The sequence below is a fragment of the Ranitomeya variabilis genome, chromosome 3 (assembly GCF_051348905.1).
Source record: "Ranitomeya variabilis isolate aRanVar5 chromosome 3, aRanVar5.hap1, whole genome shotgun sequence".
Lineage (NCBI taxonomy): Eukaryota > Metazoa > Chordata > Amphibia > Anura > Dendrobatidae > Ranitomeya > Ranitomeya variabilis.
In genome coordinates, this window is record NC_135234.1 from 251,921,648 (window position 1) to 251,993,736 (window position 72,089).

The 72,089-nt window shown below is 44.7% G+C and overlaps 1 protein-coding gene across 7 annotated transcripts; it reads left to right on the forward strand.

Moving 5' to 3' along the window:
- The first annotated feature begins 5,182 nt into the window (after positions 1-5,182).
- LOC143815786 (uncharacterized) lies at positions 5,183-53,905 on the forward strand. 7 transcript variants are annotated; one of them, XR_013223800.1, is made up of 15 exons: positions 5,183-5,224; positions 6,202-6,243; positions 6,420-6,458; positions 9,438-9,488; positions 10,120-10,197; positions 10,370-10,420; positions 11,209-11,256; positions 31,359-31,445; positions 32,249-32,311; positions 32,632-32,673; positions 32,950-33,008; positions 41,306-41,657; positions 50,021-50,159; positions 51,226-51,505; positions 53,561-53,905. XR_013223800.1 is itself a non-coding variant. In XM_077295383.1 (12 exons), the coding sequence occupies exons 2-11, from the start codon at positions 6,203-6,205 to the stop codon at positions 32,996-32,998; spliced, it is 549 nt and encodes a 182-aa protein (XP_077151498.1). In that variant the 5' UTR covers positions 5,183-5,224; position 6,202; the 3' UTR covers positions 32,999-33,008; positions 33,329-33,503. The 7 variants fall into 7 exon arrangements, 1 of the variants encoding a protein (XP_077151498.1); XR_013223801.1 differs by having other exon boundaries at positions 41,306-41,456; XR_013223798.1 differs by lacking the exons at positions 50,021-50,159; positions 51,226-51,505; positions 53,561-53,905 and adding an exon at positions 44,687-44,784.
- The last annotated feature ends 18,184 nt before the right edge of the window (positions 53,906-72,089 follow it).

Below are 72,089 nucleotides of genomic sequence, written 5' to 3' on the forward strand. Positions count from 1 at the left end.
CGTTATCTGGGTTGTGTGTGACCGCTTTTCTAAGATGGTTCATTTGGTACCCTTGCCTAAGTTGCCTTCCTCCTCTGAGTTGGTCCCTTTATTTTTTCAGAACGTGGTTCGTTTGCATGGGATTCCGGAGAATATCGTTTCTGACAGGGGATCCCAGTTTGTGTCTAGATTTTGGCGAACGTTTTGTGCTAAGATGGGCATTAATTTGTCTTTCTCGTCTGCATTCCATCCTCAGACGAAAGGCCAGACGGAGCGAACTAATCAGACCTTGGAAACTTATTTAAGGTGTTTTGTTTCTGCTGATCAAGATGACTGGGTTGCCTTTTTGCCACTGGCTGAATTTGCCCTTAATAATCGGGCTAGTTCTGCTACTTTGGTTTCTCCTTTCTTTTGTAATTCGGGGTTTCATCCTCGTTTTTCCTCTGGTCAGGTGGAGCCTTCGGATTGTCCTCGAGTGGACGTGGTGGTGGACAGGCTACATCAGATTTGGAATCAGGTGGTGGACAATTTGAAGTTATCTCAGGAGAAGGCTCAGCAGTTTGCTAATCGCCGTCGCCGCGTGGGTCCCCGACTTCGTGTTGGGGACTTGGTGTGGTTGTCTTCTCGTTTTGTCCCTATGAAGGTCTCTTCTCCCAAGTTCAAGCCTCGGTTCATCGGTCCTTATAAGATCTTGGAGATTCTTAACCCTGTATCTTTTCGTTTGGATCTCCCAGCATCGTTTGCTATTCATAATGTGTTCCATCGGTCGTTATTGCGGAGGTATGAGGTGCCCGTTGTTCCTTCGGTTGAGCCTCCTGCTCCGGTGCTGGTGGAGGGAGAATTGGAGTATGTTGTTGAGAAGATCTTGGATTCTCGTGTTTCCAACGTAAACTCCAGTATTTGGTTAAGTGGAAGGGTTATGGTCAGGAGGATAATTCCTGGGTGGTCGCCTCTGATGTTCATGCTACTGATTTGGTCCGCGCCTTCCATAGAGCTCATCCTGATCGCCCTGGGGGTTCTCGTGAGGGTTCGGTGACCCCTCCTCAAGGGGGGGGTACTGTTGTGGATTCTGTTTTTGGGCTCCCTCTGGTGGTTACAACTGGTACTGGGTGACTTTGGTGGGTTGCGGTCTCTGGTTTCCACCTGTCCATCAGAGGCTGGGTGTTTCCTATTTAACCTGGCTTTCCTGTCATTCCCTTGCCGGCTATCAATGTATCAGTGTGTCTCTGTTACCTGCTCCTAAAGCCTTCAAGACAAGCTAAGTCTGGATTTCCCTGTTTCATGTTTGCTTACATGTTTTTAGTCCAGCTTGCAGATATGTAATTCTCTGCTGCTGGTTGCTCTAGTGGGCTGCAATTACCACTCATGTACCATGAGTTGGCACATGAGTTCAAGTAATTTCAGGATGGTATTTTGAAGGGTTTTTAAGCTGACCGCGCAGTTCACCTTTTGTATCCTCTGCTATCTAGCTTAAGCGGGCCTCATTTTGCTGAATCTGTTTTCATAACTACGTTTGTGCCTTCCTCTCATTTCACCGTCATTATATGTGGGGGGCTGCTATTTCTGTGGGAATATTTCTCTGGAGGCAAGATAGGTCTGTGATTCTTCTGATAGGGGAAGCTAGATCTCCGGCTGGCGCGAGACGTCTAGAGTCCCCCCAGGAACGTTCCCCGGCTACTGTTAGTTGAGTGTTGAGGTTCAGGGTCGCGGTCAGCTCAGGTTCCATCACCCTAGAGCTCGTCCTGGTTTTGCCCGTGTTATGTTGACAAATTCCCTGCCATTGGGAACATGACAATTATGGGCACACTATATTACTCCATACAGTATAATATGCCCCATATAGTGATCCATATAATGTAATGGGCCCATATATTGCTCCATACAGTATACTGGGCCCCTTATATTGCTCCATACAGTATAGTGGGCCCCCTATATTGCACCATATACTATAATGAGCCACCTATATTGCTCCATACAATATAATTGGCCCCATTCAGTATAATAAGCCCCATATATTTCCCCATACAGTATAAAAAGTCCCCTATATTATTCCATACTGTATAATGGCCCCCTATATTGTTCTATACAGTACAATAAGCCCCATATATTGCTCCATACAAAATAATGGGCCCTCCATACAATATAATGGGCCATATAAATTGCTCCATACAGTATATTAGGCCCCATATATTGCCCCATTCAGCCAAATGGGCCCCATATATTGCCCCATACAGGATAACAAGCCCCCTATATTTCTCCATTCAGTATAATGTGCCCCATATATTGCTCCTTACAGAATAATGGTCCCCCTATATTGCTCCATACAATATGCAGCAAATGGTCCCCATATATTGCCCTATACAGTATGTGAAGCAGTTCGTCATTTTCTTTTTCTCTATATACAGTATAATGGGCCTCTTATATTGCTCCATACAGTATAATGGGCCTCCTATATTTCGCCATACACTATAATGGGCCCTTTATATTGCTCCATACAATATAATGGGCCCCACATATCGCCCCAATCAGTATAATGGACCCCATATATTTCCCCACACAGTATAATGAGCCACTCTATATTGCTCCATTCAGTATAATGAGCCCCATATATTGCTCCATACAGAATAAAAATCCCCCTATATTGCTCCATACAATATAAGGGGCTGTATATATTGCTCCATACAGCATAATGGGCCTCATATATTGCCTCATACAGTATAATGTGCCCCTATATTGCTCCATAAAGTATTATGGTCCCCATATATTGCTCCATATAATATAATAGTCCCTATATAGTGTTCCATGCAGTATAATGGGCCCCACATAGTATTCCATACAGTATAATGGGTCCCAAATAATGCTCCAAACAGTATTATGGGCCCCACATAGTGCTCCATATAGTATAATAGGCCCCTATATTGCTCCATACAGTATAATGGGCCCTATATATTTCTCCATACAATATAATGGGCTCCATATATTGGCTTATACAGTATAATGGGTCCCTTATATTGCTCCACACGGTATAATGGACCTCCTATATTGCTCCGTCCACTATAATGGGCCCCCTATATTGCTCCATACAGTATAATGAGCCTCCTACATTACTCCATACAACATAATGGGCCCCATATATTGCCCCATTCACTATAATCTGCTCCATATATTGCTCCATACAGAATAATGTGTCCCCTATATTGGTCCATGTGGAACGCCCGCCAGGGCCGTGGGGTACTCGGTACCGGGTCTGGTACTTAAAGGGGATGTCATGGTGGCTGTGACCCGTCCGTAGCCCTGGGTGCCCAATTAAAAGGGAAAGGTCTTTAAAGGGTATTTTGGAATAAAGTTTGTTCATGACGCCACCTGTGGTTCTCGGTCAGAGGGACCGACGCTGCTTAAAGGGGTTCTCTGGGGTGATGTTGTTGCAGCAAGATGGTGAAGCTTCCCACAGGTGAAGTGGGGTCCCTAGGGCTCCCAAGGTATATGGCAAGGATGGTGTATGCCGGCAAATGAGTGGAGGACACAGAGTTACAGTCTTTATCTGGTTTACTGGCAGTATCAGTCCACAGTCCAGGGTACCAGGAACAGGTGGTGGTATGGTCCGGCCTGGAGGCAATAGTGGATCCCTCCCCCAGGTGAGGTCCGTAAGCCTTCCTACTCACGCTAGTATGCGAGTTCCCTGCTGCCTGTAGCTTGCAGGCAAATTCCTCTCCCTTCTGTCCTGAGACAGGTACCTGTATGATGGGCAGCTTGAGCCGTTTTATAGGGTCTCTATCACGACCCAGGCTCTTCAGGTGCTGCTTCAACTCCAGGCGTGGTGTGGGCAAATAACATACAGTCCTATGACCTCCGGTTCTGCCGTGTGTCCTGGAGTACGACACAGCCTTGGGCTTCTGGTGCCCAGTTCTTGCGCTTCGGCTCTGAGGGTGCCCAGTCACAGTTCCCCTCTGAGCCCCTTTTCTCCTATGCTCCTTTCCTCTATGTAGATTCAACCCCTCGGGTTCACTTTCTGTCCTGGAGCTGCAGCTCAGTCCTGGCTGCACTGCTCCGCTGTCAGACTTCATCTTACTTCCACTATCTCTCCAGACTAATCTCTTTGGTCTCCGTGGACCAACTACCTAACTTCTCCTTCAGACCAGAACACTTAAAGCAAGGGAAGCTCCCCTGAATCCGGGTTCAGAGCTCCCCCTTCTGGCCTGGATTCGGAATGTGTTGAATGTGGGTGCATTACCTGGTAAAGAGAATCCTCCTTGCCTCCAAGCATGATATCTCCCTCCCCGAAAGGAAGGCAACATCAATGTAACAACCGGTTACCTGGGGTGTTACACATGCTGTATAATGAACCACACATAATGCTTCACATAGTATAATGGGACAAATATATTGCTCCATACAGTATAATGGGCCCCACATAGTGCTCCATACAGTATGATGGGCCCCATATATTGTTGCATACAGTATGATGGGCCCCATACAATGCTCCGCACACAAAAAAAAATCTAAATCCCACCTCTCCCTGTTGCCTACTCCGCTTTCCTCGGTGTTTTCAACTCTCTGCACTGCTCAGCACAGAGGACGCGCTATAAGTACGTCATTGCACCCTCCATGCTGAAATGTCACCTCAGACGCAGATGGTAAATGATTTTGGGAGAGGGAGTGTCAGCTGACGACTCCCTCTCCCATCATTGTTTTCAACTGTATCAGGCCCACACCCCAATTGATGGACCCCATTGCGGCCGTGTGGTCTGGAGCCATTAGCGATACGCCACTGTTTGCATGAACCCTAAAGAGGAGCTCGAGAGTGGAAAATGTACTATGGGGGCACAAACAACCATCTAGATACTAGGTTAGGGCACCAAATGTAATCTTTACTCTGGAGGGACCTATCTATCTATTTATTTATTTATCCAACCCCTTTTGATTGTATCCATTCATAGTTGAGTACAATACAATGTAATGTATGAATTAGGTATAATTTGGAATATGGAAATAAGTGCCATAAATCCTTACCCATCACCAATTTAAGTATAACTGAACTATGTATTGGCATCTTTTTAAATCCGTAATTATGTTCTGTTAGTTTCTCCTTTATCTATAACTGACTCTTACCCCCTTCAATTCTTCAGAAATATCAAAACAGGAAATGTATTTCCTGAACTAGAAATACAATGTTTGCTGTAATTCTTTTCTTTTATCATTTTAGGGTTTTGTTGTTGGTGAGCGAGTTGATAGTGAGATAAATAAGGTAAATTCATTCTTTATCTTAAATCTACAATTTCTCTGATAGACTGGGGTCACTTGATGGTGGAGATGGTGGAGAGTCGCCTTCCATGTCACCCATAAACTCCTGCAACTTCTCTTCTCATAGGGAAGCATTGAAGCTCCGTGTGAGTAAGGAGAATGGCAGGTGACTCTGTGTTACCATCGAGAATTACCGTAACCTAAGGCCAAGTTGAAATGTGGCAGATTTATAGTAACACAGCGAATTCAGCCACAGAATTGCAGCGACATCTACAGCACAGAATTACTGCTATATCTGAATACAACATAGAGCTCCGAGCCCAGCTTAGATAAAATCATTGTGTGGTGACTTCTGGTTTTTTTGTTATCCTACATTGACACAACCGTGTATCACTGTACAAGTACGGACCGCGATGCACGGAACATCTGCGGGTCTCCTGACCCGAGCCCCACAGCCTCATATACATACGAGTATATTCCCACAGATGTGCAATGCCAGCCTCATCCAAATTGGATTAGATATTCAGCTGTAGGGGAAAATTTATCTTACACTCTCCCAATTTTCTGCCATATAAAGCTTGTGCATTTTTATGTAACACAAAGTTCCTAATACAGTTTTTCAACTTTTGGCTTTTTTACATGAGCCATGGCATTTTTTTAAAACATCTAGCTGAGATGCAGAGATATGCGAGATCCATCAGAATAGTTATAATTTGCAACAGAAAGCGACATAAAAGGGGCAAACTCCACTGAAAAGTGAGTGCTGGGGGTTATATTTGGAGAGCTTGCCATGCTGTTGTGTGGAGACATTACTGGATTAAGTGTCCCAATTTTGTCTATGGCAACATTGATAAGTATATTATAAATTGGGGTCTCTATTCTATAACTACTGTACTGTCTATATCTGATCATTGATGATTTTCTGTTATCAGCTGTGGAGCAGATAAATCAATTCTCATTTTCTTCCCTACTCTTTAATAGGATGAAGGTAGCAGACGAGGAGGAGGAATATTCAGATGAAAAGTATGTACCTGATATAACTGGGATTATTGATTCTCCCATATTCTCCCTAATATACAGAGATGTCTGCATTGGTTATATTAAGGCTCAGTAGTATCATTTATCTTCCTATCATTTTGGTAAATGTGTCTGTATAATATAATAGCATTCATTGTTTTACTTGGCTTTTTCCTTAATAGATGGCTATGGAGAGTGAAGAAGACGAAAAATGTATTCCGGTATTTATCTTATGACATCTTCCTACCACATTCATATAGGAGTAGTATGTGTACCAATAAGTGGAGGACTCCACAATGATGGTATCATGGCACTACCGCTTTCACTCATGGATTGCTTCCATATGAAGGATACGATTGCTTCCATTAACCCCTTAACAACCGCCGATGCGCCTTTTAACGGCAGCAGTTAAGGGTACTTAAACCACGGTGCCGCTTTTTAACAGCGCTGAGGTTTAAGTGTATAGCGCCCCCCAGCATCAGAATTTCTCCGGGGTCTCGGCTACTTGGGGTAGCGGAGACCCCAGAGAACATGATTTGGGTTGGTTTATACCGACCCCAGTGTTGCGATCACCGTTATTAACGGTATAACGGCAACCGCAAAAAAAAGGCTGATTTTCCTTTTAATTTCTCTCTCCTCTGATGTGATCGCACATCAGAGGAGAGAGAAATAGGGTCCGCCAGTCCCCCGATCAGCCCCCCGTAGTTCTGGCATCCCTGCTTGCCCCCGTGAAGTCGCCCGGGCCACCGGCATCTTCTTTTGGGAGAAAATGGCAGGCGCATGCGCAGTGCGCCAGCTGAGATCTGCCGGACGGTACCCAGCAACAAAAGGCAATTTCTCCTATTGGTTAATTTTGATCACTGTGATAGCCCTTCTCACAGTGATCAAAATATAAAAAATTGTAAATAAAACCTCCCTTTATCACCCCCTTTAGTTTGGGAAAAATAATGAATTAAAAAAATATATTTATTTCCATTTTTCCAGTAGGGTTAGAGTTTGGCTAAAGTTAGGGTTAGGGTTGACCTAAAGTGAGTTGGGCTAAAGTTAGGGTTAGGGCTAGGGTTAAAGGGAATCTGTCACCCCTTTTTTATATGAGGTAAAAATATTGTTCAATTTAGCATCAGCTCTGCATTATAGCAGTACTTTTCATACCCCCTGACTCCCCACCTTTGATGACTAAATACCTTTGTAATCTCTCCAGCGTTGTATGTAAATTTCCTCGGTCCGATGGGTGGGGCTTATTCGCCTTCTCTCCCCACCTCCTGTCTTGCTCTACGCATTTATTTTTCTTCATTCCTGCATTCACATTCATTTCACGAGCGTGCGAATTGAAATGGCTTCTCGCGCATGCACAGTATGTTTTTCCCAACAGTGGGCAACGCATAAAAATCATTATTGCGCATGTGCTGGCATTTTACATTACGTCCTGTGCCCCTGAAGTCTTGCCATGCAAGGGGGCAATAGTGATTTCATGCTTTGACCACAGTTGGGCAAAGCATACTGCGCAGGCACGAGAGGCCAATTCAATGCACACATGCAGAAACTGTACGGGATCTGTGCTATTCACAGAGCTCGTCACACCCAGCAAGCCAAGGAGCAGGGGGAGAGAAGGCAAATAAGCCCCGCCCATAGGACTAGACCAAGGAAATTTACGTACAACGCCGGAGAGATTACAAAGGTATTTAGTCATCAAAGGTGGGTAGTCAGGGGGTATGAAAGGTACTGCTATAATGCAGAGCTGACGCTAAATTGAACAATATTTTTACCTCATATAAAAAAAGGGGTGACAGATTCCCTGAAAGGCTAGGATTAGGGTTAGGGCTAGGGTTAGTGTTACAGTTAGGGTTGGGATTAGGGTTAGGGGTGTGTCAGGGTTAGGTTTGTGGTTAGAGTTGGGATTAGGGTTAGGGGTGTGTTGGGGTTAGGTTTGTGGTTAGGGTTATTTTTAGGGTTGGGATTAGGGTTAAGGGTGTGTTGGGGTTAGAGATGGAGTTAGAATTGGGGGGTTTCCACTGTTTAGGTACATCAGGGGTCTCCAAACAGTACAAGGTGCCACCATTGATTCCAGCAGTTTTGCGTTCAAATAGCCAAATGGTGCTCCCTCCTTTCTGAGCCCTGCCATGCACCTAAACTGTAGCTTTTCCCCATTTATGGGGTATTGGCGTACTCAGGAAAAATTGAACAACAAATTTTGTGGTACATTTTCTCCTGATACCCTTGTGAAAATAAAAAAAATTGGTTCCAAAGTAAATTTTTTGTGAAAAAAGTAAAATATTCATTTTTTCCTTCCACTTTGCTTTAGTTCTCGTGAAGCACCTGAAGGGTTAATAAACTTCTTGAATGTGGTTTTGCGCACCTTTAGGGGTGCAGTTTTTAGAATGGTGTCATTTTTAGGTATTTTCTGTTATATTGACCCCCCAAAGTCACTTCGAATGTGAGGTGGTCCCTAAAAAAAATTGTTTTGTAAATGTTGTTGGAAAAATTAGAAATTGATGGTCAACTTTTAACCCTTATAACTTCTTTACAAAAAAAATTTGTTTCCAAAATTGTTCTGATGTAAAGTAGACATGTGGGAAATGTTATTTATTAAGTATTTTGTGTGACACCACTCTCTGATTTAAGGGCATGCAAATTCAAATTTTGAAAATTGCTAAATTTTCAAAATTTTTGCCATATTTCTGTTTTTTCATAAATAAATGCAAATCATATTGAATAAATTTTACCACTAACATGAAGTACAATATGTTGTGAAAAAACGTTCTCAGAATCAATGGGATAAGTTGAAGCGTTCCAGAGTTATAACTGCATAAATTGACAGTGGTCAGATTTGTAAAAATTGGCCTGGTCATTGAGCACAAAATTAGCTCTGTCACTAAGGGGTAAATAATAGAGACCTTAGACCTCGCTGAATTCTTCATACTGTGGCTCATCCCTTTACTTCATCATAGGATAATAATGAGGTCATGAGCGAATGATGGTAATGCTGCAAATTTACCTTGATTCCTGGTCAACCAAATATTGTCTTGGAGCCCTAGATTAAAGCATAATCATACTGTGCAGTACAATCTACGAGAACGCAGATCTATATACGGTAGATTTTGGAGGTATTTCCATGCTGTTATCTGACAGACAGGTTACATAGATTTCTATAGACTTCATATTAGCAAAGGTCTTAATCAGTGCTGTATGTTCTATTACAGGCCTCATAAATTTGGAGAAGTGTCCCGCTTCCCTTTTCTGGAGAGAATTGAGTAAGTAGGTGTAATAAGCAGGGTATTATAATAGCTGGAAATTCATGAGGATTTCACACACCCACAATGTCACTGTGCCACCATCAATAGACACAGGGACACTCATGTTTAAAAACTCTTCTAAGTATGATTGTGACCCATCACAGCCAATCAGAATCCAGATTTCACAATCTCATTTTACTTTAAAATGGGATGATCTAATTGGTTGCTGTAAGTGACACTGAGACTTTTTCTTAGGCCACATTCATACGTTCAGTTATTTGGTTAGTATTTTACCTCAGTATTTGTAAGTCAAAACCAAGAGTGGAACAATTAGAGGAAAAGTATTATAGAAACATATGTACCACTTCTTCACTTTTCACCCACTCCTAGTATTGGCTTACAAATATTGATGTAAAATACTGACCAAGAACTGAGCATAAGAATGTAGCCTTAAAGCAGTTTCATGGATCATGCCTGGGAGTTTTATGAAACCATTTATGTCCTCCATATACAGTCCACTCTAAATGCATCCTTCATTCTGCTAATCATTGGCAACTGGAGGACAACAATGATGATGGCTAAAAATTTGATTATAACGTTGGTAGTTTATGAGAATTGCTAAATAGAGTCTATATTATATGTACAATAGTGAGGAAGACGAGGAAGAAGGCGATGACTTATATTTGATAGACATCAGAACAGACGACATCAATAAGTACATCAGATTGTAAGTAGAGAGATAGTGAGATTATAATGTACTCGCCTCCACTCCCAGAACATACAAGTCTCCTGGAAAAAGTTACTCAAACGAACATCTATAGCAGTTGTATATAGTCAAATAACTTTGTCCATAAGCTTCCTAAGCATCAATTCTTCTTACCTATATGTTTTTATTTCAGGCGCTCTGGATGTGATGTAATGATTGCATGGGCCAGTGAAGAGTCACTGCCGTAAGTAATTGGGGTAATCATGGTACATGACTTTCAGTGTTTGAAGTCCTCAGTTACTTTTCACTATGAGAGATAAATACAATCAGAGGTGTAACTAGAATATCTTGGGTCCTAATACAAAATATATAAAAGGACTTCTCAACCAGGGCTGTGGAGTCGAAGGTGGAGTCGCAGAGTTGGTGTCCATTTTGGTGGAGTCGGTATAAAATGGACTGACTCCTCAAATATATAATAAATTGGGTACATTTTTTCATAGGAATTTGGGTTATGAAATGTCCTATAAATGTCTGTTCCTGATCTAAGGGTCTCAGTTTTTAGTTGAGATGAATCTGTGCTGGACTTTATGCACATGTTCAGTAGTGAGTCAGGGCTGTGGAGTCGAAGTCGGGAGTCAGGGAAATTGAAGAATCAGAGTCGGAGTCGGAAGTTTGGCTTACTGACTGCACAGCCCTGCCCTCAACTACCATAAACCATTTGTAACAGTGATGAACATATATGTGGCAGATGAGGATGCCCCAATGCTACTGCTACCTCTGCTCTCCCTGTACCTACATGTAAATGTTCTTCTCACCCCAACCTCCGTGCACTTGTCAAAATCCTACTTAAATAAGTAATAAAAAGTACAGCATCGGCTACCATAAAACTATTTTTTTGCTAACTACTCTATGTAGTTAGGCCCCTGAATCGTACCATTTGTCATTGCATCCATTAATGAGACGCACTATATAGAAGATGTTTTTTGAAGGTTTCTTAAGTATCACTGTAACCAAAGCTACAATTTTTTATAGGCCAATGAGACTCAGAAAAACAGCCTGGGCGAGCGTAGAATCGATCAAGTAAGTTATTAGAACCTTCATTGCTGCATTTGCAATAATGGAACCAATAGACCAAGACTGGAGAAATCCTAGAAAAATGAAAAAAATATTTCTTTAATCTGTGAGCTAAGCTAATTTTAAAAGAATTTCGAACAGTTTTTTTGTTCAGAAAAGAGGCAGAGAATCACCAAGTTTCAAGAGTTAATCCATTGCTTATTTAATGCCCTTCGGTGTCGTTTCACATTGGGGCCCTGTACACAATTATTGCCCCACACCCTGCACTTGTCTGTCTTGGAAAGGTACTAAAGGGGTCATTCACTATATGTCAGATGGTCATAAAGGAGGTGATGAAGAGAAGGACATAAAAGAGACAATAAATGGAAAAAGGCTAATGAATTTGATGTCTCCTAAGTGCCCGTTGTCCCTTTAGTGTCACTATGTTCAGTGCCCACTGGATGCCAATTTCCAATGTATTGCTTCTATAGCATCCAAATGGCACATGAGAACAATACAAAATGAGCAATGAATGCCAAGTACACACTAAGGAAGCACTGAACTTTGTACCATTTTGCCATTTATTGCATTTTCAAATATGCTATTTCTTTCTAATCAGTGCTCAGGTGCCCTCATTTAGAGGGTGTATCCAAGCCTTCTTTTTTATATTTTTACTGTTTGCCTTAAAACTAACAGACAGGTAGCTTCTACCTATCTGTCTGTTGTGCCCAGCCCCCATCTCCACAGGCAAAGAGCAGCCACAGAGCGTGGTATGGGTCAACAGTTCCTTTTTCTGCCCTGTCAATGGATCATAACTGCTGACGTCATACAGATTGACAGCTGAAACCCTAATTGCGGAATGTTGGCTGTCAATCAGCATGACGTCAACAGTCACACCCGTGAACACTGCAGCCCAGAAGATGAAGATCTGCTATATTGACATGAATCTGTTGAATCACTGACAGGAGTGGTCAGTGACCACTCTGTGTCAGCATTGGGTAGAACAGGCAGGTAGTTAGTAACTATCTCCCTGTTAGTTTTTAAGCACATAGTAAAGAAAAAAAATAGAAAATCCTTGATTAACCATTTAATCACGAGGCTCACATTGACTGACTTATTTGTATTTGTGCAGCCTCTCTGCCCCCCCATTGACAAAATAAATGGCTGGCAAATCCCTAGAAATTATTAATGCCCTGTGCAGACGCCCTGGAAAAGTGCCCACATTTTGCCTCTACAATGTAATAATGCCTCAATGTGCACCTTTAACTGTCAGAATGCGAGTGTTCCTGCACCAATAATGCTTATGTCCCTACTTAACAGTTAATAATATCCCCTGAGTTCCCTCATATACACATTATTATAGGCTCACAGCTACCCTATACACAATATAATGGGCCTTTACACAGTATAATGCCCCCACACCTCTCCTATGCACGGTATAATGGTCCCATAACTTCATTATACACAATATGATGGACCCACAGCTACCCGAAACACAGTATGATGAGCCCATAGCTCCCCTATACACAGTATAATGGTACCACGGCTCCCCTATACACTGTATGATGGGCCCACAGCTCCCATATACATATGTATGATGTCCTCACTACTCCCCCAAAACACAGCATAATGACCCCCCTGTAGCCTCAAAAGTTTTTAATGTCCCTCATATTAGCTCCTACACTGTATAATGCCCCCCACACTGTAAGATGGCTTACTCAGTAGTCCCTACACTTTATTAGGACCCCCACAGTAGTCCCCAACATTACAATGACCCTCACATTAGATTCCACACTGTATAATGTCACCTACAGTAGCCCCACACTGTATGATGGCCCACCCAGTAGTCCCAATGCTTTTGAGGGCCCCACAGTAATCTCCAAACTTTATAATGGCTCTAACATTAGGTCCAACAGTGTATAATGGCCACTACAGTAGCCTCACACTGTATGGTGGAACCCACAATAATCCCTACAAATTAAGGGCTATTAATAGTAGTAGTCCCTACACATTATGATGGCCCTCATAGTAGTCCCCAAACTGTATAATGGCCCTTACATTAGCTCCTACACTGTTTAATGGCACCCACACAGTATGATAGCCCCCTCAGTAGTCCGAAAACTTATAATGGCCATCACATTAGCTTCCACTATGTATAATGGCCCCCACACTTTATGTTATGCCCCTCAGTAGTCCCCACACTTTGAGTGCTGCACACGGTATTTCCTACAGTATATGATGACCCCCATATTAGCTCCCACACTGTATGGTATCCCCCACATTAGCTCCCATATTGTATGATGGCCCCCATATAGGCCCAATCTAATATATAAAGCTGAATGTGTGTATGTGTGTATGTATGTATGTATGTGTGTATGTCCGGGATTGGCATCTGAACCGTCGCAGCTACAGCCACAAAATTTTGCACAGTCACACGTCTGGACCCTGAGAGCGTCATAGGCTATGTTGTGAGGTGACATTTTAACCCCGCGCTTTCCAATTCACCAAACAATTTTGCCCCTATCTACATAATGGGGAAAAAGTGAAAGGAAAAGTGTTGGAGGCGTCGCAGCTACAGGCACAAAATTTTGCACAGTCACACGTCTGGACCCCGAGAGCGTCAAAGCTATGTTGTGAGGTGAAATTTTAACCCCGCGCTTTCCAATTCACCAAACAATTTTGCCCCTATCTACATAATGGGGAAAAAATGAAAGGAAAAGTGTTGGAGGCAAATTAACAGCTGCCAGATGTGAACAAGGGGGACTTAAAGAATGAGAGCGATGGCGCCAAAGAGTATATACTGTACAGTTGCTAACGTGGGGCCCCGACATGGGATAATCACCACACCACCACGGGGATATGAACACACACACAAAATGCGCCACACACTACCACGTGCTCGAACACATATACCACCCTCAGCGCACATTTCACCACACATACACCAACCTCGCCACATAAAAGTCGAAACACAAAAGTCGCCGCTCAAAACTCGCCACGCGCAAAACTCTCCACATGCAAAACTCGCCACGTGCAAAACTCACCTCATGGAAAACTCGCCACACGCAAAACTTGCACACGCGGAAAAATTGCCACATGCACAAAAGTTGCAACACATGCAAAAGTTGCCTCACACAAAACTTGCACATACTCAAAAGGCACCACACATAAAACTCGCCACGCGCAAAACTCGCCATGCGCAAAACTTGCTGCACACAACTTGCTACACTAACCTGTCACATGCAACTCGACACACAAAAAGTTGCTACACGCATGTCGCCACACAAAACTCAACACACACAACTTGACACACGAAACTCACCCTAAAACACACACAAGTCTGGTATTATCCTTCAAAAATAAAAATCTGATTAATAAGCAGACAAACTACAAGAGCAACAAATGTACCATATAGGAATCCGGCAGCTGTCAGTCACATGACCAGTCTATTATGTGTATGTGTGAGCTAATATATACTGCCAGGGGGTGGGCTTACTGTTGGCTGGGGATTTATCAGGCTGCCAATTTAGCTTACAAATACTGAGGTAAAAATACTGACCAAATAACGTGTGAACGAGGTCTAATACAGGAGGAGATGACATACAGATACATACTATATACAGGAGGAGATGACACACAGGTATATACTATTTACAGGGGAGATGACACACAGGTATATACTATATACAGGAGGAGATGACACACAGATATATACTATATACAGGAGAGATGACACACAGGTATATACTATATAGAGGAGGAGATGACATACAGGTACATACTACATACAGGAGGAGATGACATACAGGTATATACTATATACAGGAGGAGATGACACACAGGTATATTCTATATACAGGAGCAGATTACCTACAGGTATATAGTATATACAGGAGGAGATGACATACAGATATATACTATATATAGGTGAGATGACACACAGGTATATACTATATACAGGAGGAGATTACATACAGGTATATACTATATATAGGAGGAGATGACATACAGGTATATACTATATACAGGGGAGATGACACACAGCAGGTATATACTAAATACAGGGGAGATGACATACAGGTATATACTATATACAGGAGATGACATACAGGTGTATACTATATATAAGGGAGATGACAAACATGTATATACTGAGGTGAAAATGAGAGGTGTGAGGTGAAAATGAAAAGGTGTGAGTGCAAAATGAGAGGAGTGAGGGAAAATAGTGGAGTGATCGGAAAATGACAGATGTGAGGTCGAAATGACAAGTGTTAGGGGGGGAATGAGAGGAGTGAGGGGGAAAATAAGAGGAGTGAGGGGGAAAATGAGAGGTGTGAGGGAGAAAATTAGAGATGTGAGGGGGAAAATGAAAGATGTGATGGGGAAAATGAGAGGCGTGAGAAGTGAGGTGCTATAACTAACCACAGATATTTACTATGCCCAGGCAACGCCGGGCTCTACAGCTAGTACTATATAATAGCCTCAACATTAGCCACCATGATGGCCCCCACATTAGCCCCACACTGTAAGATGGCCCCCACATTAGATCCAATACTGTATGATGGATCCCAAATTAGCCCTAATATTGCATGATGGCCCCCCACATTAGCTCCCATGCTGTATAATGCCCCTACACTTTGAGGACCCCCACGGTAACCCCTATAAGTATGAGGGGCCTCCTTCCCACTTTATGCAGGTTCACTCCACACTGTATGATGCTCCCACAGTCACACCAAAAGTTTTAAGTAAAATAAAAAAATCATATATTCACCAAATCCAAGATCCTAATGAGTCAACCCAGCAGATCAATGCGTTGTATCTCCAGTGTACGCACAGGATGTAAAATCCCCTGGGCCGTTGCATCATCTTGCCGTTCTGTAGACCACAGGCCTACCAACGATGCCGAAGTCCCCTGGTAACCAGGGTAAACATAGGGTTACTAAGCGCAGGGCCGCGCTTAGTAACCCGATGTTTACCCTGGTTACCAGCGTAAATGTAAAAAAAAAAACAAAACACATTCATTCCGGTGCCCGGTGTCCGCTTCCCTGCACTCCTCCTGCATCCTGTGTCAGCGCCGAACATCTCCGGCATCTCCCACAGAGCAGAGCGGTGACGTCACCGCTCTGCTTTACGGCCGGCACTTACACAGGATGCAGGAGGAGTGCAGGGAAGCGGACGCCGGGCACCGGAATGTGAGTATGTGTTGTTTTTTTTTACATTTACGCTGGTAACCAGAGTAAACATCGGGTTACTAAGCGCATCGTTGGTCGCTGGAGAACTGTCTGTGTGACAGCTCTCCAGCGACCACACAGCGACTAAACAGCGACGCTGCAGCGATCGGCATCGTTGTCTGTATCGCTGCAGCGTCGCTTAGTGTGAAGGTACCTTTAAGAGACATGATCATGTTTCCCTGCTCTACCACAGAGCTTATCTATATGGGTGTGCTGTGCATACCGATACAGTTAAGAGTAGTGTACTGGTAGCTATGAATGGGACCCTCTATTGTGGGACCTGGGGCAACTGCCCCCTCTGCCCCACCGGTAGTTACACTACTGAGTACTGAGAAAGAGAAAGGAGAAGCGAACACTGATAATAAAGCAATAGTGACGAGAGGAAGATGACAATGAGGAGAAAATTGGACTGTCAGTAGAGAGATAGTGAGACATACAGATATTATTGGCTGTATATGATTGTAGATGTTTAATAGTAACTGATGAATGACTTGTTATGGGTACAGACTGAAGAAGATTTAGGCTGGGCTTTGTTTCACACATGGCAGACAGGGAGGCTTCAAGTGCCCCCCTAGCAGCAATGGAAACCAATCAGCAATCCAACATAACGCTGCGTGGGGGGGCCGATGGCCATATAAAGTGACAGCTGAACATTAAACTTCCTTTCTATGCTGCTGTCATGCTTCACAGCAGCATTTGAATGGTTAAACTAATGCAGTCAGAGTTAGTCCCAATTGCATCAGTTACTGTTGGCTGCTAGCTATTAACAGAGCCATCACAAGTAATGTGTGGAGTATACGGACTTTTCAGCCCACTCAATACTGAGAAGGGGTTAATGATACCCTCCATTAAGCATATCCTACCCAGTCTTCACACAGCCCTGTGTCCTGGGGATGTCAAAGTAGATTACAGTATACAGTGGGGCAAAAAAGTATTTAGTCAGTCAGCAATAGTGCAAGTTCCACCACTTAAAAAGATGAGAGGCGTCTGTAATTTACATCATAGGTAGACCTCAACTATGGGAGACAAACTGAGAAAAAAAAATCCAGAAAATCACATTGTCTGTTTTTTTATCATTTTATTTGCATATTCTGGTGAAAAATAAGTATTTGGTCAGAAACAAACAATCAAGATTTCTGGCTCTCACAGACCTGTAACTTCTTCTTTAAGAGTCTCCTCTTTCCTCCACTCATTACCTGTAGTAATGGCACCTGTTTAAACTTGTTATCAGTATAAAAAGACACGTGTGCACACCCTCAAACAGTCTGACTCCAAACTCCACTATGGTGAAGACCAAAGAGCTGTCAAAGGACACCAGAAACAAAATTGTAGCCCTGCACCAGGCTGGGAAGACTGAATCTGCAATAGCCAACCAGCTTGGAGTGAAGAAATCAACAGTGGGAGCAATAATTAGAAAATGGAAGACATTCAAGACCACTGATAATCTCCCTCGATCTGGGGCTCCACGCAAAATCCCACCCCGTGGGGTCAGAATGATCACAAGAACGGTGAGCAAAAATCCCAAAACCACACGGGGGGACCTAGTGAATGAACTGCAGAGAGCTGGGACCAATGTAACAAGGCCTACCATAAGTAACACACTACGCCACCATGGACTCAGATCCTGCAGTGCCAGACGTGTCCCACTGCTTAAGCCAGTACATGTCCGGGCCCGTCTGAAGTTTGCTAGAGAGCATTTGGATGATCCAGAGGAGTTTTGGGAGAATGTCCTATGGTCTGATGAAACCAAACTGGAACTGTTTGGTAGAAACACAACTTGTCGTGTTTGGAGGAAAAAGAATACTGAGTTGCATCCATCAAACACCATACCTACTGTAAAGCATGGTGGTGGAAACATCATGCTTTGGGGCTGTTTCTCTGCAAAGGGGCCAGGACGACTGATCCGGGTACATGAAAGAATGAATGGGGCCATGTATCGTGAGATTTTGAGTGCAAACCTCCTTCCATCAGCAAGGGCATTGAAGATGAAACGTGGCTGGGTCTTTCAACATGACAATGATCCAAAGCACACCGCCAGGGCAACGAAGGAGTGGCTTCGTAAGAAGCATTTCAAGGTCCTGGAGTGGCCTAGCCAGTCTCCAGATCTCAACCCTATAGAAAACCTTTGGAGGGAGTTGAAAGTCCATGTTGCCAAGCGAAAAGCCAAAAACATCACTGCTCTAGAGGAGATCTGCATGGAGGAATGGGCCAACATACCAACAACAGTGTGTGGCAACCTTGTGAAGACTTACAGAAAACGTTTGACCTCTGTCATTGCCAACAAAGGATGTATTACAAAGTATTGAGATGAAATTTTGTTTATGACCAAATACTTATTTTCCACCAGAATATGCAAATAAAATGATAAAAAAACAGACAATGTGATTTTCTGGATTTTTGTTTCTCAGTTTGTCTCCCATAGTTGAGGTCTACCTATGATGTAAATTACAGACGCCTCTCATCTTTTTAAGTGGTGGAACTTGCACTATTGCTGACTGACTAAATACTTTTTTGCCCCACTGTATGTGATTTATATGACTTATTTTCAGGTACGGACCGGGACTGAAATTCAGTCCTGGCATTTGAAATCACACAGGCCCATGCTGTCCCCGTCCCCCAGATGGGATATATTACTAATATTACCCTGGATTGAAGAAATCAAGATTTCCTACAAGACCAATATTTCTAATGACACACATGGCCTGCTGGGGTAAGTGACTTTGTGCTCCGTCACAACTCTTAAAAGTATGGGTGTTTTGAGAACACCGATTCTGTTAACAATATAGCAGACAAGGCAGCCCACGACCAGGCAGGCCCTTCTGGCATTTGCCAGAATTGCCAGATGGCCAGTCCGGCCCTGCTTATTTTATGTGTCCAATAGTGTGGAAAACTGGAGTGCGAAACAAGAAGAAGAAAAAGCTGTGGAGTCTGATAACAGTAGTGTCAGTAGGTAAGTGGAGAGTGGAGAGACCAAATATATAATGGGCAATTATATACATACACTATAGATGGTACAACATTATATAGGTACTTATATTTATGGTACTTTGAGTCACTTGGCATAAAACATGGCTGCGTATACAGTAGCTAAGGATAACTGACGGAGGAGCCAAAAACAAAAGACCAATGAAATCATATCCTTCATACATGAGTAGTTCAGTACCGTCTATAAAGTTATTACCTATTTCTATCCCTCCTCTCAATGAAACTCGTAACAGGCATGTGACATCAGGGAGGGTCCTAGAGCTAATCACTTAATTAGGGCCTTTGCAAGTCCCCTCCAGCTTCCTGCAATGATCAGTGTCGAGCAGGAGAGAGAGACTTGTGCAGCTCTCTCCTGAACATGTCTCTCTCTCCCCCACCTCTCAGGACAACTTGCTGTCCCCGGTCCTGTTATAGTCCCTATGGCTGACACAGCTGTAGTTCTGCCCCTGTAAAAGGGTCAATGAATGTCAATTGGTGAGAGAGGGTATATTGAACAGAGGGTCACACAGGGAGCCATAATTTAATATTCGAGATGAAAAGTTTTGAGGATGGATGGGTTTCCTCTGGGTTCTCTGTTTTTTTCCCCAGACTCAGAACACATACTGATAGGGAATTTAGATTGTGAGCCCCAACGGGGACAGCGATGATGATGTCTGTAAATTTGTTTCGGCAGACAGCTGTCTACACAGCTGTACTACTACTTCCATATGTAAAAACACACTGTCAGGTTTCCTTTGAAAAGCACCTGTTGCCATTCCTGACATGTTTTAGTAAGTACTTGTGTATCTCATCAAATATTAATTCCGCAGTATCTTTTCACCCAACTCTACCTTGTAGCACTAGAGATGAGCAGCTCGATTCGCAGAGATCAATTTGGGGCCGAATTTCCCCAAAATACACAGTTCCACTTTGCGATTTGATCATCTTTTGGACTTACTCAGTGGTCCTCCTCAGCCACCCACACAGACTGACACACATTAGACCTGGTCTTCACCCGTTTCTGCTCCCTATCAAACTTCACCAATTCCCCTCTCCCTCTATCTGACCCCCATCTACTCACTTTCTCATGACTGTCCTCCACACCTTGTCCAGCAACATGCACACCCCCACAGAAACCTTGCACATCTAGACCCTCGCACACTCTCTGACTCTCTTCAGCCACAGTCCTCCATAACTTCACTCCACGACACAGACACTACCACTAGTTTCTGCAATGCCACTCTGGCATAAGCCATCGACTCAGTCGCCCCTGTCATGCATAGCATCACTCTGGCACAATAACATCACTAAAAAGCTTCGGCAAGTATCATGAATTGCAGAACGGCGTTGTAAGAAAACTTATTTGCAAGATGATTTCACTGCACTCAAACAAGCAGCACTCACATTCAAATCAGCTCTCACCTCTGCTAAACAGGCCTACTGTACATCTCTTGTATCTTCTTTATCCCACAACCCCAAACAGTTGTTCAACACCTTTAACTCCCTCCTCCGCTCACCACTGCCCCCTCCGACTTCCTTAATCTCTGCTGAGGACTTTGCCACACACTTCAAAAATAAAATAGACCAAACAAGGCAAATCTTTGTTGTCCGACCACCACAACCCCTTTGTATGCCAGACCAATGCCCTAACCCCATAACTTCCCTCTCCAAAATCACTGAAGGACAGCTTGCTCACCTTCTCTCCAAATCACACCTCACCACATGTGTGCGCTTGACACCATCCCATCCCACCTCCCCCCAACCTGACCACTACACTAATCCCATCCCTAACCCATCTCTTCAATCTATCACTAAATTCTAGTACCTTCCCCTCTGCTTTCAAACATGCCACAATCACACCTGTCCTCAAAAAGCCTTCCCTTTACCCGAGCGTTATGTCCAGCTACAGCCCCACATCTTTGCTCCCATTTGATTCCAAACTACTTGAGCAGCACGTCCACGCTGAACTTTCCTCTCACCTTGCATCTAACTCGACAGCCTACAATCTGGCTTCCGTCCCCACCATTCCACTGAGACTGCCCTGACCAAACTTAGGAATAACTTGCAGCCAAAGCTAGCAGAAAATTCTCTATACTCCTCCTTCTAGGCCTGTCCTCTGCCTTTGACACAGTTGGCCACTGCCTCCTACTACAGATCCTCTCTTCCTTTGGTGTCAAAGACCTCGCCCTATCCTGGATCTCCTCATACCTCACCAACCGCACTTTTAGCGTTTCCTGTTATGGTTTCCAATGGCAAGGAAACATCAGAAGCATAGAATAAACGGACAAGCTCTCGGGTGATGGAAACTAGAGCTGACCGCGATGCTAAACCTACACACCACACTAGAAGTAGCCAGGGGGCATTCCTGCGTTGTCTCTAGATGCCGCGCGCCAGCCGGAGAACTAACTACCCCTGGTAGAAGAAAACACAGTCCTGGCTTGCCTCCAGAGAATGTCCCCACAGGAGATAGCAGCCCCCCACATATAATAACGGTGAGAGCAGATGAAAAGACACACGTAGTATGAAAGCAGATTTAGCACAGAGAGGCCCGCTAACTAAATAGCAGAAAGATACAACAGAGGACTTCGCGGTCAGCTGCAAAACCCTTCAAAACACCATCCTGAAATTACCTTAACTCATGTGACAACTCATGCCACTGGAGTGGTAATTTCAGCCCAACAAGAGCTTCCAGCTGCAGAGATTCACATAAGTGCAAACTGGACAAAACATACAAAAATAGACTTAAGGACTAAAGTGTCCAACTTAGCTGAGCAGAAAACTGGGAGCAGGAACATGCAACAGAATCACTCTGGATACATTGATGGCCAGCATTAGAATGACTGAGGAGCAAGGTTAAATAGGATACTCCCACATCCTGATAGGAACAGGTGAACTGAGAAGGCAAAGCTTGCAGGACACCAGTACCACAAGAGACCACCGGGGGAGCCCACGAACCGAATCACAACAGTACCCCCCCCCTTAAGGAGGGGGCACCGAACCCTCACAAGAACCACCAGGGCGATCTGGATGAGCCCTATGAAAGGCACGGACCAAATCAGAAGCATAAACATCAGAAGCTGTAACCCAAGAATTATCCTCTTGACCGTAGCCCTTCCATTTCACCAGATATTGAAGTCTCCGTCTGGAAACACGGGAGTCCAAGATTTTCTCCACCACGTACTCCAATTCACCCTCAACCAGCACAGGAGCAGGAGGCTCAACAGAAGGCACAAGTGGTACCTCATACCTCCGCAATAATGACCGATGGAAGACATTATGGATAGCAAAGGATGCTGGGAGGTCCAAACGAAAAGACACAGGGTTAAGAATTTCCAAAATCTTATAAGGACCGATGAACCGAGGCTTAAACTTAGGAGAAGAGACCCTCATAGGGACAAAACGGGAGGACAACCACACCAAGTCCCCAACACGAAGACGAGGACCAACATGACGATGGCGATTAGCAAAACGTTGAGTCCTCTCCTGGGACAACTCCAAATTGTCCACCACCTGCCCCCAAATACGATGCAACCTATCCACCATGGTATCCACTCCCGGACAATCTGAAGACTCCACCTGACCAGATGAAAAACGAGGATGGAACCCTGAATTGCAAAAGAAAGGGGAGACCAAAGTGGCAGAACTGGCCCGATTATTAAGGGCAAACTCAGCCAACGGCAAAAAGGAGACCCAGTCATCCTGATCAGCAGACACGAAACACCTCAAATTAGGGTACCGTCACACATTGAAATTTTCATCGCTGCGACGGCACGATTCGTGACGTCGCAGCGTCGTATAAGCATCGCTCCAGCGTCGTAGACTGCGGTCACACGTTGCAATCACGGCGCTGGAGCGATGCCGAAGTCCCCGGGTAACCAGGGTAAACATCGGGTAACTAAGCGCAGGGCCGCGCTTAGTAACCCGATGTTTACCCTGGTTACCAGCGTAAACGTAAAAAAACAAACAGTACATACCCACCCGTCGGTGTCCTTCAGGTCCCTTGCCGTCTGCTTCCTGCTCTGAGTGCAGCCGTACAGTGAGAGCAGATCGCAGCACCGCTGCGCTCTGCTCTCACTTTCCGGCCGGCACTCAGAGCAGGAAGCAGACGGCAAGGGACCTGAAGGACACCGACGGGTGAGTATGTACGGTTTGTTTTTTTACGTTTACGCTTGTAACCAGGGTAAACATCGGGTTACTAAGCGCGGCCCTCGCTTAGTTACCCGATGTTTACCCTGGTTACAAGCGAAGACATCGCTGGATCGCTGTCACACACAACGATCCAGCGATGTCAGCGGGTGATCAAGCGACGAAAGAAAGTTCCAAACGATCTGCTACGACGTACGATTCTCAGCAGGGTGTCTGATCGCAGTAGCGTGTCAGACACTGCGATATCGTAACGATATCGCTAGAACGTCACGAATCGTAACGTCGTAGCGATGGAAATTTCAATGTGTGACGGTACCCTAAGTCTCCAAGGTCTGATTAGTACGTTCCGTCTGGCCATTTGTCTGGGGATGAAATGCAGACGAAAAAGACAAATCAATGCCCATCCTGGCACAAAACGCCCGCCAAAATCTGGACACAAACTGGGATCCCCTGTCGGAAACGATATTCTCCGGAATACCATGCAGCCGAACCACATTCTGAAAAAACAGGGGCACCAACTCAGATGAGGAAGGCAGCTTGGGCAAGGGCACCAAATGAACCATCTTAGAAAAGCGGTCACACACCACCCAAATGACGGACATCTTCTGAGAAACAGGGAGATCAGAAATAAAATCCATAGAGATGTGTGTCCAAGGCCTCTTAGGAACAGGCAAGGGCAACAACAACCCACTAGCCCGAGAACAACAAGGCTTGGCCCGAGCACAAACATCGCAAGACTGCACAAAAGTACGCACGTCCCGAGACAGGGAAGGCCACCAGAAGGACCTAGCCACCAAATCTCTGGTACCAAAAATTCCCGGATGACCTGCCAACGCAGAAGAATGAACCTCCGAGATGACTCTATTGGTCCACTCATCCGGCACAAACAATCTACCAGGCGGACAACAATCAGGCCGATCCGCCTGAAACTCTTGTAAAGCACGTCGCAGGTCTGGGAAGACAGCAGACAATATCACCCCATCCTTAAGTATACCCGTAGGTTTAGAATCACCAGGGGAATCAGGTTCAAAACTCCTAGAAAGGGCATCCGCCTTCACATTCTTAGTACCTGGCAGATACGAAACCACAAAATTAAACCGGGAGAAAAACAACGACCAGCGCGCCTGTCTAGGATTCAGACGTCTGGCCGACTCAAGATAAATCAAATTTTTGTGATCAGTCAAGACCACCACCTGATGTTTAGCACCCTCAAGCCAATGACGCCACTCCTCGAATGCCCACTTCATCGCCAAAAGCTCCCGATTACCGACGTCATAATTTCGCTCGGCGGGCGAAAATTTTCGAGAAAAGAACGCACAAGGTCTCATCACTGAACAATCTGAACTTTTCTGCGACAAAACCGCCCCCGCTCCGATCTCGGAAGCATCAACTTCCACCTGAAAAGGAAGAGAAACATCAGGCTGGCACAACACCGGAGCAGAAGAAAAACGGCGCTTAAGCTCCCGAAAGGCCTCCACAGCAGCAGGAGACCAATCTGCAACATCAGCACCCTTTTTAGTCAAATCAGTCAAAGGCCTGACAACGCTAGAAAAACCAGTTATGAATCGACGATAAAAGTTAGCAAAGCCCAAAAATTTCTGAAGGCCCTTAAGAGAAGTCGGTTGCGTCCAGTCACAAATAGCCCGAACCTTCACAGGATCCATCTCAATAGAAGAGGGGGAAAAAATGTACCCCAAAAAAGAAATCTTCTGAACCCCAAAAACACACTTTGAACCTTTAACAAACAGAGAATTGGTCCGCAAAACCTGAAAAACCCTCCTAACTTGTTGAACATGAGATTCCCAGTCATCCGAAAAAATCAAGATATCGTCCAAATACACAATCATAAATTTATCCAGATATTCACGGAAAATATTGTGCATAAAAGACTGAAAGACCGAAGGGGCATTTGACAGACCAAAAGGCATCACCAAATACTCAAAATGGCCCTCGGGCGTATTAAATGCGGTTTTCCACTCATCCCCCTGCTTAATTCGCACCAAATTATACGCACCGCGAAGATCAATCTTAGAGAACCACTTCGCCCCCTCAATGCGAGCAAATAAATCTGTCAGCAATGGCAAAGGATACTGATACTTGACTGTGATCTTATTCAAGAGTCTATAATCAATACAAGGTCTCAAAGAACCATCGCTTTTAGCTACGAAAAAGAACCCCGCTCCAAGAGGAGACGAAGAAGGACGAATATGTCCCTTTTCCAAGGACTCCCTAATATACTCTCGCATGGCAGCATGTTCAGGTACAGACAGATTGAATAGACGACCCTTAGGAAATTTACTGCCAGGGATCAAATCTATGGCGCAATCGCAATCTCTGTGAGGAGGAAGAGAATTAAGAGTAGATTCCTCAAAAACCTCACGATAATCAGACAAAAACTCAGGAATTTCAGAGGGAATAGATGAAGCAATGGAGACCAAAGATGTGTCCCCATGATTTCCCTGACATCCCCAGCTTAGTACAGACATTGTTTTCCAGTCAAGGACTGGGTTATGAGTTTGCAACCATGGCAATCCCAGCACCAACACATCATGTAGATTATACAGTACAAGGAAGCGAATCACCTCTTGATGGTCTGGAGTCATACGCATAGTCACTTGTGTCCAGTATTGTGGTTTATTACTAGCCAATGGTGTAGAATCAATACCCTTTAAAGGTATAGGAACTTCCAGAGGCTCTAGATCAAACCCACAGCGCCTGGCAAAGGACCAATCCATAAGACTCAAAGCGGCGCCAGAATCCACATACGCATCCGCAACAATAGAAGATAACGAACAAATTAGAGTTACAGACAAAATAAACTTGGACTGCAAAGTGCCAATAGCAGAGGATTTATCAACTTTCTTTGTTCGTTTAGAGCATGCTGATATAACATGAGTAGAATTTCCACAATAGAAGCACAAATGATTTTTGCGCCTATAAATCTGTCGTTCGCTTCTGGACAGAAAGCTATCACATTGCATACTCTGTGGTGCCTCTTCAGAAGACACCGCCAACTGGTGCACAGGTTTGCGTTCCCGTAAACGCCGATCAGTCTGAATTGCCATTGTCATGGACTCATTCAGACCAGTAGGCGCAGGAAACCCCACCATGACGTCTTTTACAGCATCAGAGAGACCTTCTCTGAAAATTGCCGCCAGAGCGCACTCATTCCACTGAGTAAGCACAGACCATTTTCGAAATTTTTGGCAATATATTTCGGCTTCATCTTGCCCCTGAGAGAGGGCTATTAGGGCTTTCTCAGCCTGAATCTCCAAATTTGGTTCCTCATAAAGCAACCCCAAAGCCAGAAAAAACGCATCCACATTGAGCAACGCAGGATCCCCTGGTGCCAATGAAAATGCCCAATTTTGGGGGTCACCCCGCAGTAAAGAAATAACAATTTTTACTTGCTGGGCAGGATCTCCAGCAGAATGAGATCTCAGCGAAAGAAACAATTTACAATTGTATTTAAAATTTAGAAAACAAGATCGATCTCCAGAAAAAAACTCCGGTATAGGAATTTTAGGTTCAGACCGAGGAGCAAGTAACAAAAAATCTTGTATATTCTGAACTTTAGAGGCAAGATTATTCAAATTGGTAGCCAGACTCTGGGGATCCATATTTCAACAGATAAAGTCTGAGCCATTCAGGGGTTAAGAGGAGAGGAAAACAGGAGACTGCAATTAGAGCTGGAGTGCAACTTCAGAGGAAGGAAAAAAAAAAAAAAAAAAAAAAGGTTTCACACAGTTCCTTTTCTCTCCTGCTTCAGCCTATAGATTAAACATTTGGGCTGGCCATACTGTTATGGTTTCCAATGGCAAGGAAACATCAGAAGCATAGAATAAACGGACAAGCTCTCGGGTGATGGAAACTAGAGCTGACCGCGATGCTAAACCTACACACCACACTAGAAGTAGCCAGGGGGCATTCCTGCGTTGTCTCTAGATGCCGCGCGCCAGCCGGAGAACTAACTACCCCTGGTAGAAGATAACACAGTCCTGGCTTGCCTCCAGAGAATGTCCCCACAGGAGATAGCAGCCCCCCACATATAATAACGGTGAGAGCAGATGAAAAGACACACGTAGTATGAAAGCAGATTTAGCACAGAGAGGCCCGCTAACTAAATAGCAGAAAGATAAAACAGAGGACTTCGTGGTCAGCTGCAAAACCCTTCAAAACACCATCCTGAAATTACCTTAACTCATGTGACAACTCATGCCACTGGAGTGGTAATTTCAGCCCAACAAGAGCTTCCAGCTGCAGAGATTCACATAAGTGCAAACTGGACAAAACATACAAAAATAGACTTAAGGACTAAAGTGTCCAACTTAGCTGAGCAGAAAACTGGGAGCAGGAACATGCAACAGAATCACTCTGGATACATTGATGGCCAGCATTAGAATGACTGAGGAGCAAGGTTAAATAGGATACTCCCACATCCTGATAGGAACAGGTGAACTGAGAAGGCAAAGCTTGCAGGACACCAGTACTACAAGAGACCACCGGGGGAGCCCACAAACCGAATCACAACAGTTTCCCACTCCCATACTACCTCTTCATCTCGCCCCCCTCTCTGTTGGTGTCCCTCAAGGCTCTGTCCTAGGACCTCTTCTCTTCTCAATCTATTCCCTTGGCCTGGGACAACTCATAAAGTCCTATGGCTTCCAGTACCATCTATATGCCGACGACACTCAGATCTACCTTTCTGGCCCAGATGTCACCTCTCTGCTCTCCAGAATCCCACAGTGTCTATCAGCCATATCCTCCTTCTTCTCTCGCTTCCTCAAACTCAATGTGGACAAAACCGAACTAATTATCTTTCCTCCATCTCGCACACCTTCCCTACCTGATCTATCTATTACAATAAATGAATTCACACTTTCCTCCATCCCGGTAATCCGCTGCCTTGGAGTAACCCTTGACTCTGCCCTGTCCTTTAAACCACACATCCAAGTTCTCGCCACCTCCTGTCGCCTCCAGCTCAAAAATATTTCCAGAATCTGTCCTTTCCTCAACCCTTACTCTACCAAAATGCTTGTGCATGCCCTAATCATCTTTCGCCTTGACTACTGCAACATCCCCCTTTGTGGCCTACCCTCTAACACTCTTGCATCCCTCCAGTCCGTCCTTAATTCAGCTGCCCAACTAATTAATCTCTCTCCTCGCTACACTCCTACTTCCCCTCTTTGCAAATCCCTTTGCTGGCTCCCAATTTCCCAGCATATCCAGTTTAAACTACTAACAATGACCTACAAAGCCATCCATAACCTTTCTCCTCCATATATTTCCATACTAATCTCTGAATCTCTTCCCTCATGTAATCTCCGGTCCTCCCAAGACCTCCTTCTCTTCTCCACACTTATTCGCTCCTCACCCAATTGCCTCCAAGACTTCTCTCGAATATCCTCCATCATCTGGTATTCTGTGCCCCAACACATCCGGTTATCCACCACATTTGGATCCTTCATATGGAACCTGAAAACCCATCTCTTCAAAGAAGCTTGCAATCAGTAATGACCGCATGACCACCTCAACACCATCGGAGCTACCGCAACCCCCGACCTACTGTCTCCTTCCCCAAAATCCTGTAGAATGTAAGCCCGCAAGGGCAGGGTCATCTGCCCTCTGTATCAGTCTGTCACTGTTAGTTTTGTTTACTGTAAGTGATATTTCTATTTTGATGTAACCCCGTCTCATGTACAGCACCATGGAATTAATGGTGCTATATAATAATAATAATATATATAAGATAATAAAAATAATAATAATTAGCAAGTATCACAAAAATAAAATGCCTGGCTGCCATTATAATGAACTGTGAAATGGCTAAGAAAAAAAATAAAGCTAAGGCCGGGGTCACACTTGCTAGTGTAATGTGAGAAACTCGAGCGAATCTCTTGCATCAATACCCGTCACTGCCTCCGGCACTCGGGACAGGAGTGTGCGGCTGCATGTATTTCTATGCAGCTGAAAGCTCCGGTCTCGAGTGCCGGCGGCAGTGACGGGTATTGATGTGAGAGACTTGAGTGTTTGAACTCGCAAGTGTGACCCCAGCCTAATAGTCACCTCACCGCTAGTGTTGAGCGATACCATCCGATACGTGAAAGTATCGGTATCGGAAAGTATCGGCCGATACCGGCAAAGTATCGGATCTAATCCGATACCGATACCCGATACCAATACAAGTCAATGGGACTCAAGTATCGGACGGTATCCCTGATGGTTCCCAGGGTCTGAAGGAGAGGAAACTCTCCTTCAGGCCCTGGGATCCATATAAATGTGTAAAATAAAGAATTAAAATAAAAAATATTGCTATACTCACCTCTCCGACGCAGCCTGGACCTTACCGAGGGAACCGGCAGCGTTCTTTGCTTAAAATGCGCGCGTTTACTTCCTTCCGTGACGTCACGGCTTGTGATTGGTCGCGTGCCGCCCATGTGACGTAATTTTCAGGTCCTCAATGCCTAATTCTAGGCATTCAGGATTTTAAAATTACGTTCCGGCTTGTGATTGGTCGCGTCGCGGTCACATGGGCGACGCGACCAATCACAAGCCGTGACGTCACGGGAGGCAGGAAACGCGCGCATTTTAAAATTACGTCACGGCTTGTGATTGGTTGCGTGCCGCCCATGTGACCGCGACGCGACCAATCACAGCAAGCCGTGACGTAATTTCAGGTCCTGAATGCCTAATTCTGCATTCAGGACCTGAAAATTATGTCACGGCTTGCTGTGATTGGTCGCGTCGCGGTCACATGGGCGGCACGCAACCAATCACAAGCCGTGACGTCACGGAAGGAAGTAAACGTGCGCATTTTAAGCAAAGAACGCTGCCGGTTCCCTCGGTGAGGTCCAGGCTGCGTCGGAGAGGTGAGTATAGCAATATTTTTTATTTTAATTCTTTATTTTACACATTAATGTTGTTTCGATACCGATACCCGATACCACAAAAGTATCGGATCTCGGTATCGGAATTCCGATACCCGCAAGTATCGGCCGATACCCGATACTTGCGGTATCGGAATGCTCAATACTACTCACCGCTCATTTATCCGGCCACCCTGCTGCCTGCCATCTGGGTCTCAGGATTTCTTTTTTCATCCATCACATGCTTTATCTGCCTGGTTTTCACTACGGGTGAGGAGTTACCAATTAACTCTTTAAATACTGCACCCCTCCAAGTATGCTTTTCAGCAGGGATCTCTAACTCGGCTGGGTATATGGGTTACATAAAGAAAAAACGGCATCCAATTGGCACAGAAGAGCAATAAAAAAGCAAGAATAAATGGGAAGTGGGCACTAGAGAGCCGATGAGTTGTGTGCCAGTTTGGCATTTTTTAGCTCCTTTAGTTATGCCATTTATTTCTATTCCATGTCTGAATCTCCCCATTTAATCACCTGAAGCCCATAATGACTGACTTAGGATTACAGCCCTCTTTAGCCAGAGAAGGAGAAGGCTGCTGTAATACTTTGTTTTCAGCCCTATCTCCTACTGCCTGCGGACACAGACTGGCGTGATGTCATTATTGCGCTGACCTGTATCGCTATTTGCTATACAATACACAATGTTCTTAGGCTTAAAAGCCCCACTTGCTGGAGCTGTGCAGTACTTTGCGCTGTCCTGTAACATTCTGAATTTGTCAGAAAAAATGCACACATTAGTTTTTAAAAAAAAAAACACCATGATTGTTATTGCATGAAACCACTCTAAAATGCCCTATAAAAGAGCGATTAGAAGAATAGTCATTTGTGAGAGAGTTAATGCATATAGTCTATGTTATGTGTCCAGTAGTGAAGAAGAGGAGGGAGAAACGGTCAGTGATGACAAAATGGAAGCAAAAAAAGAGGAAGAGCACAGCACAGTGAACATCAGACTGTAAGTAGAGAGATAGTGACATGTACAGATATTATAGGCTGTATATGATTGTAGATATTTATTAGTAACTAATGAATGTCTTGTTATCACTGTGTAGAGACTAAGGAGGATAGAACAAATGCATATACCTGACTATCAGAGACTTATTGGGGACTTATGGACTTGGGGGTCCTCTATACCAAGGTCTTGTCTTAACAGTGCTGTTGCTCCATTGTGGCCATAGGGCACTGAAAACAGGGGGGGGGGGGGCACTGCCAGTGTGAGACGTGTAGCGACTGACAGTCTTCTCTCCTGACCTACATGCCTCACACTGGTAACGCTCTCTCTTCTTTAAAATAAGCTCTGGAGGCAGATTTTCCATGAGATCTTTGTCTGGCCCATAGATTTTAACTCCTAATTTAAATATTAAGAAAAATGTGGATTCCTTTAGAATAAGACATCGGATTGCAGATATCAAGGTATCATTTTATTCAGCTTCCTATGTCCTACATGTCCATAGAGACGACTTAGGAGGGTTGATCCTACTGATAGATTCAATTTAAGTCATTTAGGAGACAATCTATACAGATGATATTTTCTGATATTTTCTACGTATCTCAGCATGGGCCAACACATAAGCAATGAAGTAGGTAATAAGAGCAAACATGTCTGCATTTACTCTAATGGAACCTTGGACTTTTGAAAGTTGACATCATACAGGGACATAAGCACCGGACATTACACAGGACAATATCTCTGTATATATCCTCAGAATTATATTGTGACCTGTCTGTATCTCAGTTTGTTTCTTTGCATTTTTTAAGACACAGTAAATGGTGGATCCCTAAATGCTTTGGAAAAACAAGCAGGAACAAAGTTAAAACCAAGTAGGTACTTTAACCTCTTCCCACAAATGGACGAGCCCTTATGTCTTAATTGATGTATTCTAGATGCAAATATATATAATGGTCTGTCCTGGTAGTTACACAGACAGAAGATCTGTCCCCGCACAAGTGCATGTGAAAGTGATACCTATCTCTAGAAGAAGAAAAAGCTGTGGAGTGTGATAACAGTAGTGTCACTATCATGTAGTGACATATATGAGACGAGTCATACATTATGTTTATTGTCTGTGTCCGTATGGGACCAGGATTTGTTCCTGATTACTATTGATCTTTATTTGTGATTATTTCTTCTATTTCTCCAGCAGCAGAAGTGATAGTGAGGAGAAAGTGTGCCGTCCATCGAAGTAAGGAAAAGCTTCCCCCATTGTTGTATGTGACCTGATATAACACTGAGGCTCATAATATCAGGGTTAGAGATACGTTGTGTATTCCCTTTATATCTTTATGCTACGTTGTATATTTTTAATGGAAGAAACCAATATGTAAATGTCTATCTATACGTCCCATAGTAAGAAAAAAGCATTTCCCTTTTCAGTTCTCGACTTCTAAACACATTAACCCTCCTGTCCTTTCTTCTCCATTCTAAACACTTTTTATCAATTTTTTTGGCTTCTTCTTAGGGTCCTCACAGCATTTTCTTGCTGCTTCAGCTTCAAAACGTCAGAGTAAAGAAAAAAAAGTAAGGATTTTTTAAAATATTTTTTTATTGAATGATTTTAAGATTTACAATATATAATTAGTATCATCTTAAATTTTTAATAAGTATCATATAAACAGTCTGGTGGTGACAAATGAGTTTTAGTCTTATGAAAAAAATGCTATCAGACACTGTTGAAGGCGGGTAGGGAGAAGGGGAGGTAGGAGGATGATGTCACAGTCAAGTTGTGATATTCAGTATCTGGTGTGATCTAACTTCATTGCTTGGGCTTCACGTCTAGGAGTCTAGACAGCTGCTGTAATAATATTTCTCCTGTTTCATCATCCCATCTTCGACCCTAGTTTTCTCTTCTGGACAATACAGCACCACACTACTGGTGGTGCGCACGTGCGGGGCAGGAAGACAGGCTGCATTCCTGTTCTGTGAAACACGTCACGTGGATAAAGACTCCAGTCACATGTTCTGATGTCACACACTGACATGACTTATTCAGAGAGATGCCACCGATCTGAAACTCTAAACATAGCAGGCACCAATAAAGTCTGCCTTTTTATCTATGCCGGCATTAGCCAGAGTGTTATTAAAGAAGGAGTTTTGGTGCAACCCCCAGATGAAGTCTTTGTGTCGAAACAAGTGCCAGGGTTCGCGTCACACTAGGGGTAGGATAGTCCATGGGTGTATATATATATATATATATATATATATATATGTGTTATAACCAGTGGGTGAAATAAGTATTGATCACGTCACCAATGTTCTAAGTAAATATATTTCTAAAGATGTCGGTAGCAACATGTCCAAACGGGCAAATATAACAAACCATAGATGTCCATAAATTAAGTTATGTGTAATATTAAGAAAGGTCAAAAATTGTGACAATTCTTATAAAGCATGCGGCTCTCCCGAGATTGCTAAGATGGGATGTTATTACAGAGCAGTCAAAATTTTGTGGCAAAAAAACATGTTGAGGAAAAATGAGTAACATGAAAAGACAAAGATTTGAGAAGAACCATATGTGATGAGTCCAGGAAGCTATTATAATGTTAGTATCTGAGGCAGGCTAAACATTGTGTGGAGCTGACTTGTACTGGACTACCACCTAAATCCTGGACAATTCCCTTAGCTTTTGACGACATCGATCATCATATACGATGGATGTGTGAACTAACTGTATGGAGCAGGCTCAGGAGCTGATCCTGCTCTATGCAGGTGCTGTTAGGGCTGGCGGAACGCACCGAGTAAATATAACGATAGTAAAGGTGCGTTCGCAGCCCAGGGTCCACCGTGCAGGAGTGGAACCTGCTGCTAGGTAATGGCGCACTATATGGCGGTACTACGCCAGAATAGACACGGGTTCCGTTACCCAGTCTGTACATGAGCAAACTCTGTTGCTACACAGAGTCGCAGGGAATCAAGAAAACGCTGTGCCCTGTTAGCAGTCACAGGGTGCAGGAAATAAATACTAGTGGGATCCCTGCAATTCACCCCCACTATGCTGGTGATTGATCCCACTCTGACCCTCGGTGGCTTTTGAGCCCGCGCCTGAGGACGTGCTGAGTCAGATGCAGGGATCAAGCGGGAGTTCCCACCCTAAACCGACCGATTCTAAGGAGTAATTGAAGATAGCCGCACAGAGTGCGTAGAGCGCCGCACTGGTGGTAACTGCTGGTTAGACGCAGTACAGGTCGCGCTCTTGTGTCTAGATGTCAGGTGCTAGTTAACTCCAACATTTGTGAGCATTCAATATCACTAGGAATGGGAATGATTAAGAAGCAATCACCAGAACAGGCATACAACCACACACACACGATAACAGGTTTATACTAGCTAATAGACGTGCGGCCATGCGAACATTTTATAGCTGTAGCTCTCCAGGACCTTCCTAGTGGACCAATAGGAGCTGCTACAGGGCCTGAGCGTGTGACCCCCGACCTCCAATGATAGGTCTTCCCTTGGGCATGCTCAGAAGGAGAAAAGCAGGACTTAGTCCCAGGAGCGCCTGCTCGACGCTGAACAGTACTGGCTATAATGGCTGAATCTGGCAGGGCAGCAGTAACCAAACGCGCAGTATCTGTCCGAGCCAGGCGCTGGGACCGACGTCTCTGCTGAGCAGGCTCCACTGTGGCCGGTGGAGAATGAGAGACCGCAGCGGAGGTTGTTTTTAAATTCCCCCTGTGTCATCTGGGCCATAATCCTTTCAATGCACCAAAAAGAGTTTTTTGTCATGTACCACCTTACACCCCAAGATAGCGTTCACCTCATAATCATCTGTAGACGAACCTGATGTCCAGGCAGATGATTCATAAAACCGTCACATGTGAACGGGCTTTAGAAGGGACACATGAAAGGTGTCGGTGATACCTAGGCATGGAGGAAGGGCCAGACGGTAGACCACAGGGTTAACCTGTTCCACGACTTTGAAGGGACCCAAGTAGCGAGGTGCAAACTTACTCAACTCGCAGCCTGATATTACGGGCGGAGAGCCACACTAAGTCGCCAGGAGCAAAGGTGGGAGCGGGACGCCGATGTGCATCGGCGGAGACCCTCATTCTCTCCTTGGAAGCCCGGATGGCATCCTGTGTGCGGTCCCAAATGTCATGTGCCTCCACAACCCAGTCTGCCACCCTGGAGTCCACAGAATAGGCATAGGCACAGGAACCCGCGGATGCTGGCCATAGTTAAGGAGGAATGGGGTCTGCCCAGTGGAGTCAGCTACAGCGTTGTTCAGCGCAAACTCCACCCATGGTAGCAAGGATGCCCAGTCATCCTGCCTGGCAGAAACAAAATGTTGCAGATATGTGACCAGGGTCTGGTTGGCCCTATCTACTAACCCATTCGTCTCGGGATGGTATGCTGAAGAGAGATTCAGCTCGATGCTGAGTAGATGACAAAGCTCTCTCCAGAACCGAGATGTAAACAGGGGACCCCGGTCATTGACAATTTTGTCCAGCATACCGTGTAGGCGGAAAATGTGTTTAATAAACAACGCTGCCAAGGCCCGTGCAGAATGTAGCCATGGAAGAGGCACCAAGTACACCATTTTAAAAAAATGGTCACTGATTATCCAACTAATGGTGCAGCTACGGGACTTGGGTAAGACCACCACAAAGTCCATCCCGACCATTTCCCAGGGCCTGTCTGCCACCGGCAGGGGGTAAAGTAACCCAGCTGGCCATTGTCGAAGAGACTTATTCTTGGTGCAGTAGACATGCCCGAATATAGTCTCTGACGTCACGGGCCATATGCGGCCACCAGTACGTCCTCCCCAACAGCTCAGATGTCCTCTTGGTCCCAAAATGTCCACCCACTCTGGACGAGTGAGCCCAAGAGAGAACCTCCGGTCACAAATTAGATAGCACAAAGTCTTGCCCGGGGGCACAGACTCTAGCGAAACCGGGCCACGGTCCTCAGGCTCTCTGAAGGGACAATTAGCAAAGGCTCCTCCTCCTCCTCTACTGAAGACACTACGGAGCGGGAGAGAGGAACAGCATGGATGTTCTTCTCCCCGGAAAGATAATGGAGGGCGAAGTGGAAACGGGAGAAAAATAAGGACCATCTAGCCTGGCGAGAGTTTAGCTGCTGGGCAGTCTGCAAATAAACCAAATTTTTGTGGTCGGTATACACTTGGAAGGGAAAACGAGTCCCCTCCAGGAGGTATCTCCACTCCGAGAAGGCCAACTTCATAGCTAACAACTCCCTGTCCCCGATGGAGTAATTCCTCTCCATGGGTGTGAAGGTCTTAGAGAAGAAGAAGGAAGGATGCTTCTGACCTTGAGCATCCTTTTGAAAGAGGACTGCTCCAGCACCGACGGATGAGGCATCCACCTCCATTATAAATGGTTTATCTGCATCGGGGCTATGTAGGATGGGAGCGTTAGCAAAATGAGACTTAATAGAGAGGAAGGCCTTGGAGACCTCCTCTGACCACAATTTGGGATTTGCTCCCTTCTTGGTAAGGGCTACCAAGGGAGCTACCTGAGTTGAGAAGTGAGGAATGAACTGGCGATAATAGTTAATGAACCCCATAAAGAGCTGCACCGCTTTGAGAGAATGGGGTACCTGCCAGTCCATCACAGCCTGTAGCTTGGCAGGATACATAGCCAATCCCTGGGCGGTGATGATATAGCCAAGGAAAGGCAAGGTCTCCTGCTCAAACACACACTTCTCCAAACTGGCGTAGAGGGAGTTTGCCCGTAGGAGGTCGAAGATTTTGCAAACATCTCTCCGGTGGGAATCCAAATCTGGAGAGTAGATGAGAATATCATCCAGATAGACTACCACCGAGGAGGAGAGCATATCCCAGAAGATATCATTCACAAAGCCTTGGAAAACGGCTGGGGCATTACAGAGCCCGAAGGGCATCACCAGGTATTCATAGTGCCCATCCCTGGTGTTAAAAGCCATCTTCCATTCGTCCCCCTCACAGATGCGAATCAGGTTGTAAGCACCCCGCAGATCTAGTTTAGTAAATACCCTTGCTCCCCGTAGCCTATCAAAGAGCTCAGATATCAGGGGCAAAGGGTACTTATTCTTAACGGTGATGGCGTTAAGACCCCTGTAGTCTATGCATGGACGTAGTTCTCCATTAATCTTCTGCACAAAAAAGAACCCCACCCCTGCAGGTGACCCTGACTTCCTAATGAACCCTCTTGCCAAATTCTCCTGGATGTATTGAGTCATTGCCTCCATCTCCATGAGAGACAGGGGGTAGACCCAACCCCGGGGAGGCTCTGCCCCAGGCAAGAGATTAATAGGAAAGTCATAGGGGTGGTGAGGCGGAAGGGTCTCCGCAGCCCTCTTGGAGAACACATCCACATATGACCAATAGTTAGTGTTGAGCGATACCGTCCGATACTTGAAAGTATCGGTATCGGAAAGTATCGGCCGATACCGGCAAAATATCGGATCCAATCCGATACCGATACCCGATACCAATACAAGTCAATGGGACTCAGGTATCGGACGGTATTCCTGATGGTTCCCAGGGTCTGAAGGAGAGGAAACTCTCCTTCAGGCCCTGGGAACCATATAAATGTGTAAAAGAAAGAATTAAAATAAAAAATATCGCTATACTCACCTGTCCGACGCAGCCGGGACCTCGGCGATTGTAAGCGGCAGCGTTGTTTCTTTAAAATTCGCGCTTTTACTTGCTTACGTGAATTCCCGGCTTCTGATTGGTCAGGGCGGCCATGTTGCCGGGACTCGGACCAATCACAGCAAGCCGTGACGAAATTACGTCACGGCTTGCTGTGATTGGTCCGCGTCCCGGCAATATGGCGCCGTGACCAATCACAAGCCGTGACGTCACGGGAGGCTGGACACGCGCGCTTTTCAAAATAAGCGCGTGTCCAGCCTCCCGTGACGTCACGGCTTGTGATTGGTTAATGGCGGCCATGTTCCTGGGACGCGGACCAATCACAGCAAGCCGTGACGTAATTTCGTCACGGCTTGCTGTGATTGGTCCGCATCCCGGCAATATGGCGCCGTGACCAATCACAAGCCGTGACGTCACGGGAGGCTGGACACGCGCGCTTTTCAAAATAAGCGCGTGTCCAGCCTCCCGTGACGTCACGGCTTGTGATTGGTTAATGGCGGCCATGTTGCCGGGACGCGGACCAATCACAGCAAGCCGTGACGTAATTTCGTCACGGCTTGCTGTGATTGGTCCGCGTCCCGGCAACATGGCCGCCCTGACCAATCAGAAGCCGGGAATTCACGTAAGCATGTAAAAGCGCGAATTTTAAAGAAACAACGCTGCCGCTTACAATCGCCGAGGTCCCGGCTGCGTCGGACAGGTGAGTATAGCGATATTTTTTATTTTAATTCTTTCTTTTACACCTTTTTACATTAATGTTGTTTCGATACCGATATCCGATATTACAAAAATATCGGATCTCGGTATCGGAAATTCCGATACAGCAAGTATCGGCCGATACCCGATACTTGCAGCATCGGAATGCTCAACACTACCAATAGTGCTTGGGGAGAGAAGAAAGATCTGCGGGTACCTCTGTAGTGGCAACCTGAACGCACTCCCTCAGACATCTGCCCTCACAAGATTCACTCCATCTAAAATTCTCCCTTAGGACCACTCAATATGAGGGGATTGGTAATGTAGCCAGAGCATCCCTAGCAGGATCTCTTATATTCCCTCAGGAATGACAAGAAGGGAAATAATCTCCTGATGGGATGGAGACATAGATAATGTAAATGGGATAGTCTGATGTGTTATTTGTGAGGGCAGTGTCGACCCATTCACCACTCGTACAGTCACCGGCTTGGCGAGCATCACCAGGGGTATTTCATGGCGTTGGGCAAAGGCAGAGGACATAAAATTCCCCTCCGCCCCGAAATCCACACAAAGCTTGACTGTAAGAATGGATGAGCCTAAAGTGATTGTCCCTTTAAAGGACAGTTTGGAGGAAAACGCCGCTGTGTCTAGTGAACCTCTTCCTACGGTTACTAGACGCGGTCGTTTACCGACCGCTGGGGACATTTCTTGGCATAATGTTCTAACTGCTGGCAGACATTACAGACCATGGGCATTCGAGTGGCCTGGGACTTAGGTCCCACTCGGGAAACCTCCATGGCCTAATGGGACTCAGATGCCTGAACAGGAGATTCCAGAGGCCTGGCAAAGGTAGGAGCCAACAGAAACCTCTGCCTACACTGGGTTCGCGCCAACCTTCATTCGTTAAAATGAAGGTCGATGCGGGTAAATATAGTTATAAGCTCTTCCAGTGTGGCGGGAATCTCCCTGGTGACCAATGCATCCTACCAGAACACCGGGATAAGGACTTTATCTGGCCACTGCAGCTCAGATGCCAAAGTCAGGAAGTGGGCGGCAGATTGACTAACCATGGACGAGCCCTGTGTCAATGCCAGCAGTTGGAGCGCCGTATCATGTCGTGACACAAGGTCCCATAAAGACCTGTTTCAGAGAGTCCAGGAAGTGAGGAGCACTCGGCACCACATGATCATCACGCTCCAACAGTGGCATTGCCCACTCCAACGCCCTGCCCGATAGAAGGGATAAAATAAATCCCACTTTAGCCCGTTCCGTGGGAAAACGTGCAGCCAGGAGCTCTAGATGTATGGCACACTGGCTCACGAATCCTCGACACAGCTTATTGTCACCAGCAAACTTGTCTGGTAACAGGAGATGGGATAATGTCGGTGCAGGGATGGCAGTGGACAAACTGGCTGCAGCTACGCTAGCAGCCTGAACAGCGACTGCGGTGACATCCACGGCCGAGGTTGTGCGCTCAAGAGCCAACAACCTACCCTCCAGCTGCTGGATGTACCTTTGTAGACGCTGATCGTCCGCCATTACTAGCTAGACGCTGGTGCTAGTATCCTGTTAGGGCTGGCGGAACGCACCGAGTAAATATAACGATAGTAAAGGTGCGTTCGCAGCCCAGGAATGGAACCTGCTGCTAGGTAATGGCAGCACTATATGGCGGTACTATGCCAGAATAGACACGGGTTCCATCACCCGGTCTGTGCAGGAGCGAACTCTGTTGCTACACAGAGTCGCAAGGAATCAAGGAAACGCTCTGCCCTGTTAGCAGTCACAGGGTGCAGCAAATTAATAACAGTGGGATCCCTGCAATTCACCCCCACTATGCTGGTGATTGATCCCGCTCTGACCCTTGGTGGCTTTTGAGCCCGCATCTGAGGACGCCTTGAGTCACATGCAGGGATCAAGCGGGAGTTCCCTCCCTACACTGACCGATTGTCAGGAGTAATTAAAGATAGCCGCATAGAGTGCGTACAGCGCCGCACTGGCGGTAACTGCTGGTTAGACGCAGTACAGGTCGTGCTCTTGTGTATAGATTAGCCCTGTCAGGCGCTAGTTAACTCCAACATTCGCGAGTATTCAACATCACTAGGAATGGGAATGATTAAGGAGCAATCACCAGAACAGGCATACAACCACTCACACACACGATAACAGGTTTATACTAGCGCATGGCCGTGCGACCATGCAAACCTTTTATAGCTGTAGCTCTCCAGGACCTTCCTAGTGGACCAATAGGAGCTGCTACAGGGCCAGAGCGTGTGACCCCCGACTTCCATTGAGAGGGCAGCTGAACCTGGAAGAGCAGCAGTAACCAAATGAGCAGTATCTGTCCGAGCCAGTCTCTGGGACCGACGTCTCTGCTGAGCATGAGAGACCACAGCGGAGGTGGTTCAAGATTTCCCCTGTGCAGCGGCGGGAACTCAACACCTAACAGGTGCTGGCTGTATTTTACAACAGGAACCAGAGCGTAATTGCTGTGAACTGATCTAATTTTAGTAATTTATTTTTCCTATAGATCAATATCAAAATCCGCATGAGCTGCATGTTTTCTTGCCCAGGGTCTCACCACCACATTACAAAGGATGAAGTCTAAAATGGAAAACTTAAGGCACTTCTGCCCTTTAGTTTTGGTGATTTGTGGCGTCTCTGCACCCAGGCATGACAAGGTATCCTTTAATATAATCACATTTCTATTGCGATATTGATCACACTGAAGTCAAACCGGGGATCTTGAGGCTAAAAAGCAGAAGAAAAAATAACAGCAGAAAAAGGACAAGACAAATTCTGGGGGCACCAAGTCTGACTCTGCATCCGATTCTCAAGAACAACGTGTTCCGCTTTGACTCTTCCTCGGAAATTTTACTATGGTGAGTTGCTGAGGTTTCCGTGAAACTAGATTGTTAGGGTCACACTGGTGTCAGAGTCTACGGTTTAGATTAATTTGTTTTTGACCAGAATATTTTGTCAATATGATGGATACCATGGCAGACCTCAATGAGCCCCTAATTAATGTAAGTCATTGGGGTCTGTTTGGTCACTTCCGGTGTCCATTATGTCACGTATCTATCATACCTCTTTAGCATTGGAAAGCAAGGCCTATCCAATGTCCTTCTATTTCAAAAATTAAAGGAGACCGAACAAGAAGAAAGTGAATAATGACCATTTAAATGTAAATGAAAGGATATTAACCCCTTGATGACATCCATCATACATCTATGCCGATGTGCGGACCACATGCTTGGATCTGGCTCCAGAAATGTGTTACATAGTCAAAATCTAGAGAATCTCTAAATCTGTATTCACACGTAGTATAAATTGCATTTGTAATTTGCATTCTAAACTGCATTTTTTAAGCTGCTTTTTATCAGCATGTTTTCTGCAGGGGTCAATAGTCAATACCATAATACACAGTAACAATCTGCTGTAATTGTTGCATTTTCTGGGAGTTTTTAATGCATTTTTCCCCTTATTTGATGCGTATTTGGTGCAGATTTGAAGTAGCGTCTGGGATTCACGAGAGATTATTAGTTTTATAATAGACTGCAATACTATGTTATTGGAGAAGCAATTGGAGGTTCAAGTTCACTAGGGGGACTAAAACAATGAGGAAAAAAATACATATATTAACAGTTTAGATCACCTGCTATTTTCATGTAAATGGAAAAAAATGAATATATTTGGAATCACTGAGTCTATAACGTCTGACTTTCGAAACTAAAAAAATATCATAGTAAATATTTCTTCTGGTGAATGCTGAAGTAAAAAAATGATCTAAGTGCAAAATTGCTGTATTTTGGTCACTTCGGCTCCCAAAACAATGGAATGAAAAGAGATGAGAAAAGTTGTGTGGACACCAATAAAATCCAGGTTTTGGGCCTTAAAAACAAGACCGCTAAAAATAAAAAATAAAAAGTCATGGCTCTCAGATTATAGAATCACAAAACTATTCTTTAAAGGGCACCTGTCACCCCGTTTTTTCTGTATGAGATAAAAATACTGTTAAATAGGGCCTGAGCTGTGCATTACAATAGTGTATTTTGTGGACCCCGATTCCCCACCTATGCTGCCGAAATACGTTACCAAAGTAGTCGTTTTCGCCTGTCAATCAGGCTGGTCTGGTCAGATGGGCGTGGTGTCTTCCCCCAGATCTTGCTTAGTTTTCCGTTGGTGGTGTAGTGGTTTGCGCATGTCCAAGGTCCCGAATCCACTGCACAGGGGAGTGAAAAGAGCGCGATGTGCACTATTTCATTGGTGATCGGTGGGGGCGGCCATCTTCCTTTGGCCGCGCGTGCGCAGAAGCGGCGCTCTGCTGGCCGCGGCTTCAGGAAAATGGCTGCGGGATGCCGCGCGTGCGCAGATGGAGATTGCGGCGGCCATTTTCCTGATGCGAACTCTGCTTCAGGAAAATGGCCGCCGCGATCTCCATCTGATGATTGCTGGAAGTTACAGGCCTAAAGCTTGAGGTAGCACTACTGATGGTCGCCTATCCTCTCTTGATTTCGGTCAGGTCCAGTGCTCAGGTGCAGAATCCGATTTGCCATACAATGGATACCATTTGCCCCCAATGGAGACTAATGGCTTATAATTGGATCAGTTAGGTGAAATCATGATTTGTGATGTTTCTACATGAGGATAGATCTTAAAGGGATTGTTTATGTCTATTTTAAATGCCCCAGAATAATTCATGCTCCCCTGTAAATCCGCCTTTCCTGTGCAGTGTATTTTGGGTGTACGGTAGGAGCTGACCCTGCTCCATACACCGTGGGTGTCGACCTTCTTATACAGCCGGCATCTGCCTCTAACAGCAGCAATCAGAGCATGTGCTGATCCCAGCTGATTATCCATTTGAATATCTCTTTTAATCTCTGTGTAATCTGTTAAGACTTTAGGCCATGTGCACACGTTCAGGATTTTTAGCGTTTTTTTCGCGTTTTTTCGCTATAAAAACGTGATAAAAACGCGAAAAAAACGCTAACATATGCCTCCTATTATTTACAAGGTATTCCGCATTTTTTGTGCAAATGTTGCGATTTTTTCCGCGAAAAAATCACATAGCGGAAAAAAAAGCAACATGTTCATTAAAAATGCGGAATTGCAGGGATTCCGCACACCTAGGAGTCCATTGATCTGCTTACTTCCCGCACGGGGCTGTGCACACCATGCGGGAAGTAAGCAGATTATGTGCGGTTGGTACCCAGGGTGGAGGAGAGGAGACTCTCCTCCACGCACTGGGCACCATATAACTGGTCAAAAAATAAGAAATAAAATAAAAAATAGTCCTATACTCACCCTCGATGTCCCGCGCAGTGTTCCCGCCTCACCGCTGCACGCTGCCGTTCGGTTCCTGTAGCTGGTGTGCGGCGAAGGACCTTGCCGATGACGTCACTGTCCTGTGATTGGTCGTGAGCGGTCATGTGACCGCTCACGTGACCGTGACGTCACGGAAGGCCCTGTGCGCACAGACCAGCTATAGGAAGACGAACGGACGCCGCTGATGAGATGTCTGGGTGAGTATAAGCATTTTTTTATTTTTTTTATTATTTTTAAACATTCTATCTTTTACTATAGATGCTGCATAAGCTGCATCTATAGTAAAAAGTTGGTCACACTTGTCAAACAGTATGTTTGACAAGTGTGACCAACTTGTCAGTCAGTTTTCCAAGCGATGCTACAGATCGCTTGGAAAACTTTAGCATTCTGCAAGCTAATTACGCTTGCAGAATGCTAAAAAAACGCGAAAAAAACGCAAAAAAAACGCAAAAAAAAAAATGCGGATTTCTTGCAGAAAATTTCCGGTTTTCTTCAGGAAATTTCTGCAAGAAATCCGCAACGTGTGCACATGGCCTAAGATGATCTAAGAAAATCACTGATGGTAATACCTGTGTATCTATTATAGGGCGCTGCGTCCTCCAGGCTGGCTGTCCCAGTGGCATTGTGGTGTAAGAGTGTCTTACAGCAGGAAATTAGTTAGCATTATAAGTGTTTCTTCAGCGACTATCCGTATTTATGACAAGTAAGGCATTAGTTATTACTCATCTGCTCATCTGAAATGATTGATATAATATGTCTCGCATAGATTCACAGTGCAGATGTGCTGATAGTCCTCCTAGAGACCATGCCTTTTTGACCTTCTTGCTTATAAACTGAAATGTTACTATTGCATGTGTGTCACATCGAAGACGTGTCCAAGGCAGCACAATCTACTATCAGATCCTTTAGAGGTTGTGGGGGGACGTTGAGAAATGCTGTTGTAGATTATGTAGAGGATCTTTCTGCCTGTTTCTTGCAGTATAAAGAATATGGTAGAAATCAATTTCCTTTGTGTCTATAAAAAGCTGTGATCAAAGGGCATTGCTGCCTTCCTCATCCGAGAGATAACCCAGAGAGTAAACCTAGAGGGAATTTTCCAAGCCGTTTATACAGCAGGGGTTGTTCTACCAAAGCTGGTGTCTACATGTAGGTACGGTATGTATTGCTTGTATGATTTACGCTTGTAATGTATATACAGGTATATACTGTATCTACCTCCTGATGCCCCACTGCGTGTCGCCAATAATTGGCATTAAATTCACTATGAGAATAAAGGCTTAAACTAGTGAACACATTGTGCATATACTATACACCTACAGTGTAGTGCTGCATGTTGAAAAAAAATAAAATAAAAAAAACCCTAAAATAATAATTATGCCATTTGTATCTAAAAAGTTGTATCAACCCAAACAAACTTTTAATGGCTTTTTATTTTAAAGGTTTCTGCAGTATTTTAATTTCTCCTTGTAATGTCATAAACAGAAATCAGTAGTATAAGTTAATACAAGAAACTTTATAATTTATCTTAGCACATATGCTTATTTCTTAATTGCTTCACACCTCCTAAATTCACCATTTATTCTGAAAAGTGATAAAATCTGTATTTCTCAATACAAGATGGGTTGCCAGTACACTGAGGATCAATTTACAACTGTAGAATTGGAGAGAAGAATAAGGGAGAGGAGCGGAAATACTGTGCTGGATTCACATCTACACTGCTCACTGCTACTATATAATGACCTCCATGCTGATGTTGCTTCTGGACACGTGCTACATAGAGGCAGAAAAGAAAGAATCAATTCATCAATCCCTCTTGTATGTATGTGTTGTGTATGAGAGCCTGGACAAAGTATTTTGGTGCCCTAGGCAGATGAAGCCAATGGCGTCACACATCCCACCCCAAAGCAAAGGAATGGCTCTGAGACTAAAGTAACATGACCCCTAATGCACATCCACCTTCCCCTCCGATAGGTTAGGTAAAAAATTCTGATGACCACTTCTACTAGAATTGTTACCTTTTTCACAAAACAGTTATCTAAAGTAAAAAAAAGTGGTGTATTTTAGGGATATGACTTAACAGGGAGTGCAATTTCAAAGTTAGATACTGAATCAATCATTTCTTATGGACCATTTACACAATACAGGGGAAAAAATATCACTATTCATCCCTGATGTCCTATATTTTAAATGTAGAACCCAAGGATAGTTATGTAAACTAATAAAGCGTAATTATTATCGGGGCCGTTTGGTTTCAGTTAAGGTGTTTATAAACAGCCCCCCATTACAAATAAAGAGATACATATGATTTTGTTTGTCCATCATGCGACAAATTCAGCTTGCACAAAACTGATGGTGGTTTTGGTGATGTATTCCTGTTCTGGTGACATATTCATGTAGTGATGATGATTCTGTTGATATATTCACACCACAACCATCATCGGTACATGAATACAAAGCCATAATCGTCATCAGTACATAATTAAAGCACCAGAGTCATCAATAGTACTTCAATATGGTACCAGAAACATAATCAGTAAATAAATACATCACCAGAAACACCATCAGTACTTGAATGTAACTAGAACCACCATCAGTACATGAATACGTCTCAAGACACACCATCAGTACATGAATACATCACCAGAACCACGAGTAGTACATGAATGCATTACTAGTAGTGATTGCTCGGGTTTTCCCAAGCACGCTCAGGTGACCTCGAAGTATTTATGACTGCTCGAAGATTAAGTTTTCATTGCCTCAGCAGCATGATTTACAGCTATTAGCCAGCTTGATTACATGTGGGGATTACCTAGCAACCAGGCAACCCCCACATGTACTCAGCCTGGCTAATAGCTGTAAATCATTCAGCTGCCGTGATGAAAACTAAATCTCCGAACACTAACAAATACTCGGCGGTCACCCGAGCGTGCTCGGGAAAACCCAAGCAACGAGTACACTTGCTCATCACTAATTACTAGATTCGCCATCAGTACACAAATATATCAACAGAACCACCATCAGTACTTGACTATGTCACCAGAACCACCATCAGTAAATTAATGCATCGCCAGAACCTTCATCAGTACCTGAATACATGACCAGAACCTCCCCATCTATTGAGCCCCACATTTTATCCCCCCTCTGCACAGCACCCTCAGTTTATACCCCCATCTGCACAGCCCTTCAGTTTATTCCCTCCCATATGCACAGCTCCTTGGTTTATTCCCCCATCTGTGCAGCCCCTTTATTTATTCTCACGCATATGGACAGCTCCCCACTTTATTACCCCAACTGCAAGGCCCCTCATTTTCTCATTTTACCCCCTCTGCACCGCCCCTCAGCTAATTCCCCCTCAACTGCACAGCCTGTCTGTTTATTCCCCCATCTACACAGCCCGTAAGTTTATTCCCTCATCTGCACAGTCCCTCATTTTATTCCCCCCTCTGCACAGCCCCTGAGTTTATTCCCCAATCTGCATAGCCTGTCAGTTTATTCCCTCCCATCTACACAGCCCATACTTTTATTTCCCCCATCTGCACAGCCCGTCTGTTTATTCTCACACATCTTGATAGCCCCTCATTTTATTACCCCATCTGCACAGCACCTCATCTTACCCCCCTCTGCACAGCACCTCAGCATATTCCCCTCATCTGTACAGCCCGTCAGTTTATTCCCCCATCTGCACAGCCTCTCTATTTATTCACCCCATTTGCACAGCCCCTCAGCTTATTACCCTATATGAACAGCCCATCAGTTTATGCCTCCTCCTCTCCACAACCCCTCAATTTCTTCCCACTCCTCTGCAAAGCCCCTCATTTTATTCCTCCTCCTCTACAAAGCCCCTCATTTTATTTGCCCATCTGCTCAGCCCCTCATTTTATTCCCCCTCCTCTGCATACCTCATCATTTTATTCCCCCATCAGCACAGCCCTTCAGTTTATTCCCTCCATCTGCACAGCCGCTCAGTTTATTCCCCCTATTTGCCCAGTCCCTCAGTTTATTCCCCCCATCTGATCAGCCCCTTAATTTATTCCCACCATCAGCACAGCCCCTCACCTCATTTTATTCCCCTTCATTGGCACAGCCCCTCCCTTTATTTTAATTCCCCCATCTCCACAGCCCCTTATTTTAGGCCCCCCTGCACAGTAATATAAGAATTTTTTTTTAAACACTGATACTCACTTAATCCACACTCCCTGTCCACCGTCTCATCTTCTGTGAAGTGTAGCAGTGGACGTTGGGAGGCGCCACAATGCACTTAAAGGGAACCGGTCACCCCCAAAATGGAAGTTGACCTAAGCCCACCGGCATCAGGGGCTTATCTACAGCATTCTCGAATGCTGTAGATAAGCCCCCAATGTATCCTGAAAGATGAGAAAAAGAGGTTATATTATACTTACCTGGGCGGGCGGTCCGATCCGATGGGCTTCGCGGTCCAGTCCGGCGCCTCCCATCTTCTTATGATGACGTCCTCTTCTTGTCTTCACGCTGCGGCTCCGGCGCAGGCATACTTTGTCTGCCCTGTTGAGGGCAGAGTAAAGTACTGCAGTGCGAAGGCGCTGGGCAAGGTCAGAGAGGATGGACCGGACCGCGAAGCCCATCGGACCGGACCGCAGCGGGAATGCCCCTGGGTGAGTATAATCTAACCTCTTTTTCTCATCTTTCAGGATACATCTGGGGCTTATCTATAGCATTACAGAATGCTGTAGATAAGCCCCTGATGCCTGTGGGCAAAGGCCTCTTTCACACTTCCGTTTTTTGCAATCAGTCACAATCCGTCAAAATGTTGAAAAGACAGATCCTGTGCTGATCGTAAAAAACGGATGCACTGGATCCGTTTTTTTGACGGATCCGTTAAAGCAGGTGCAGCCTAAATTTGAGGAACAGAGAGAGAAAATATATATAGAAATATATTTTTTTTTCGCTGAATGGAAAATCCTTCCAGGCATGCTCATTTTGAAAAAACGGGATCCGTTGCTGGATTCCTGTTTTTGACAGTCAGCAACGTCGCTGGGCGATTTTTTGACGTACTGAAAAACGTTTCTATTTGCATTGGCTCCGCCCGACGGACATCGATTTTACGACGGATCCTGCACACGACGGATGAAACGGAAGACCATCTGTCACAATCCGTCGCTAATACAAGTCTATGAGAAAAAAACGGATCCAGCAGAAAGATTTGCTGGATCCGTTTTTTTCACAAAACAACGGTCTTTGACGGGAGCAAAAAGACGGAAGTGTGAAAGAGGCCTTAGCTCAACTTCCATTAGGGTGACAGATTCCCTTTAAAGTCCAGATTTGGCTTTTAATAATAGTAATAATGTTAAGATTATTTTTTAGTTTCTCAGCTTACTCGGACAAAGGACAGCTTTATATACTTGCGCCTGGATGATACTCACGAGTTGCATTCACTCTAAAGACTTTTGAGCTGAAATATACACCTTGGTTATTTGTGGGCACAAAGCTTTATTTGGTGACCAGTATTCTGGAAAGTGCTATTTTTTTAAAGTCTGGAACGCTATAGTAATTGGATGTAGCAAAATGTAAAATCCTCTGTTATAGGAGCTCATCTAAGCTGTTTGGGATGTCTCTAAAAACCAAAACAGCAGAATTATGAATGCAGCTCTGGAGGATAACATTGGCTGTAACTCAGGATCAATGCAAAGTAACCAGTACAATGCATTTACAAATCTTCTTACATCTCTATAAAGATTTTATACACACAAACAGTATATGTACATTCATTCTAAAGACTCTTTATTTCTGGCTCTTCACATTCCATTTTTACCCTATATTGGACAGTTCCTCTGCATTTTGAGATTTCTTGGAGAAGTGCCTTTTCTTGTAAATCCATCAGTGTGAATGTGAAACTCCTTCTAAAGAATAAATAATTCCTTAATTCTAAAGTTATGCTTTGCAGATGTTATGTGTTGTTGGCGGAGGGGAAGCTGTGAAGAGTAGAAGTTTTTCCTGTGTGCGGACTATTGCTTATTTGCACATTCATGGGAACCCGTCACAGAATGCAGCAGTGATGGCAAATACTATGGACCTTTTATAAGGTAGAGAAAAAAACCCTATGTGCTGCCAGATCTCTTCTCATATTGTCCATGCAGACAGCAGACATCTCCTGTGTTAATATAAAGCGTTTGCCTAGATTAGCTGAGGCTCCCTGGCTGCATATAGCACAGTCTGAATTCTGTGTATTTAGTGTGCTTATTCAGCATGGGATTTCTTGCAGAAAATCTGCATTATAATTCATTACCAGCCAGGCTTGGACTGGCCCTCAGGAGAGCAGGAGAATCCCCGGTGGGCCCTTGTGCAGGGCCACCACCCTCTTATATGAGCAGTATTTAGCACAATATACAATATACTGGAATCACGATGTACAGACAAAGGCAGCATCTTATGCATTTATCAATCTACCCATTGTTTTATTAATTTGTAAATGTGTGATTGAGGATAATGTCACATTTGCATGTAGAAGAAAAGTGTGGCCCTGGAGTTGGTTACTGATGGGCCCTTGGCACCCGAGGACGACACTGTAGCTAAGTAGATCACATTTCAATAAATGTTGTCTATACATTGCAGATGTTTTCTGCGTGCAAATTGATCCTCGGAGCAGATGTTTACACGTGCAGCTGGTCAGCCACACAGATTTCACGCTTTGCAATGGAAAGAACGTATATAGTACAAACAGGACTACATTTATACTACTGGAGCCCAGGGGGTCACATACTTTCCTTCGGCTTCATTCATTGGTCACTGAACATGACAGTCTCAGTGTATTGTATAAACTGATCCCAGGGATCATCCTTCACTCATCACTAATCTTATCTACCTTCATCTCTCTCTTAAGACAAAATGCTGAAAGATGATGTACACTGAAATGTCTGAGATTTCACAAAGGAAGGATCATGTGAGTTACTGATGGCTTTCCTTCAGCATATTTGTTTCTTCCACCAGAGGGCGGTCACTGCATAGGGATGTGTACAGCTCCCATTGAACTGTCTAATAAATCAGTATGCGGTGAGCTCCCTCTAGTGGCAGCAAAAAGATCCGGAGCCGGATCTCCCCTCAGGACCCCACTCATTACTGAAGCGCCATTTACACTGTTATGTTCTGCAGACTCATCAGATTCCGGTGGCTTCGGGCACATTTGGGCCTTGTGTCTCAGGAGCCCATGTTCTGTAACTGCAGTATAGCGGAGAATATCGTCCATGGAGATCACAGCCAAGTGGTGCAATGTGAAGAAGTGGAGAAAGCAGCCAAGGAGGCCAATACTCACAGCTTCATTGCATCACACCCTGATGGAAGTCATCAAAACTGCAATTTGTATGTGACCTTTAGTGCTCGCCTTTAGGCTGGGAAACACTACAACTGACTATTACAAGAGTAGAAGTTGCAGGTAACTTGTGATAGTTGCAATAATTCTAAGCCTAAAACAATATTATTCTACACCTCTTTCCTCCATATGGTGAACCCTAGATTAAAAGTTAGTAAATTTCTGGCTCAGCTGTAATGGGGCTTCCTATAGTATGCTGTATATTGCCGATACCCTAATATAAAGCAGATCTGTGACCAGAACACAAAGCAAAGTGTAGAAATTATTAAATAGAATTCTTACAACTGATGAGGCAGTTGTGCTTGCTTTAAAAATCCATGGCAGAATGCCTGTATTATTCTTTGTGAATGTTTTCTTGCCTAATATTACAATTAGCATTTTTCCAACTCTAGCTGGACTCATAAAATGCTCAATTTAATTTATAGAGAATACAGCCATTGTGACATGGATTTCAGAGCAAGTATACTAGCCACCTCAGGTCAAAGATAATATATATATATATATATATATATATATATATATATATATATATATATACACTCACCGGCCACTTTATTAGGTACACCATGCTAGTAACGGGTTGGACCCCTTTTGCCTTCAGAACTGCCTCAATTCTTCGTGGCATAGATTCAACAAGGTGCTGGAAGCATTCCTCAGAGATTTTGGTCCATATTGACATGATGGCATCACACAGTTGCCGCAGATTTGTCGGCTGCACATCCCAAAGATGCTCCATACAAGGCAGGATGGATCCATGCTTTAATGTTGTTTACGCCAAATTCTGACCCTACCATCCGAATGTCGCAGCAGAAATCGAGACTCATCAGACCAAGCAACGTTTTTCCAATCTTCTACTGTCCAATTTCGATGAGCTTGTGCAAATTGTAGCCTCAGTTTCCTGTTCTTAGCTGAAAGGAGTGGTACCCGGTGTGGTCTTCTGCTGCTGTAGCCCATCTGCCTCAAAGTTCGACGCACTGTGCGTTCAGAGATGCTCTTAGGCCTACCTTGGTTGTAACGGGTGGCGATTTGAGTCACTGTTGCCTTTCTATCAGCTCGAACCAGTCTGCCCATTCTCCTCTGACCTCTGGCATCAACAAGGCATTTCCGCCCACAGAACTGCCGCTCACTGGATTTTTTTTCTTTTTCGGGCCATTCTCTGTAAACCCTAGAGATGGTTGTGCGTGAAAATCCCAGTAGATCAGCAGTTTCTGAAATACTCAGACCAGCCCTTCTGGCACCAACAACCATGCCACGTTCAAAGGCACTCAAATCACCTTTCTTCCCCATACTGATGCTCGGTTTGAACTGCAGGAGATTGTCTTGACCATGTCTACATGCCTAAATGCACTGAGTTGCCGCCATGTGATTGGCTGATTAGAAATTAAGTGTTAACAAGAAGTTGGACAGGTGTACCTAATAAAGTGGCCAGTGAGTGTATATATATATATATATATATATATACACAGAGTGACCCATTTATATGGATACACCTAAATAAAATGGGAATGGTTGGTGATATCAACTTCCTGTTTGTGGCACATTAGTATATGGGAGGGGGAAACTTTTCAAGATTGGTGATGACCATGGTGGCCATTTTGAGGTTGGCCATTTTGGATCCAACTTTATTTTTTCCAATGGGAAGAGGGTCATGTGACACATCAAACTTATTGAGAATTTCACAAGAAAAACAATATTAGCAAAAAGAGTTTTTATTCCAAAATCTGATGGCAGATCTGCTTTAAGTATTGATAGGCACAAAGTTTGGTCCTCACAAGTTACATGCTGTTATTTGGGCAGAGTGATCAGTTTTGGCCAGAGCATGCATCAGTCCCAATGTCCTGGAAGTGAGCTTGGCATTTCCAGTTTGTAGACCTATATTGGTTACTTTGCCTACAGAAGACCAAACTCTTTGCTACTTGTCAATTAATGGATGAGCAGCAGGAAGAATAGTGGTCAGCCAAACCAGAGTGCGGTTGAGAGTTATTAAAGCTGTAAAAGCGCCAAAATTGGGTCAAAAGCTGAAATTGAAATGTTTGTGCTTTTTTTATGCTTTTACATTCTGATCTTTGTGTTATATTCATTCTATATGTAACAATGTAATGTTTCTCTCCCCCTTAGGTTGTAAAGGAAGCTCTGGACAAAGATGGGGAAGGTCGCACATGTATTGTCATCGCTTTCCGCCTGTCCACCATTTAGAACACAGATAATATCGCTGTGATCCAGAATGGAAAAGTTGTAGAACAAGTGACACATAAGCAGCTCCTGCAGATGAAGAGGGTGTATCACTCACTGGTCACAATACAGCTCGGACCACCATGAAAAGGACACGCGAGTGGACAAAGACCATTAATGGGCCAGCGCTAAGGACTTTACACCGGGGCCGGATCTCTCGCTCTTTGTTACTTTTGACGATAAGCAAATGTAAAATGACAAAAATGAATTTTATGTTGTGAAAGAATTGGTGACGTCACGTTCTTTACAGTTTATGTTGAGAGGAATTAAAGGCACTGGTATAGAGACCTGGATGATGAGAGCTCTACTAGTTATGTTAGAGCTGTTTTCTGTATGCAAAATGGTTAACCTCTTAGGGACTGCTGATACGCATTAAAACAGTGGTCATTAAGAGGCATTATTCCCTCATCGCCGACTTAAGATGGCAATCAGGAATAAGTACATAATGCCACTGTAACAAGCCTGCTGGCATCACTGCATCGCCTCCCATCCCCCACCTGCATTACACTCAACTCACTCACTTCTCTGGGCCATCTTGTGACTTTTCTATGCTGCCAGCTCCATGCTGTGTGCCTCATGTCTGCTGCTTGCTCTGTGCATGCTCTGTCTGTGTGCATAGGGGGCAGTGCTGGCAACTCCTGTGTCTTATTGAGACTGTGTGCACCTTGCTAAGGTGTCCCCGGCCAATTGCCATGAGGCTTCCTGTATTTAAGACTTCCCCACCCATTGGTGGGGGCCTGTGCAACTTACTTCCTCAGTCAGTTCTTAGCTGCTGAGGTGCCAGGCCCTGTCTCTGTTACTCTTGTGTCTGCCACCCAGGGGGGCTTAGTACCCTGGCCTGTGTCCTTTTGTAGCCACCCAGAGGGGCGTCGTACCCTGGCTTGTGTCCATGTCTCTGTGCCTTGTCCTGTTCCTGACTTTGTCTTAGCCTAGTCCTGTTCCTGTGTCCATTTATATCCCTGCCTTGGTTTCCTTTCCCTGCTGTGCGTACTCTGTGTCTTGCTTTGCTCTGCTTTTGGCTCTGCTCTCTGCGACCTGGCTTTGCTCTCAGCTCTGCACTCTGTGTCTTGCTCTGCACTCTGACTTTGCTCTGCTCTCAGCTCTGCACTCTGTGGATTTGCTCTCAGCTCTGCACTCTGTGGCTTTGCTCTCAGCTCTGCACTCTGTGGCTTTGCTCTCAGCTCTGCATTCTGTGCCTTGCCCTGCTCTCAGCTCTGCTCTCTGTATCTTTGCTCTGCACTCTGACCTTGCTCTGCACTCTGTGGCTTTGCTCTGCGGCTCCGCTCAGCTCTCGCTCTGTGGCTCCATTCCTTGTGGTTCTATGTCTCTTGCTCTTGGCTCCGCCTCCTGCGTTTCTGCACGTGGCTCCGCCTCCTGCGTTTCTGCATGTGGCTCCGCCTCCTGCTTTTGGCTCCGCCTCGTGCATTTCTGCACTTTGCTCCACCTCCTGCTCTTGGCTCCGCCTCCTGCATTTCTACACTTGGCACCGCCTCCTGCGTTTCTGCAATTGGCTCCTCCTCCTGGCTCTGCCTCCTGTGTCTCTGTTCTTGGCTCTAGTTCCTGTGCTATCGCTCTGCATCCGCTCTTGCGGTCTTTCTCTACCTATTCTTAAGTCCTCCTGTCTGAACAGGTTCTTACCTGTTTTACATACCAGCCTGCAGACCGCTCCCTACCGGTTCTTCCAGTGTCCTCCTGTCCTGCCAGAGAGCCACCCATACCTGCCTGCCAGAGAGTCAGCCGTGCCCACCTGCCAGTGTTTCTGTAGTACCCGTACCTGCCTGCCAGAGAGCCAGCTGTGCCCACCTGCTAGTGTCTCTGTTGTACCCGCTGCCTGCCTGTGTCCCAGCCGTGCCCGGCTGTCTGCCAGAGTGCCAGCCATGCCCGCTTGCCTGTCTATGTTCCATTTCCCGGTGGGATCAGCAGCCACAGCCAGACACCACTCTGGAGTGGTACCTGGTAGCTTCCTATTGCACAAGTCTGACCTCACCATCAGAGGCTCCAGCGAACACCTAGGAAGCTACTTAGTTACGCCCCTTCCAGGGAAGTTTGGTCTGTGGTCCAGTGGGGCCACACCCCCGCACACCCGCGCCAACCAGTCTGGCGAGCGTGACAGCCACCCCGAGGGCAACAGCTGTGCATGACATCTGACACCATGCGGTATCGGCCCCAGACAATTTTGCAACCAATCGGGGCCAATTAACCCCTTAAATTAAGTGGTTAAAAGAGGATTGAAGGACCCCTTTGACAGGATCGACCACTCATGATCGTAATTGTGGGTGCCATGGTATCCCAAGATCATCTGATAACCCCAAAGTACAGTGGCCTGTAAGATCCTGCTATAAGCAGAATATAACAGGCTGAGTCAATGAGTCACTGACAGGTACTGCAATGCATAAGACCAGAGATGAAAAAAAAGACATACTTGTCCTAGAATGGGACTAGGTGAAAAAGAAGAGTTACATAAAATATGTAAAAAACAATTAAGCAGAAAAATCATGAAAACGTGATTCGCCATTAAAAACGCTGCCTTTGTGATTAAACAAAAAAGTACAAATAATTGGCATCTCTGCTTCTGAAACCACCGAATATCTCTGACCCCTTCCCGGGCTAATAATATCAACCCACAGCTGTCTGTTTAGCCTTTGTTGGTTTGAATTTATAGGGGAAGCCTAGGTCATTTTTTTCTGGGGTCGCCAGTAAATTCACCATGAACGGCTAAGCAAACAGATGTGAGCTGTTATTAATAGCCTAGGAATCTTATGGGATATTGCCTCTTGTTCAAGATTATTAACATCAGCCCCCAGTCTTGGGCTTTCCCTCTGCTGGTTATGAAAATCGCACTGGAGCCCACAACATTTTTTATATTTAATTCTTTACTGTACACAGGAGTTAAACAGCTGCTGCTGAATACAACTCCCATTATAGTATCCTGGTGGTGTTGATCTCAGTTTGGGCAGGAGACAATGAGGAGAGGTGGCTTCAGCAGCTGGCTGGTGCCTGGGATCAGCTCAAATTGTACTTCTTTTCCCAGGCGCCAATACGTGTCACATGAACACATGGATGTAACACAGACACACTGACACACGGACGGCACATGGATGTCACATATATACACACAGACCACGGATTGCTTTTTCCTGCACAGGCCTTAGTGAGTGATAGAAGCAAAACATAAAAAGTATACAAATCTAGAGTAATTGCACTGACTCGAGGAATACAGTGGCATGTAGAACTTTAGGCAACCCTGGTAAAAATTACTGTTATTGTAAACAGTTAGGCAAGATGAAGATGAAATGATCTCTAAAAAGCCTAAAGTTAAAGATTACACATTTCCTTTGTATTTTAGGCCCAAATATATTAATATATATTATCATCTTTTATATTTTAAAAATTACAAACAGGAAATTGAGTCGAAGCAGTAGTTTGGGCACCCTTGGAGATTTATGTGCTCAGATAACATTAACTAAGGTTTCAGACCTTAATTAGCCTGCTGCGGTTATGTCTTGTTCATCATCAAGAAAGACCAGGTGAAGCAAATTGCCCAACTCTATATAAACCATGCCTCCTCTAACCTTGTATCAAAAAACAGCAGCCATGGGTTCTTCTAAGCAGTTACCTAGCACTCTAAAAATGAAAATGGTGGAGGCTCACAAAGCACCAGAAAGCTATAAGATGATAGCAAAGCATTTTCAAGTTGCCCTTTCCCCAGTTTGAAATGTAATTAAGAAATTACAGTTAACAAGAACAGTGGAGGTCAAGATAAGGTCTGGAAGACCAAGCAAAATTTCAGTTGTAGGATTGCTACAGAGGCAAATTGGAACCCCCAGCTTGACTGCGAAAGTCTTTCAGAAAGAATTATCAGACTTTGGATTTGTAGTATATTGTTCTACTGTTCAGAGATTCCTGCACAAATATGGCCTTCATGAAAGAGTCATCAGAAGAAAATCTCACCTGCGTCTTCACCATAAAATTCAGGGTCAGAAGTATGCAAAAGAACATCTAAACAAGCTTGCTGCATTTTGGAAACAAGTCCTGTGGACCAATGAGGATAAAATAGATCTCAATAGCCACAATGATCAAAGAGATGTGGGGAGAAAAATGGGCACAGAATTTCAGGCAAAGAACATCTCACCCACCATTAAGCATGGAAGTGGGTCAGTCATGCTTTGGGTCTGTGTTACAGCCAATGACACAAGAAGCATTTCATGCATAGAGGGAAGAATGGATTCAATGAAATTTCAACAAATTCTTGATGCAAACATAACACCATCTATAAAAAAAAAGCTGAAGTTGAAAAGAAGACAGCTTCTACAAATGGATAATGATTCTAAATACTTGTCAAAATCCAAAATAGACTACCTCAAAAAGTGCAAGTTGAAGATTTTACAATGGCCCTCACAATCCCCTAATCTGAACATGATTGAAAATCTGTGGATAGACCTCAAAATAACAGTGTATGCAAGATGACTCAGAAATCTCACAGAACTGGAAGAATTTTCCAAGAAAGAATGGATGAAAATCCCTCAAGCAATAATTGAACGATTCTTGGCTGACTACAAATAGTATGTGTAGATTTATTTTTCCCTTACTAATAAAGACCTTCATTTAACCTCTAAGTGACAGAGCCAATTTGCAGCTTAATGACCAGGCCAAATTTTACAATTCTGACCACTCACTTTATAAGGTTAGAACTCTGGAATACTTTAATGGATCCAGCTGATTCTGAGAAAGTTTTTTCATAACATATTGTACTTCATGTTAGTAGTAAAATTTATTCGATGTGGCTTGCGTTTATTTATGAATAAAAAATAAAACAGAAATATGGTGAAAATTTTTTACATTTCCCAATTTTCAAAGTTTTAATTTTTATCCCGTTAAATCAGAGAGATATGCCACACAAAATAGTTAAAAAATAACATTTCCCACATGTCTACTTTACATCAGCACAATTTTGGAAACAATTTTTTTTTTGTTAGGAAGTTATAAGGGTTAAAAGTTGACCAGCGATTTCTCATTTTTACAACAAAATTTACAAAACAATTTTTGTTACAGACCACATCACATTTGAAGTCACTTTGAGGGGTGTACATGACAGAAAATACCAAAAAGTGACACCAATCTAAAAACTGCACCCCTCAATGTGCTAAAAACCACATTCAAGAAGTTAATTAACCCTTTACATGCTTCACAGGAACTGAAGCAATGTAGAAGGAAAAAATTAACATTTAACTTTTTTTCACAAACATTTGATTTCAGAACCAGTTTTTTTATTTTCACAAATGTAAAAAGAGAAAATGAACCACAAAATTTGTTGTGCAATTTCTCCTGAATACGACGATACGCCATATGTTAGGGTAAACCACTGATTGGGCGCACGGCAGAGCTCGGAAGGGAAGGAGCATCGTTTCATTTTTTCAATGCAGAATTGGCTGGAATTGAGATCGGACGCCATGTAACGTTTGGAGAGCCCCTGATGTGCCTAAACAGTGGAAACCCCCCACAAGTGACACCATTTTGGAAACTAGACCCCCCAAGGAAATTATCTAGATGTGTGGTAAGCATTTTGAACCCCCAAGTGCCTTACAGAAGTTTAAAACGTAGAGCCGTGAAAATAAAAAATCATATTTTTTTCACAAAAATGATCTTTTTGCCCCAAAATTGTTATTTTCCCAAGTTAACAGGAGAAATTATACTCCTAAAGTTGTTGTTCAATTTGTTCTGAATATGCCGATACCCCATATGTGGGGGTAAACCACTGTTTGGGCACAGTATAATAACTTATCTAGATCTGTTGTGAGAACTTTGAACCCCCAAGTGTTTCACTAAAGTTTATAACGCAGAGTCGTGAAATTTTTTTTCCATAAAAATGATTTTTAGCCCCCAATTTGTAATTTTCACAAGAGTAACAGGAGAAATTGGACCCCAAGAGTTGTTGTACAATTTGTCCTGAGTACACTGGTACCCCATATGTGGGAGAAAGCTACTGTTTGAGTGCATGTCGGAGCTCGGAAACAGAAGTAGTGACGTTTTGGAATGCAGACTTTGATGGAATAGTCTGCGGGCGTCATATTGCAATTGCAGAGCCAATGATGTGCCTAAACAGTAGAAACCCCCACAAGTGACCCCATTTTGGAACCTAGACCCCCCAGTGAACTTATCTAGATGTGTTGTGAGAACTTTGAACCCCCAAGTATTTCACTAAAGTTTATAACGCAGAGCCGTGAAAATAAAAAATATTTTTTTTTCCATAAAAATGATTTTTTATCCCCCAACTTTTTATTTTCACAAGGGTAACAGGAGAAATTGGACCCCAAGAGTTGTTGTACAATTTGTCCTGAAAATTCTGGTACCCCATATGTGGGAGAAAACTACTGTTTGGGCAAACGTTGGGGCTCAGAAGGGAAGTAGTGACATTTTGGAATGCAGACTTTGATGGAATGGTCTGCGGGCGTCATGTTGCGTTTGCAGAGCCCCTAATCTGCGTAAACATTAGAAACTCCCAAGTGACCCCCTTTTGGAACCTAGACCCCCAAGGAACTTATCTAGATGTGTTATGAGAACTTTGAACCCCCAAGCGTTTCACTAAAGTTCACTAAAGTTTCACGCAGAGCCGTGAAAATAAAAAATCATTTTTTTTCCACAAAAATGATTTCTTTAGCCCCCAATTTTTTATTTTCACAAGGGTAACAGGAGAAATTGGACCTCAAAAGTTACGCTGATACCCCATATGTAGGGGTAAACCACTGTTTGGGCACAGGGCTGAGCTCAGAAGGGAAGGAGCACCGTTTGACTTTTTCAAGAATTGCAGAATTGTCTGTAATTGAGATCAGATGAGATGCCATGTCGCATTTGGAGAGCCACTTATGTGCCTAAACAGTGGAAACCCCCCAATTCTATCTCCATCCCTAACCCCAACACACCCCTAACCGTAATCCGAACCCCAACATAACCCTAACCACACTCCTAACCCCAACACACCCCTTGCCATAACCCTAACCACAAACCTAACCTTGACACACCCCTAACCCTAATCTGTTATGACCTGGTGGTTAAGAGGCCACACTGATATGACCTGGTGGCTAAAACGCAACATGGGACGAGCTCTGCAGAGGTGGTATCTCTACTGACCGCAGTTCCTAATCCTAACAACAACGCTAGTAATAGCCGTGGGATGTTCCTGACTCTCCCTAGACACCTCGTCACAGCCTAAGAGCTAACTACCCCTAAAGTAGGAAATAGAAAGCTATCTTGCCTCAGAGAAAACCCCCAAAGGAAAGACAGCCCCCCACAAATATTGACTGTGAGTGGAGAGGGAAATGACGTACACAGAAATGAAATCAGATTTCAGCAAAGGAGGCCAATACTAAACTTGATAGACAGAGAGAAAAGGATACTGTGCGGTCAGTATTAAAAACTACAAAATCCACGCAGAGTTTACAAAAATGAACTCCACACCGACTCACGGTGTGGAGGGGCAAATCTGTTTCCCCAGAGCTTCCAGCTAGCCTGAATATGACATAGTGACAAGCTGGACAAAAAGAGACATATTTGCAGAGCAATAGAGTCCAAACAAATGGACAAACAAGAACTAGCAAAAACTTATCTTTTGCTGACAAAGACAGGCCATATGAGAAATCCAAGGAAAGAACCAAATCCAACCAAGAACATTGACAGCTGGCATGAACTAAAGCCCAGAGCAGGTTTAAATAACAAACCCAGGCAAGGCGATCAGTGGAGGCAGCTGCTACAGCTACCTAAAGGAGCAGCAGTTCCACTCGAAACCACCAGAGGGAGCCCAAGGGCAGAACTCGCAAAAATACCATTAGCAACCACAGGAGGGAGCTCCAGAACGGAATTCACAACAGTACCCAGCCCTTGAGGAGGGGTCACCGAACCCTCACCAGAGCTCCCAGGCCGATCAGGACGAGCCAAATGGAAAGCACGAACCAAATCGGCGGCATGAACATCGGAGGCAACAACCCAAGAATTATCCTCCTGGCCATAACCCTTCCACTTGACCAGATATTGGAGCTTCCGCCTCGAAAAACGAGAATCCAAAATCTTCTCCACCACATATTCCAATTCCCCCTCAACCAACACCGGAGCAGGAGGATCAACGGAGGGAACCATAGGTACCACATATCTCCGCAACAAGGATCTATGGAACACATTATGAATGGAAAAAGAAGCTGGAAGGGCCAAACGAAAAGACACCGGATTGATAATTTCAGAAATCTTATAGGGCCCAATAAAGCGAGGCTTGAACTTAGGGGAAGAAACCTTCATAGGAACATGACGAGAAGACAACCAGACCAAATCACCAACACGAAGCCGGGGACCAACACACCGACGACGGTTAGCAAAACGTTGAGCCTTTTCCTGAGACAACGTCAAATTGTCCACCACATGAGTCCAAATTTGCTGCAACCAGTCCACCACAGAATCCACACCAGGACAGTCAGAAGGCTCAAGCTGTCCCGAAGAAAAACGAGGATGAAAACCAAAGTTACTAAAAAAAGGCGAAACCAAGGTAGCCGAACTAGCCCGATTATTAAGGGCAAACTCGGCCAACGGCAAAAAAATCACCCAATCATCCTGATCAGCAGACAAGAAGCATCTCAACTAGGTTTCCAAGGTCTGATTGGTTCGCTCTGTTTGGCCATTTGTCTGAGGATGGAATGCTGAAGAAAAAGACAAATCAATGCCCATTCTAGCACAAAAGGACCGCCAAAACCTAGAAACGAACTGGGAACCTCTGTCAGACACAACATTCTCCGGAATACCATGTAAACGAACCACATGCTGAAAAAATAATGGAACCAAATCAGAGGAGGAAGGAGGAGGAGGCAACGGTACCAAATGGACCATCTTAGAAAAACGGTCACAAACCACGCAGATGACAGACATCTTCTGAGAAACAGGAAGATCAGAAATAAAATCCATGGAAATATGCGTCCAGGGCCTCTCAGGAATAGGCAAAGGCAAAAGCAACCCACTGGCACAGGAACAGCAAGGCTTAGCCCGAGCACAGGTCCCACAGGACTGCACAAACGAACGCACATCCCACGACAAGGAAGGCCACCAAAAGGACCTAGCCACCAAATCTCTGGTACCGAAAATCCCAGGGTGACCAGCCAACACCGAACAATGAACCTCAGAAATTACCCTGCTAGTCCATCTATCAGGAACAAACAGTCTCCCCACTGGACAGCGGTCAGGTTTATCAGCCTGAAACTCCTGAAGTACCCGCCGCAAATCAGGGGAGATGGCAGAAAGAATCACCCCCTCCTTGAGGATCCCAGCCGGCTCAAGAATTCCCGGAGAGTCAGGCAAAAAACTCCTAGAAAGGGCATCAGCCTTCACATTCTTAGATCCTGGAATGTACGAGACCACAAAATCAAAACGGGAGAAAAACAGAGACCACCGAGCTTGTCTAGGATTCAACCGCTTAGCAGACTCGAGGTAAATCAGATTCTTATGATCAGTCAACACCACCACGCGATGCTTGGCTCCCTCAAGCCAATGTCACCACTCCTCAAATGCCCACTTCATAGCCAACAACTCCCGATTGCCGACATCATAATTACGCTCAGCAGGCGAAAACTTTCTGGAGAAGAAAGCACATGGTTTCATCAAAGAGCCATCAGAATTTCTCTGAGACAAAACGGCCCCTGCCCCAATCTCAGAAGCATCAACCTCAACCTGAAAAGGGAGCGAAACATCTGGCTGACGCAACACAGGAGCAGAAGTAAAACGACGTTTAAGCTCCTGAAAGGCCTCAACAGCCGCAGAGGACCAATTCATCACATCAGCGCCTTTCTTCGTCAAATCGGTCAGAGGCTTCATCACACTAGAAAAATTAGCAATAAAGCGGCGATAAAAATTAGCAAAGCCCAAAAATTTCTGAAGGCTCTTTACAGATGTGGGTTGAGTCCAATCATGAATGGCCTGGACTTTAACAGGGTCCATTTCAATAGCCGAGGGAGAAAAAATGAAACCCAAAAAAGAAACCTTCTGAACTCCAAAGAGGCACTTAGACCCCTTCACAAACAACGCGTTAGCACGAAGGACCTGAAACACCATCCTAACCTGCTTCACATGAGACTCCCAATCATCGGAAAAAACCAAAATATCATCCAAATACACAATCATGAATTTATCCAGATAATTCCGGAAGATATCATGCATAAAGGACTGAAATACCGATGGAGCATTAGAGAGCCCGAATGGCATCACAAGATATTCAAAATGGCCTTCGGGCGTATTAAATGCTGTTTTCCATTCATCACCTTGTTTAATACGCACGAGATTATACGCCCCTCGAAGGTCGATTTTAGTAAACCAACTGGCCCCCTTAATCCGAGCAAACAAATCAGAAAGTAAAGGCAAAGGGTACTGGAATTTGACCGTGATCTTATTGAGAAGGCGATAATCTATACAGGGTCTCAAGGAGCCATCCTTCTTGGCAACAAAGAAGAATCCAGCCTGTTGTGAATTTGGATTCTGGGCTCCCCCGGTGGCCGCTTGTGGAATTGGACTTGTCATCCTCTTTCCTGTTTCACCTGGTTCCATCAGTAGTGGGTGTCGCTATTTAAGCTCATTTCTCTGGTGGTTTCTTGCCGGTCAACAATGTTATCTGATGCCTCTCAGTGCTTGTTCCTGCTTCTAGACAACTACTAGATAAGTTGGACTTTTGTCCATGTTTTGTTTTGCCTATTTGTTCCAGTTCACAGCTGAAGTTTTGTTACTGTGTCTGGAAAGCTCTCGTTGATCAGGGATTGCTACTCTGGCGTTATGAGTTAATGCCAGAGTTTAAGGTAATCTCTGGATGGTGTTTTGTTAGTGTTTTTCTGCTGACCATGAAAGTATACTATCTGTCTTCTGCTATCTAGTAAGCGGACCTCAAATTTGCTAAGACTATTTTCCTGCTGCGTTTGTTGTTTCATCTGAACTCACCGTCATTATATGTGGGGGGCTACTGTCTTCTTTGGAATATTTCTCTAGAGGTGAGCCAGGTCTTATATTTCCCTCTGCTAGCTATTTAGGTCTTAGGCCAGAGCTGGGCATCTAGCGATAAATAGGAAATGCTACCTGGCTATTTCTAGTTGCGCGGCAGGCTTAGTTCATGGTCAGTATAGTTCCATCTTCCGAGAGCTTGTCCCTCTATAGGCTTGCTATGATCTCTGCCTGCAGAGATCATGACAGTTTGACCGGCCAATAAAGTGTTAAAGACCCAGGTTGAGAAAGGAGAGTTATAAGAAGTCTGCTGGAATTTTTTTTTTTTTTTTTTTTTTTCCTCCAGTCTGCCTTGCTGCAGTCTTTTTTCTCTCTCTCCTCCTAATCTCTGTATGCTCTGTGTGCACCTGACAATAATGGATCTCCAGAGTGTAACTGCGGGTTTGAATAATCTCATCACGAAAGTACAAAATTTACAAGATTTTGTGGTACATGCTCCGGTATCTGAGCCGAGAATTCCTTTGCCGGAGTTCTTCACAGGGAATAGAGCTAGCTTCCAGAATTTCCGAAATAATTGTAAGCTTTATTTGTCCCTGAAGTCTCGTTCAGCTGGAGACCCTGCTCAGCAGGTTAGGATTGTGATTTCCTTGCTCAGGGGTGACCCTCAAGATTGGGCCTTCTCATTGCCAGCAGGGGATCCTGCGTTACGCGATGTGGATGCGTTTTTTCTGGCCTTGGGCTTGCTTTATGAGGAACCTCATTTGGAACTTCAGGCAGAAAAAACTTTGATGGCACTATCTCAGGGGCAAGACGAAGCTGAAGTTTTCTGCCAAAGATTCCGTAAATGGTCTGTGCTTACTCAGTGGAATGAGTGCGCCTTGGCGGCAACTTTCAGAGAAGGTCTCTCTGATGCCGTTAAGGATGTTATGGTGGGGTTCCCTTTGCCTGCAGGTCTGAATGAGTCCATGACAATGGCTATTCAGATTGATAGGCGTCTGCGGGAGCGCAAACCGGTGCACCATCTGGCGGTGTCTATGGAAAAGACGCCAGAAAGTATGCAGTGTGATAGAGTTCTGTCCAGGAGCGAGCGACAGAATTTTAGACGGAAGAATGGATTGTGTTTCTATTGTGGGGATTCTACTCATGTTATATCAGCATGCTCTAGGCGTACAAAGAAGCTTGATAAGTCTGTTTCCATTGGCACCATTCAGTCTAAGTTTATTTTGTCTGTAACCCTGATTTGTTCTTTGTCATCCATTGCCACGGACGCCTATGTTGACTCTGGCGCCGCTTTGAGTCTTATGGATTGGTCCTTTGCCAATCGTTGTGGTTTTGATTTAGAGCCTTTGGAGACTCTTATTCCTCTGAAGGGGATTGACTCCACCCCATTGGCTAATAATAAACCACAATACTGGACACAAGTAACCATGCGTATCAATCCGGATCACCAGGAGATTATTCGTTTCCTGGTGCTGTATAATTTACATGACGATTTGGTACTGGGATTGCCATGGTTGCAGTCTCACAACCCAGTCTTGGACTGGAGAGCAATGTCTGTGTTGAGCTGGGGATGTAAGGGTATTCATGGGGACGTACCTTTGGTTTCTATTTCGTCGTCCATTCCCTCTGAAGTCCCTGAGTTCCTCTCTGATTATCAAGACGTCTTTGACGAACCCAAGCTTGGGTCGTTACCTCCGCACCGTGAGTGCGATTGTGCCATAGATTTGATACCGGGTTGTAAATATCCAAAGGGTCGTTTGTTTAATTTGTCTGTGCCGGAACATGCTGCTATGCGGGAATATATAAAGGAGTCTTTGGAAAAGGGACATATTCGTCCATCTTCTTCTCCCTTGGGAGCTGGGTTTTTCTTTGTCTCAAAAAAAGACGGCTCTTTGAGACCATGTATTGATTATCGGCTTCTGAATAAGATCACTGTTAAGTATCAATACCCATTGCCATTGCTTACTGATTTGTTTGCTCGTATAGAGGGTGCTAAGTGGTTCTCTAAAATTGATCTTCGTGGGGCGTATAATTTGGTGCGGATCAGGCAGGGGGATGAGTGGAAGACCGCATTTAATACGCCCGAGGGCCACTTTGAGTATTTGGTCATGCCTTTTGGTCTTTCTAATGCCCCTTCAGTTTTCCAGTCTTTTATGCATGATATTTTCCGCGATTTTCTGGATAAATTTATGATAATATATCTGGATGATATTCTGATTTTTTCTGATGACTGGGACTCTCATGTCCAGCAGGTCAGGAGAGTTTTTCAGGTTCTGCGGTCTAATTCTTTATGTGTGAAGGGGTCTAAGTGCGTTTTTGGGGTCCAGAAAATTTCCTTTTTGGGGTATATTTTTTCTCCCTCTTCCATTGAGATGGATCCCGTCAAGGTGCAAGCTATTTGTGACTGGACTCAGCCCTCCTCTCTTAAGGGTCTTCAGAGATTTTTGGGCTTTGCCAACTTTTACCGCCGATTTATTGCTGGTTTTTCGGATGTCGTTAAACCACTGACTGATTTGACCAGACAAGGCGCTGATGTTGCTAATTGGTCCCCTCATGCTGTAGAGGCCTTTCAGGAGCTTAAGCGCCGTTTTGCCTCTGCCCCTGTGTTGCGTCAGCCTGATGTGAATCTGCCTTTTCAGGTTGAGGTTGACGCTTCGGAGATCGGAGCTGGGGCAGTGTTGTCGCAGAAAGGTTCCGACTGCTCCGTCATTAGGCCTTGTGCCTTCTTTTCTCGCAAATTTTCGCCCGCAGAGCGGAATTATGATGTTGGGAATCGGGAGCTTTTGGCCATGAAGTGGGCGTTTGAGGAGTGGCGCCATTGGCTCGAGGGGGCTAGGCATCAGGTGGTGGTATTGACTGACCACAAAAATTTGATTTATCTTGAGACTGCCAGACGCCTGAATCCTAGACAGGCGCGCTGGTCTTTATTTTTTTCTCGCTTTAATTTTGTGGTGTCATACCTACCGGGTTCTAAGAATGTTAAGGCAGATGCCCTTTCTAGGAGTTTTGACCCGGACTCTCCTGGTAATTCTGAACCCACAGGTATCCTTAGGGAGGGAGTAATTTTGTCGGCCGTTTCTCCTGATCTGCGGCGGTCCTTGCAAGAGTTTCAGGCGGATAGACCGGATCGTTGTCCGCCTGATAGACTGTTTGTTCCGGATGATTGGACCAGCAGAGTCATCTCTGAGGTACATTCTTCTGCATTGGCAGGTCATCCCGGAATTTTTGGTACCAGGGATTTGGTGGCAAGATCCTTCTGGTGGCCTTCCCTGTCACGAGATGTGCGAGTCTTTGTGCAGTCATGTGACGTTTGTGCTCGGGCCAAGTCTTGTAGTTCTCGGGCTAGCGGACTGCTGTTGCCCTTGCCTATTCCTAAGAGGCCTTGGACACACATCTCGATGGATTTTATTTCGGATCTGCCTGTTTCCCAGAAGATGTCTGTCATCTGGGTGGTCTGTGACCGTTTCTCTAAAATGGTCCATTTGGTTCCTCTGCCCAAGTTGCCTTCTTCTTCTGAGTTGGTTCCTCTGTTTTTTCAGAATGTTGTCCGATTGCACGGTATTCCTGAGAATATTGTTTCTGACAGAGGTACCCAATTTGTGTCTAGATTTTGGCGGGCATTCTGTGCTAGGATGGGCATAGATTTGTCTTTTTCATCTGCTTTTCACCCTCAGACTAATGGCCAGACCGAGCGGACTAATCAGACCCTTGAGACATATCTGAGGTGTTTTGTCTCTGCTGACCAGGATGATTGGGTTGCTTTTTTGCCATTGGCAGAGTTCGCCCTCAATAATCGGGCCAGTTCTTCCACCTTGGTGTCCCCGTTTTTCTGTAATTCGGGGTTTCACCCTCGATTTTCCTCCGGTCAGGTGGAATCCTCGGATTGTCCTGGAGTGGATGCGGTGGTGGAGAGATTGCATCACATCTGGGGGCAGGTTATGGACAATTTGAAGTTGTCCCAGGAGAAGACTCAGCGTTTTGCCAACCGTCATCGTCGTGTTGGTTCTCGGCTTTGTGTTGGAGATTTAGTGTGGTTGTCTTCTCGTTTTGTCCCTATGAGGGTCTCTTCTCCTAAGTTTAAACCTCGGTTCATCGGCCCTTATAGAATATTGGAGATTCTTAATCCTGTTTCTTTCCGTTTGGACCTCCCTGCGTCCTTTTCCATTCATAACGTTTTTCATCGGTCGTTATTGCGCAGGTATGAGGTACCTGTTGTACCTTCAGTTGAGCCTCCTGCTCCGGTGTTGGTTGAGGGTGAGTTGGAGTACGTTGTGGAGAAAATTTTGGACTCTCGTGTTTCCAGACGGAAACTCCAGTATCTGGTCAACTGGAAGGGTTACGGCCAGGAGGATAATTCTTGGGTCAATGCATCTGATGTTCATGCTTCTGATCTTGTTCGTGCCTTCCATAGGGCTCATCCTGGTCGCCCTGGTGGATCTGGTGAGGGTTCGGTGCCCCCTCCTTGAGGGGGGGGTACTGTTGTGAATTTGGATTCTGGGCTCCCCCGGTGGCCGCTTGTGGAATTGGACTTGTCATCCTCTTTCCTGTTTCACCTGGTTCCATCAGTAGTGGGTGTCGCTATTTAAGCTCATTTCTCTGGTGGTTTCTTGCCGGTCAACAATGTTATCTGATGCCTCTCAGTGCTTGTTCCTGCTTCTAGACAACTACTAGATAAGTTGGACTTTTGTCCATGTTTTGTTTTGCCTATTTGTTCCAGTTCACAGCTGAAGTTTTGTTACTGTGTCTGGAAAGCTCTCGTTGATCAGGGATTGCTACTCTGGCGTTATGAGTTAATGCCAGAGTTTAAGGTAATCTCTGGATGGTGTTTTGTTAGTGTTTTTCTGCTGACCATGAAAGTATACTATCTGTCTTCTGCTATCTAGTAAGCGGACCTCAAATTTGCTAAGACTATTTTCCTGCTGCGTTTGTTGTTTCATCTGAACTCACCGTCATTATATGTGGGGGGCTACTGTCTTCTTTGGAATATTTCTCTAGAGGTGAGCCAGGTCTTATATTTCCCTCTGCTAGCTATTTAGGTCTTAGGCCAGAGCTGGGCATCTAGCGATAAATAGGAAATGCTACCTGGCTATTTCTAGTTGCGCGGCAGGCTTAGTTCATGGTCAGTATAGTTCCATCTTCCGAGAGCTTGTCCCTCTATAGGCTTGCTATGATCTCTGCCTGCAGAGATCATGACACCAGCCCCCAACGGTGACGAAGACGGGCGAATATGCCCCTTCTCCAAGGACTCCTTTACATAACTCCGCATAGCGGCATGCTCTGGCACAGACAGATTGAAAAGTCGGCCCTTAGGGAACTTACAGCCAGGAATCAAATTAATGGCACAATCGCAGTCCCTATGAGGAGGCAGGGAACTGGACTTGGGCTCATCAAATATATCCTGGAAATCCGACAAAAACTCAGGAACTTCAGAAGAAGGGGGCGAGGAAATTTACATCAAAGGAATATCACTATGTATCCCCTGACAACCCCAACCAGTTACAGACATAGATCTCCAATCCAGCACTGGATTATGTACCTGTAACCATGGAAAACCAAGCACAACAACATCATGCAAATTATGCAACACCAAAAAGCGAATATTTTCCTGATGTGCTGGAGCCATGTACATGGTTAACTGTGTCCAGTACTCAGGTTTATTCTTGGCCAATGGCGTAGCATCAATCCCCCTTAAGGGAATAGGGCTCTGCAAAGGCTCCAAGGAAAAACCACAGCGCTTGGCAAATTCTAAGTCCATTAAGTTCAGGGCAGCGCCAGAATCCACAAATGCCATAACAGAAAAGGACGACAATGAGCAAATCAGGGTAACAGACAAGAGAAATTTAGGCTGTACAGTACTAATGGTAACAGACCTAGGGACCCTCTTAGTACGCTTAGGGCAATCAGAAATAGCATGAGCAGAATCACCACAGTAAAAACACAGGCCATTCTGACGTCTGAATTTCTGCCTTTCTGCTCTAGTCAAAATCCTATCACATTGCATAGGCTCAGGACTCTGCTCAGAGGACACTGCCATATGGTGCACCACCTTGCGCTCGCGCAGACGCCGATCGATCTGAATGGCCAAAGACATTGACTCATTCAGACCAGCAGGCGTGGGAAACCCCACCATAACATCTTTAAGGGCTTCAGAAAGACCCTTTCTGAAAATCGCTGCCAGAGCATACTCATTCCATTTTGTGAGCACAGACCACTTTCTAAATTTCTGGCAGTATACTTCTGCTGCTTCCTGACCCTGACACAGAGCCAGCAAAGACTTTTCTGCCTGATCCACAGAATTAGGCTCATCATACAGCAATCCGAGCGCTTGAAAAAATGCGTCAATATTGAGCAATGCAGGATTTCCTGGCTCAAGGGAGAATGCCCAGTCCTGCGGGTCGCCATGCAGCAAAGAAATAACAATCTTCACCTGCTGAATGGGGTCACCAGAGGAACGGGGTCTCAGAGCAAAAAACAATCTGCAATTATTTTTGAAGTTCAAAAATTTAGATCTATCCCCAGAAAACAAATCAGGAATAGGAATTCTAGGCTCTAATACCGGAGTCTGGACAACATAATCTTGGATACTCTGTACCCTTGCAGCAAGTTGATCCACACGCAAGGACAGACCCTGAACCTCCATATCAGCACCAAAATCCTGAACCACCCAAAGATTAAGGGGAAAAAAAAGACAAAACAAGCTACAAAGGAAAAAAAAATGACTCAGAACTTTCTTTTCCCTCTTTTGAGATGCATTTAACACATTGTGGGCCAGCTGTACTGTTATGACCTGGTGGTTAAGAGGCCACACTGATATGACCTGGTGGCTAAAACACAACATGGGACGAGCTCTGCGGAGGTGGTATCTCTACTGACCGCAGTTCCTAATCCTAACAACAACACTAGTAATAGCCGTGGGATGTTCCTGACTCTCCCTAGACACCTCGTCACAGCCTAAGAGCTAACTACCCCTAAAGTAGGAAATAGAAAGCTATCTTGCCTCAGAGAAAACCCCCAAAGGAAAGACAGCCCCCCACAAATATTGACTGTGAGTGGAGAGGGAAATGACGTACACAGAAATGAAATCAGATTTCAGCAAAGGAGGCCAATACTAAACTTGATAGACAGAGAGAAAAGGATACTGTGCGGTCAGTATTAAAAACTACAAAATCCACGCAGAGTTTACAAAAATGAACTCCACACCGACTCACGGTGTGGAGGGGCAAATCTGTTTCCCCAGAGCTTCCAGCTAGCCTGAATATGACATAGTGACAAGCTGGACAAAAAGAGACATATTTGCAGAGCAATAGAGTCCAAACAAATGGACAAACAAGAACTAGCAAAAACTTATCTTTTGCTGACAAGGACAGGCCATATGAGAAATCCAAGGAGAGAACCAAATCCAACCAAGAACATTGACAGCTGGCATGAACTAAAGCCCAGAGCAGGTTTAAATAACAAA

What these genes read in the sequence shown, in the direction of transcription:
- LOC143815786 (XM_077295383.1), top strand. Translation starts at nt 6,203, where the DNA reads ATGAAGGTAGCAGACGAGGAGGAGGAATATTCAGATGAAAA. An exon ending in AAGACGAAAAATGTATTCCG is followed by an intron (nt 6,459 to 9,437) that starts GTATTTATCTTA and finishes GTTCTATTACAG; the next exon opens with GCCTCATAAATTTGGAGAAG. An exon ending in CCTTTTCTGGAGAGAATTGA is followed by an intron (nt 9,489 to 10,119) that starts GTAAGTAGGTGT and finishes TATGTACAATAG; the next exon opens with TGAGGAAGACGAGGAAGAAG.